Source organism: Elaeis guineensis, chromosome 8 (assembly GCF_000442705.2).
Source record: "Elaeis guineensis isolate ETL-2024a chromosome 8, EG11, whole genome shotgun sequence".
NCBI classification, from domain to species: Eukaryota; Viridiplantae; Streptophyta; class Magnoliopsida; order Arecales; family Arecaceae; genus Elaeis; species Elaeis guineensis.
In genome coordinates, this window is record NC_026000.2 from 19,668,560 (window position 1) to 19,740,648 (window position 72,089).

The 72,089-nt window shown below is 36.6% G+C and overlaps 2 protein-coding genes across 5 annotated transcripts; both read right to left on the reverse strand.

Annotated features, from left to right (window-relative positions):
* Window positions 1-1,432: 1,432 nt before the first annotated feature.
* Window positions 1,433-57,337, reverse strand: LOC105049963 (NAD-dependent protein deacetylase SRT1). Of its 4 annotated transcripts, none has more exons than XM_010929788.4 (14): window positions 56,965-57,337; window positions 32,508-32,537; window positions 32,289-32,381; window positions 29,200-29,319; window positions 22,880-22,980; window positions 22,567-22,675; window positions 18,731-18,810; window positions 17,301-17,379; window positions 11,819-11,872; window positions 10,441-10,534; window positions 6,903-6,985; window positions 4,710-4,777; window positions 4,496-4,598; window positions 1,433-2,110 (listed from the first exon to the last, which is right to left on the reverse strand). In XM_010929788.4, the coding sequence occupies exons 1-14, from the start codon at window positions 57,061-57,063 to the stop codon at window positions 1,817-1,819; spliced, it is 1,407 nt and encodes a 468-aa protein (XP_010928090.1). In that variant the 5' UTR covers window positions 57,064-57,337; the 3' UTR covers window positions 1,433-1,816. The 4 variants fall into 4 exon arrangements, with proteins under 4 accessions (XP_010928090.1, XP_019707634.2, XP_029121918.1 ...); XM_019852075.3 differs by lacking the exon at window positions 56,965-57,337 and adding an exon at window positions 52,649-52,858; XM_073262017.1 differs by lacking the exon at window positions 56,965-57,337 and adding an exon at window positions 52,649-52,858 and having other exon boundaries at window positions 1,818-2,110; window positions 4,482-4,598.
* Window positions 57,338-69,459: 12,122 nt separating this feature from the next.
* On the reverse strand, window positions 69,460-70,992 carry LOC105049998 (fasciclin-like arabinogalactan protein 2). Its single transcript, XM_010929836.3, has one exon. It carries the CDS (start codon window positions 70,812-70,814, stop codon window positions 69,579-69,581), a length of 1,236 nt encoding a protein of 411 aa, XP_010928138.2. The 5' UTR covers window positions 70,815-70,992; the 3' UTR covers window positions 69,460-69,578.
* Window positions 70,993-72,089: the final 1,097 nt, after the last annotated feature.

The following is a 72,089-nucleotide window of genomic DNA, read 5'->3' on the forward strand; positions in this document are numbered from 1 at the left end:
TCAATCTCGTGTTAGGTTTTGCGGTTTGGATCTTCCTTGCTTTGCTCTGGGAGCCTGAAGGATCAATACGATCGTCTCATTCGGAAACATAACCATGCAATGAGTGTGGCCGAAGCCTACAGACCTGTTGTTTCTTTTCACACCAGGTGAGCTTCTAACATGCTAAAGACTTGCTCCCTAAAAAGAAATGGTAAAGACTATCCGCATAGCTCTCTCTCTACTAAATAACTATACGTCATATTATACTTGATACTTTTGATTGGAAGAGCAGCTTCGATGATCGCAACTCACAGACGCTGATAACGGCAATGGGAGAGAAGGAAAAAGAAGAGTTTGGATTCGACGCCGCATGCATTAACTTGGATCGGTACTGGATGGAGGTTCACCTCCCAGGGCTCATGAAGTACGGAATGGATAAAAAGTAGAGGCTTTGTAAACCCTCCATCTAGGCTTTCTACTAGCACGATTATTATATATATATATATATATATATATATATATATATATAGATATTCTATTCAGATGGTGATCTGTTACCCAATTGTGACGCTTTATCGGAACATACACCATAGCTATAATAAATAAGCGATCTCCGCTGTGTGGGGTCTTGTACAAATGTAGTTTCGTTGAGTCCTCACAACCTCTATAGTTCGGCAATTTTCTCGTGCAAGTTTCTTCTTCTTCTTCTTCTCTTTTTCTTTTTTTCTTTTTTTTTTTTTTTTTTTTTTTTTGCGGACCGTGAAGCTAAAATGTTGAAGTTCTCGTGAAGACTTGAAGGCCCTGCAGAACGTTAAAATGTTGAAGTTCTCGTGAAGATTTGAAGGCCCTGCAGAACGTACGTCTTGGTTCCCATATATCCTTGAATACGAGCAACAGGAAGCAACTCGGATCAAGATTGTCTTTGGAGGTCACGAGTACCGGTGGCCCTCCCGGACCGTTGGACACCGGAAGACACAGCCCACCTCCAAAGAGTCGCTTCGGAATCAGACTCAGTAATGGGCTGTCCAAGGCCTCTCTATTGCGGCACCTTTCTAACAGGAACGAGCTCAAACCACCCAATCAACCCATCCATGAGAAAGAAAAGAGGAGAGACAAATCTGGCCGCCCCAAACCAATTGCTGAATAAATCCTTTGCAAGATTGCATGTACGTATTTACTCCGAACAACTTATCGTGCTCCGAATGCAATTTTCTATTGGCTTCGGGAAAGGTTCTATGGACACTCTTAAGCCATTTGAATAAAATCGTTCAGCACTCTTAACAATTTGGGAGGATGTTAACGGTAGTAGTAGCATCACCTCTCCGTGAGGTAATCCAAGAGGTGCTATTGTGAATGCTAGCCACATCAATTCAAATGATCAAATCAATCAATCATCAATAGGCTACACCTTAGGTCTTTGTGTAGGTAGCACAAGTACAAAACGAGATAGTGGTAGATATCGCAAATCAATCTTTTCTTTTAAAGCTCAAGGAACTAGGCGTTAATTATTTCGCTGCACATCCAAGCAAAGCAGCAGCAGAATTAAAGCAAACAGTTGGACTAAATTTGGGGAATACCTTCAATATATATCAGAGCTCGTAAGAACTAAGAAACTTTACAAAATGGCATTGTCTCTAGATAGCCTTTTTTTTTTTTTTTCCCCTTTGAACAACGTAGACTGGGTGGTCCCATGCAAAATTCGTCCAACCTGTCCAAGTACATGCACCAAAATTTCATTCTTATCAGTACCTAATCAGTCTACTGGAATTTTCCTGAGGACGGTAGCTACATCATCCTATACATAGAATAAAGGGCCAAAACCAAAAAAGCTAGGTGCTCATGACCACTTGGGTCTTTTCTGAGATGTTTGGCTGCCATTCACACCTTCACTGCACCTTTTAATCACAAAATTACGGTTGCTACTAGGGGCGACCTCAACCACTCCATTGACCTCTTCTGAACCGCTATACCTACGAATGTTTGTCACAAAAGCATATATGGCGACTTCAGACCGGGGATTGACGTTTCTCTCCAAAACAGCATGCTGTCCAGAGTCAGATTCCTTGTGAGCCGCATCCCATAGCTCTTGAAGGACCTCGTTTTTATCACGAACAAAGTTGTCTTTTGTGACCTGCAAAGCATGAAGTGTTCGTACCTTCAATTTTTCCATTTACTATTCTTTTTCTTTTCCTTGCCAAGAAAATAATTAGTTTAACATCACTGGTATGTCCAGGCAAGCATGTTTCAACAGAGTACAAGAGAAAATGGCTACAGAGTTTAAAATAGAAGGCAAGACATCTGTTGAAGTTCCAAAAAAACTGGAAAAGCATGCAAATTTAAGTTGTGTGGCCTAGACTGAAGGATGGTACAAATCAGCAGGCCCATGTTTTATCACGTTTGTTAATAGAAAAATCTAAGAAATATCTTAGTCCCCTCCCCACCCCCCACCTTCTCCTTTTTTTTTTTTTTTGGTAATTTCAGTTATAACCTCTTCAAGGTCCATTGACATTCATCATTTGCTGAATGCAGACATGTCAAAGAACCTGGGTCCTAATTGAATAAGGTGCCTACAGAAACCAGCACAGTGTGCCTAGAAACTTCTCTGCATCTTATTCAGATTATATTTTTCCTATATGGTGCTTGGATGCCTAGCAACAATTAGGGCCATAATTTAACCCAAACTTTGAATAGACTGGGCCAAATCAACACTTCCATGATCTTCGAGCTCTTGGGCTTAAGCTGAGCCCAGCCGTACCTGTTAGGCTGATCTTAAGCCAAGTCCAAGCTTATAAGAATTTTAAGAAGACGGAAATTATTTGGACTCGATTCCTTTGTAAGATGAACCTGCAGATGAAGTTTGAGATCAGCTAATTTTTACTCGAACAGGCTTGAACAAGCCAACTGCCAAGCAAAGCTTTAGCATTTTATGAACAATTCAGTTCATTAGCAGCCCAGCAGTGACATCCATGGGACATTCCATATGTATTGCTGGAAATAAACTTGGAATGTCATGTTGGAGATGAAAGTCATGCTTATTAAGTTGGAATTATTGCCTCCAACAATAATCAGAATAAAGCATTCAATACAAAAGTTGATTTGCAGTGGTTCATAAATCTTAGGATTCTGAAATCAATAACCTCCCTAATCCATCCTACTTCTCTCTTCATCAGCCTCATCTTCTCAACTGAAACCTCTTCAAGTCAAATTTGCCTATCATGAGTGAAGTGTCACAAGTACAGGATAGCAGGCAACTGAACCCCCATAAAATCTACTTTCTTTTCAGACTAAAATTTTTCATGTCAGGGAAAATAGAAGTTTGAGATATCTACCAAGTCAAACCTATTCGGAATTGGCCAAGAAAATTCTATCAAATGTTTTAAAAATACCACATGATCATAATCATTCTAGTGTTTCAATTACAGACCTGAAGAGGCCAATATTTTTTCCCCTCTCCATACCTAATTGCTTAAAGAATAAATAAATAGAGATTTTTAATAAAATCCTACTTCATAAAAGAAATCTTTATCATTTAACCCAAGAAAATCACTGAGATGAACCCAAAAACGACATATATCTTTTAACAGTTCGAAATTTCCCTTTACAGTCTTTTCCCTGCTGAGATCTGTGGAGTGTGTTTGGATGCATCCAGAAAGCTATAAGAGGCTTAATTATTTTTGTGGCTATTATTGTGGTGATGATACATGGGTCTTCCATCCTTGTCTCAGTGGTACCACATGAATCAACTAAACCATTGGATCATTTTACTTAAAAGCCATTGCACATCAATTTGCCATTGTAAAATGAAATAAAATAGTATAACATAAAATTTTATGTTTGCTGATGTGCTTGTACTGAGACATCAAGATCAGATTTGGCAACTGCAAGATTGAATCGTCTTCCTTGAGAAAAACATCAGAGCTATGTAATTTTTGATATTCTCAAATATAATGATAACATGAATGCCAGACATTTTATGATTGAACAACAATCCTATAGAATTAGTATAAAGATCTGCAATACAGTTTATTATATTCTATTATACCCAAAAAGGAGGTTCCTGAAGAACAGGTAAAACTTTTTATCGATTTTTGATCTAAAATCAATTAAAACTAGAGTATTAAAGAAATACTTCAGAAGCATTTTAAGAAAGTAATATCACGCACTGACATTGAGCCAAGTCCAATAACAGTTAATAGGCATTAATTCTTTCATGATGCATTAGCATGACATCTTGTCAACAAGTGAAACTAAATAACATCATTATATTGGAAATTTCATTGTAGGTCAATGTGTTCAAGACTGCTGACTCTCACTTTCAACGATGGAGAGTAAGTATTAACAAAAAAGGAAAATAACAAACATAGAGTGCATCAGTTGAACAATACAAGAGTTTACTGAATCCATGCTACAGTAGTCAGAAACGTAACAAAGTCAGAATTATTTTAGCCTCTCTAATTCCTCCAAACAGAAAGAAAGCAGAAAAGAATGTCTAATGGACTGACCTATAATTTCTCACCTGAAAATTGATGGGCCACTCGATAGTAGTACATGAACAGCCACAACCATCACTAAAGTTGAATGTCAACAGCATTTTGAATGGTCTTTTCCTTAATGTCTCTCTATGATATAAACAACAGGTCAAGAAAATATATCTTAATGGATTAAAAAGAAGATTCTATACAAAACCTAAGCAAGAAACTTTGTCCATTGGATGAACTTATTTGAGATACCTTTTCAAATAAAATGGCTGCTTCTGTAGGAAAGCAGTCTTTAAGTCTGGTCTCTCAGGAAAGGAAACCTTACCCACAAAAATAAAGTTGATGTCAGGGTCTATTGGTTAGATAAAGTTCTGCAACATTTATGAAAACATATATTTTTATTATAGCAATCAAAATGTCAAATGCATAACCATGTAAACAAGGGAATTCAGCAGCCAACAATTTAGTAATTATAGGATTTAGCTGCTAAAGGTCTGTAGATAGTAAACCATTCATTATTCTCCTAAGGATATGATTTGGTGAATATGCGGTCCATGTTTGCTAGGTCCAACACACACATCAAAAACATGCATAATGTATTAAAATACTGACATTCACATGATACTCTAGTTCATGCTAGAGCATCCATGCTTGTCCACATACAACCCCATGTTTTTATATCCAAATATTGGGAATCTGCTGCATCAGACACTCATATCTGGGATAAGAAAATACATTCTTATCCATGTCGATCGTATCATAGCTCACTGATGCAAAAAGAAACACAAGCCCAATTTATGTGCTCTAATCATTGAACATACTACTGATATGAAATCAGCAAAGAATCATGCACAGAAAACCCCAAAGAAATGCAAGAAACTGACAACAGTTTGTATTTGTTTGCAGTCAAGTCACTTGATTTGGCAATAAATTAGCAAAATGCATAGCCAATTACCACTTAGAGAAATACATCTGCACAGGAATGATGTAACAGTCAGAACAAGGGATCAAGAACAGATAAGAAAAGGCATTTCTTAGAGCAAGTCCTGGAAACATAACAAGATTGGGATAAACTATCATAGAGCTTTGATAAAGGACTCAAGTACCAGCCTATGCTGGCTGTACCAAACCAGACTAGTGAAGGATCAATACTCGGGAAACCTTTTATATCAGCACAAAGAAGAACAACAGATAATTGATGCCAACTGTGGTGTAGGCACGAACTATCGGACACTGTACCATTACAGGTACAGTATGTACTGGTAGCATTCCAAACTGGTACCAACCTGTGCAGGTATTAGTACCAAGATTTTTAAACCTTTGATTGGGCACTTTAAGATATACAGAACAAGGATTGGAAGGGTTGCAATGATGCATCATCCGAAAAATGGGCAAAAACTACATAAGATTACAATTAGCCAACCCTTTTGTGTAACATGTAAAATGACATAAATGAGACAATGAATAAATGTACATAGCAGAAAATTATATCATCATGAACTTTGAAAAAAAAAAAAAATCAAAAATCATATTGTTCTAACTTGCTTAGCTTTCTTTGTCAGCAACTTCTTGAAGTTCAAAGCATTTTAGCACCTTCACTGATCTTTCGTCATCCCTACTCAAGCTTTCACATGTATAGATGCTGGTTCGGCAACAAATGGCATTAGTTTTTGAGCCATCATACAGTAATAGAACAAGTTCCCTGCTTCCTAGTAATTATAGAATATATTGCTCCCTTCTCTTGCTTCTTAATGCCTATATAGAATGCAAAAATTCACAATGTAAACTTATACATTAATTGAAAATTTCTTTATCACCACAAACAGTATCATTTGATGTGCCAACAACTTATTCGTTCATGGCTAGAGAAAGCAAATACAAGATCCACTACCAATCTATCCGCCCAGATACATCATTCTCTAATTCATCTGATAATCCATCCAGCTTTTATGTTTTGAAGGAAATCACTATAGAGATTTTGAACTTGCAAGATTAGTTGCATAGGTACCCTTGTTTACTCTTTCATGAGAATGGTAGTGTTAGTTTTCTCCTACATGGACCTACGTGGTGGTATACATAGGAACTAGCAAATCATTCGACCCTCACAACAATTTTTCTTGCCAGTTTTTGATGGGCTCAGATTTTCCTATTAAATAGTAGACCAGTTTTCATCTAAACTATAAAGAAAGAAAAAAAGATATTCATGCATGCACACAAGGAGAAAAGATTACTGCAATTTAAGTTGTGTATGAAAATACTTCCAAAACCTCACTGATCAGCAAAAGAATCAAAAGAAACAAGAACTGCACCTGGAGTCAGTAAAGTGATCTGACAATGAAGGAGAACCATGCTAGCATTACAAGAATGAACGAACACAAATACGTAAATATATACTTATATAAATGTACACTGCATGTATATACGTATATTATTTCTACTTTTTACCTCGGCTGATTTGAGAAATGCTAATGGGGCTCTCTGTCCATGTATGCTTGCAATTTTGAGGCACCATTTAACATAAGTTTTCTCTGCATTGTTAACGAATAAAATGCTGAATAAGATATTATAAACAAATTTTATACATATTCAGGTGGCACTCTCTCACTTTTCCTAATATGAAAAAAAAAAAAGGCTTTCAAGAAACTGATAAACCTCCAGTAAAGTTGAGAGCTGAAGAACCACAAAGAAAAGATTGCAAAAGCTTCTTAGAGACGGCAACATTTGGTAGCATCTCAGAAATTATCTAAGACCGATTTGTTTGGAAAAAGAAAAATTGTTAAAAGTTAATCAGCTTTTATTGATTCGTTACATATTTATAAAGCCAATAGTGCAGCTTCAAGCAAATGTGGGATCATCAAGGTTCATAAATTTTTATGTAAGGATCTTAAAATTGAACTGATGAAAAATCACATCAAAAGAAAAACTATGTTATAACATGTAAGAAAAAAATGTACATCTTTCTCATGCAAATCCCTGAAGAAGAGACAGTAGGCAGACAGAGAGAAATGCAACCCAAACTCCGATAGTACCGGTATATTCATTATGTGCAGGTCCATGTCCAAGGTTTTGGGCATATGTATTTATTTATTCAATATATGGCCAGCACATAGATTGTATATTAGAGAGTCTGTGTGTTGGTTCTACAGGACACATCCCATAGCATGGCGTCCAACTCATAAGATGAGATTAATAACTACATATTTCACTTAATGTAATAATGACCTAGTGCATACACTCCAAAATTTGCTGTTAAAGTTACAGCAAATCACAGCTGGGTATTACCATCTCACGACCTTCAAAGATTTGAAGATTGTTAACAACTAGCAGTCCACATCTTTTTTTTTTTGAAAGAACTAGCAGTCCATATCATTCAGACAAGTAGACTTCTTAGCAGGAGACCCACAAACTAGCTTTTTGGTACTAATCTGAATCATAAGTATTTAAGAGAGCAGTTCGTTACTGATCTGCAATCACATTAAAAAAAAAAAAAATTAAAGATCATTTAAGTGTGCTTCCTCATTGAGCCAATGATTGCTGTAGGATGGCGAAGATCTGACCAGCATCTCTGAATGACCACTTGTTCACTTGCAACAAAGCTTGAGAGAACCATACGGATGACCCCATCATACAGAATGCTTAATATGATCTTCGTCTCCTGGCATGCAATGTGCTTTCCACCTGCCTGGTGAAATTTACAAGTTGAATATATCGATTAGGTTTTATTCATTTTCAGTCCTAGTTGCTTGAACTATCACATTCAGAATTTTTTTTTTCTTTTCAAGCATTGCATAAGGTAACTACATTTTATTCTTGTTCCCTAAAAGCTAAGTTGTTTAACCAAGTTCCTTCCATTGGCTGCTAACTAAATCTTCTTGAGACTCATTAGTTCTAAATCTGGATTTCGTTGTTCTTTTAGCCTAACTCATGAGCTTGAAGCCTTCATTCAATATTCTGGGTTCACTGAGCAATTTATATCTGGCATCTCTGAGATCTTTATTGGTTCCTATGCATAACATCATTTTTTTGATTTCTACTCATTTGCCAAGACAATATTTTGAGACCTATGTTATACTTGGTAATGTGGTATTTTAGACCCTTTTTGCATGTCCAAGTTCCCACTACTTGCAGCTTACTCTCATTATATCCATTGCCATCCCTAGGAATCTGTAAAACCCATATTTGCTTTCATAAAATACACATCTTCGATATAGCACCAGACTTATCAGTATGCTGTTGGGCTAATCCTAGTATCCTACCTTCAGCTTCTTCAAGATACACTAATCAGACATGTCTTGTTCCCGTTTTTTCACATCTTGGCAACAAATGTCTAGCAATCGTCTAAATTTCTCAGTTTTGATATTTCTCCCTACTCCACAACTCATCATTTTGCCCACACATCAGATTGTCTGACTAATGAACTTACAGAATGTTAACCATTAATTTATTACAATAATTCCTATATTAGTGTATGCCACAACCCATTTTATGTCTTAGTCCTTGCATCTCTCAGATTTCTTGCTTAGTGTTGTTTGCCTCGGGCATATGAGTACCTTAGCATCATATATTTCAGCTCACCTTTTAAGCATGTGGGTAAATTGCTTTCTCTTTTTCTGAATTATCACTCCATTTTCATGTAGTCAATGTCTGTTCGCATGCTTAGTAATTTTGTTTTATTTTACATCATGCTTCTGGCAATGCCTATAAGACTTCATGATTCAAACAGCGGCACCTATATTATACTAGAACCATGCAACCTCATCATGTTAGCAACTTTGGTCTCGAGGTCTATAAATTTTGAGGCCATCACTTTTATGCATTTTCCTTTCATGCCATATTAGCCTTCAGATTTAATTATTCATTCATAATATGGAGCCACATTTCTTTCATTCTTTTCCGACTCATGGTGACTTTGTGTAGATACTTGTCATCATTTACTTATGGTTTCAAATTACGTATCTAAATCCCATATAGTAGCTTATCCCATAAGTCAATTTTACCAACAAATCTCCACTGCCAATTAAGTTTATTAGCATTTGCACCTTGATGCAACCACTGCATCATCAATTATGTTGACCAGCAGCAGCACATTGTTAAGCATCCATTGAATAATGAACTTCCCAAACAGCAACTTCAATCAAGTCACCTTTATCATTACATGCGAATTTCAGTTTCCTATTACATCGGCTTGTCTTCAGTAATGCTGCTAATTCAACCAACAACCTCAGCAACTTCCATCTGGCAGTTCCTGAGAAGCATTACCTTGGTCATTTGGCAATGGATTTCATTCATCATCTCAGATCCTCAACACTATCTATTACATTTACATCTTTCTCAAGACCTTGTTATTACACTCCCTCTATTTATCTCTTTCATTCTTATAAACTATTATGTGCTATAAAGTAAATCAATCCTGGTGGAAATTCTTGGTGCATGCTACATCACAATATCATACCAATAAAAAGAAATGAGATGTTTATGGAGATATACTATTTTAAGCATCACTATTTTTATAGCTTTGTGAATTAATTCAATATCATGGTCCTTCAAGGTTTCACACAAGCATCCACTGATGTGTTAACTTTAGAGTGTGAGTTCTTTGTAGGCATTTCATTAGTATCTTTTATTAAAAACTAAACAATACAGTAGAAGCAAAGGTTCTCATAAGAGAAACAGGAATATTGAACAAACAAATTGTTGTATGTCATCCCACTCTGAAATGGATATTCTATTTACAATTGAGTTTCATGATTTGCTTACATTGCTATGTTATACATAACTACAAATGTCAGTTGCACATGCTAAGGCCATAAGCATAGATAGAAATTCTCATTGAGAAACTATAAACAAGTTATGGTCAAATTGCAGCTTCTATTAACCAACATTTTCGTAGAGTCCTCGACTTTTAGCCATATGCCAATGACAAATCTCCAAATGGAAGTTGAAAAAGGAACTAAAAAATATGAGAAAAAGAGTTTAACCTTACTTTTTGGTGAATGAGAAAGACTGAGCTTGACAAAGTCGATGCGGATATAAGGAGGAATCCAGAGATTAAGGAGGTGCATGGCACCTGCAATTACCTGTTCTGATTCATTCTATTATTAACAAAGCAACAAAAGCCAAAATAACCAAATACAAACGAAAACTTCAATGATGTCCAGTGATCCTTTTTCTAATAAGAGGATAAATCAAAAGAGGAATAAAATTAAAGTTTAATGTTTATAAGGTAGCTTTAATAAATCTTTCTTTGGGTAAACAGCTTTAACATATCCTTTTGAACAACTCATATAAGAAATGTTTAATACTCCTGAAGCTCAAGCTGCCCAACATGGTATTCCGTACCAACCCGAATCGGCCGGTACATCCCGTACCATACCGTACCGTACCGGTGGGGAATCGCTCCGATTCAGGCCGATTTTTTGGAAAATGACTTGAACTGAACCGAACCAGTCGGTTCGGTACGGTATCGGCCCAAACCATCCGATACTGGGCAGTTTGGTCCGGTACGGTACGGTACGGTATGGTACCAGTTAGGTCCGGTTCAGCTTGATTTTCTTTTTTTTTTTCTTTTGTTTTGGATGGGATTTTTTTTTGATCTTTTTATTGTCGGTACAATGCGGTATGGTACGATACGTACCAAACCATATTGACCAGCAATCAACACGGGTTTTAGTACCAAATCCGCGAACCTCGCTGCCTAGAGATCATAGAGAGATTAATAACTTCTATAATAGTACAATATAGTAGATCTCCATCAATTTAAAGTTTCACAAAATAATTTTCTTTTCTTTTCAAAATGATGAGGCAAATCTCATAAGCATTAAAATACTAAATAATTACTTTTAATGAAAAGTATCATCTTACAAACATGAGTACTAACAATTGACAGCTGTTGTGTTTACTCCTGCTATAAGAGCAGAGAGCTATATCCACAAAGAAAGGTGCATTTTTATGTCTCAAACATTGACCTAACAAGTGCAGATTGACTTTGTTGCGGTCAGAAATCCTATTTTAGCTCTACCTCTAATTATGGAAATCTGCAAATATGCAATAACTTACACAAGGATTCTTCTGTCATATACAATTGCACACTAAATACACCAGATGAATGATCTACTTCTTCTTACTCATTATGACATGAACTTTTAACTGTATGGGGCACAGATAGACTTCCTCAAGCATTCACTTTGCTGTCCCCTGCCCCCACCCCCGACCAAAATAATAATAAGAAGAAGAAGCTTGCTTTAGGAGAAAATTTGACTGGACAACCTCTGTGAATTTAATAAATGATGGTATAAGAAACATATAGAATGTGTAGAGATATGATGGACAAGAAAAATACTTTAAATTAGAAAACAGGATACCTTATCTACTTGCCCATGGATCACCAGAGTAGCCTTTTTGTCCTTTGGAGTTGGCTGAAAAAATTCAAGATTGTTAGGATGCTTAAGACAGACCATGAATTTTTCCAATTAAAAAATGCAATTTTCTCATTACTCTAGTGCTTAAAATTTGGGTGAAAATATCAATGAAGTAAACACACAAATGAATAAGTTATTTTTTCTTGTAATATTTTTTCTTCCATTGGTATAGGATAATCAACTCAGAGAAAAAAATTTAGAGTAATCAAGCTAGTAAAGTTCTCTCACCCAAAATTCTTTAAGACTCCTATCAAACTTTACTTGAAAATATATGCTTCATATATTTGACAGCACCTTGCAGCTTTCCCCATATTTCAAATTTGTTATATTTCATAACAGTATCCTCCATAAGTTCCCCTACTCCCTGCCCAATTTTACAGCTCCTAGGGATTGTCATAAACTTGGAAACTCATCGACAAACATTCGCTCCTTCCTGAACCACAATTTTTGATGACACAATTAAAATTTCAATCTTGTAACTACTGCCTTCTATTCAAACCAAAATCTTTGATGATATGTAAATAACTTTCCAATCTTGTTAAGACTGCACATCCAAGGTTTAGGATAAAGAATATAAACCTAAAAATTGAAGTTGAGGTGGATGTAGTACAAATAGGAAGACAGAATTAGAGCAAATGTTGCAAGATTTAAGTGGGCATAAGTTTAGTCTCACATCAGTCATGAACTGGGGAGATCTTGTGTACTCATATAGGACCAAAGAACCCAATAAATAACTTCTAGCTGGCTTCTTTGGGTGAAAATGCAAGTCGTTACAAATGGTATTAGAGCCGACCAACACATGGCCCATGTAGACACTGCAGCACAAGTCCTTTTGGGGCCGACCACAGGCTGATCGTGGTGTTGATAATTGGATTTGATTAGATTTGAACAATCAACTTAGCAAGGATGCTAGGGCTTAAAAGGGGACAATATGGGAGGGCTTGTGCAAGCATGTTTCGTCCCACACCGTTTGGGCACCAAGGAGATCTTGGGTATCAATATAGGACAAAGGAGCCCAAATGAAAACTCCTAGCTACCCTTTTTGGGTGACATCATGGGTCATTATCATATGATTTCTTACGAGGACCTTAAATCTCAAGCATGTTTTGATCAATTATGATATTCACATCTCGAGATTTGGAATAGTTGGGATCTTGGGTCGTGACAAATGCATCAAAAGAGGTCAAGAAACCAGTTGAGCAAGGTAAACGATGAAGCAAATAAAAATGCCTGATTTTCTATATACATGAAGTTGGGATGCAGGTTTAGTATAATTACAAATGCTAACCTGGAACAAGTGTAATGGAGGAATTTAAAAAGTGCATTAAGTGAGGATGAAATGGTAAAGAAGCAATTACCATGATAAAATTATCTGCAACAATGGAAACAAGAAACAACAAGCTTGATGAAGAAGGAAAAACTAGGACTTGCTTAAAGGATTTGAAAAGAAGGGTAGATGGGGATTTTATGCAAAATCAGCTCCTCAGCTTATAATCTGTGCCAATGATTACAATGCTCCACATTATGTGAAAAATTCCTTTTTGTCAAATTATTTTTCTTTGGTTAGTTGTGGATGATAACTCCCTTGTTGAACAAGTTTAAACAATGTAATTAAATATGATCGGTCTTCCTGTTAGCCAACTATGCTTCTAGGTTGTACAGCAAGGCCTTCTCTTTTCTAGGGTTGTGTGAGCCAAGTTTGGCACCAATTCTTCGGGGGATGACATAAGGTTGAGAACAGTTCGTAAAACATTCTTAGCCTTTGACAAATCATAGTTTGACTTAACAAAATGAACATGAGATATGTCTGGTTCGTTCAGTTTAGGTGAAGCATGAAAAGGATAGATTTAAGGTAACAAGAATAATCAGAACAAGATCAGGAAGCTCGAGATTGTTGAGTAAATAAACTTACATGAAGGCCAATGTGAACAATAAAATTCACCTGGCAGTGAGGAAAGGTAAAAGGTGCCTAGTCTTATTTAACCACTTGACCGAAAATCTTAAGCAATTATGGAACACATCAACAACGTATATCAGGGTTAACACCTAGACCTGACCATTTACATCCCAAAAAGAGGATCATATAGCTCTCCAAGAAAGCCAACTGAAGGATGGTCATTAATTGCTACATGTTTGAGTACCTCAACTAAGCAAGCATCCATTATTGAGGGAAGAAAAAAGGAGATGCAACAAGAAGGTATAAATATTTGCACCAAATCCATATAATATGTACAGTATTTAATCGAATTAAAGATGAGGCTTCGTAGAACTATCGAGTCATGATATTATAAATTAATGTGCTCTTAAAAGACAAAAACGAAGGAAAACAATCAGAGAAGACAAATACGTGCACATGCCTTAATATACTCTAATCCGCTAATAAGAAAATATGATCACATCATCATCACCACCACCATCCTAGCCTTTTCCTGACAAAACTGACAGCTATGGTAAACAACTCTAGACAAAGAATGTTCCATGGAAAGCTGACCAGATGTCTACAAGTGACCATCAAATTGACACAAAAATTCTAAGAATCAATATTGAATTCCTCGGCGAGGAACCTGCAGGCAAGAGAGGGGCCTGCAATGAAACCTAAAAGGCCAATAAGCAGGCAGCAGGCACAGAGACCTAACTTGGCTCATCACACTTTAAGCTCATCTATCCTGGAAATGACATTCCAAAATTTCCCTCAGCCTAGAAGCAATCTAGAGTAAAGGATGACAGGGTTCTATATAGGGAATTGAGTTCATCTCTAAGCCACAAATAATAAGCACAAAAAAGGCAATTCCAAACACTCTGACAGAATCACTATGCTTATATGCCAAAGCTTCATGTCATGTCAACTCCAGGCATGTCTAAAAAATTGAAATTTTCCAAAGAAATTGCTGCTAATAAAGTTAAAAGACAATCACATGTTATAGGAGACCAGAGTTTATTTATATCCATAAAACAACTTATAAGATGATTCAGTCATGCAGCACCTTGTAAGAAATCAGGATTTATATTTTTTGTTTGGTAAAATGTTTTGATTTTTGAAGACCAATAGATGCAAATATATTGTAGAGCCATGACAAATTCACAAAGAGCTCAAGTACATGATATCAGGGTGCATATGCACTTGATGCATGATGAGAATGAGGAGATGGATGGTAGCATGGTTCACCAAACCGCCCCAAATCGGATGGTTTGGGGCATGCCAAACCATACCAGCAGCTAATCAGTATGGTTCGAGCATTCGATTCGTAACGCCGACGAAAACAGTGTAAGAGAGAAGGAAAGAAAGAAAGAGAGAGAAGAGAGAGGAAAAGAAAAGGAAAAGGCCTATGGTGGCCCACTGAGGCCGTCGGAGGACTGCCGAGCCTCCAGATCTCTGTAGTCCTCCACGAGATACAAGAAGAAAAAGAGATAAAGAGAGAAGAATAGAGGGGAGAGAAGGGAGGAGAAGGCAGTGGAGAGACCGTTGGAGGGCCATCGGGTGGCCATCGTGGCTGCCGGATGGTCCAAAACACCCCAGCGGCCACCGCTATTCACTGTGTATCGGGTTTTTAAAAAAAATCTGGCGAAACAGTGACAAAGGCCCTGTTTCAAACCCGCAGCGGCCGCAAGGATGTTTTGGGCTGTCTGGTGGCCATGACGGCCACCCGACAGCCTCCCCGTCACCTTCCCCTCCCTCCTATCCCTTCCCCACTCTCTCTCTTCTCATGTTCTCTTGCGGAGGGCCGCGAAGCCCGAAAGGCCTCAGCAGCCCTCCGACAGCCTCCACGGCCCTTCCATGGCCACCACCGGCCTCCTTTTCCCTCCCTCCCCCCTCTCTCTCTCTCTTTTTTCTCTTTGGTTCATCCCCCATTTCTGTGTCAATTCGGGCCCGATACATGAACGTACCAACTTATACTGCCGGCCGACCGGCACGGAATCCGATTCCAAGTCAGCAATCCTGGGATGGTACTGTTAAAGAAAACAGCTGCTTGGACCGTCTATGCATGGGCCCTCTTGCAATCATTCCATGATGTAGTCAAGGGTCTAGCATGCCCATTGGACAAGATTAATTTGTTGACCAAGGACAATATCTAGCTGTCTAGATCACTGGAGGAGCAGACAGGAGTATCCAAAGCATCAAAAGTTAAACAAAAAGGGGCTTACTTACAGCCCAAGTTTCTTACAGATTTTAGAGAGTTTTACTTTGTACAGGTCCAAACCAATAGATAGAAAAGACCAAGGTTTGATGTTAGATTGAAAGATGCATATTAGAGTAACAAACAGAATGAAATTTAACATTTGTTAATGGTAGGGTGTCCCTTATTTTACGTGAGATGCCAAAACCTGATCCGATGGTGGTGCATGTTTGAATTAACTTTAGAGGTTCACTTAAATAGGAATATGCTTGGAAATGAAGATTTATAAGGTCAAACCCAGATAGCTAGAAAAGACTGGTTAGTTATGATTATGGTAACGAGTTTTATTTTGTATATGGAGCTTTCTTCACAAGGCTTAAAATTCATGGCACTGTTCATATTACAGTACATTGAATAGTAGCAGGAGCCCCATCAGTAGATTCATTTCTTATACAGGATCTCGAGGAGTAAAATAAGTTGAATCGGGGCCATTTATTGGGTTCCTTTGGGGATTCCTTTTGTTTTTTTTTAATATTTATAGAGTCATAAAGTGGGTTCAGACATTATTTCTATTCAGTGTTTTATAGGGTATTTTATTTTATGTATTTAACTATATTATTTTATGTCAAAGGTTAGTGGGTGACAAAGATAATGTAAGTTAGACAATTCTAGAATGCCCCACTTTTTAGAATTGGAGAATCTAACAGACTACTAGTTAAAGATCAGAGTAGGACAAGTCATTACTAACTGAAGATTGAACATAAATAAAGCACAACTTGTCACTTCTTTTCTGTTGATACTGCAGCCCCTTGTTAACCAGAAAGCGGCATAAGGTATCTTTTGCCTACCTCACTTCTAAAGTACTCATGAATATCAGTTAATAGACAATTTTACAGCAACATAGCAAGAAGCTGAATTTTTTTTTTTTTTTACATGGTGCAGGATTGCAGCTTGTTCACATACTTCATCCACTGAGACAATGTTTGTGAACAAACCACACTATCCCACTGTTGCAGAAGAAATATGATCTTGGAACAAGTTATGCAAAAAAAAATCACAGGCATGCATAATTCGTAATATATGTAGATGGGGATGTTTCAAAACAAATTCAAAACAACAGATGCTTATTGCCCTGCATGCTGTTATCTGCACATCAGCCTATCGTTAAATTTGAGCTTTTTCTCTCAGTATTTTATTATATACAACATTCTTCACGCATAAACATTTGAATAAAGGAGTACTACTAGTGTGCAATAAAAACCTAATCCTATTTCATAAATAAGTACAGAAATGATGGCTTATATATATACCTGAAGATTTACAATTAAAATTTCCCCTCCATTGCGGATAGTTTTTAGAGGCAAATTGCAAGCAGGAGTTATCTGCAAACTGCACAGAGTAAGATTGGTAAGCAAGGCCTTATTGCCTAAGAAGCATCAATGGCATATTACTCAAAGAGGTATTGAACAAGACGTCATGAGTCATACATGACTCCAAACTTCTTATGCATAATAAAGAATGTAGACCATAGGAAAAAATATTTTTGAAAATGTAAATGGCCAGATTCAAGGGGCTATTGCATAATGCAATGATGAAGTCTTGGGCTGACAAGGGCAAGGGCACAAGTTCGAGTCCTTGGCAGGCACTGTGTAAAAAAGGCCAAAGGTTAGGTCTGTCTCCATTTCGCTCCTCCTAGTACCCCAGATTATTGGCAGCATAACTAGGTAATGAGTGTTTTTAAATGGCCAGATAAAAAATGAAGACTGGAAAGTCAAGTATATCGTGAGCTCTCCAAATAAGATACCCCAATTTCCTTCTTCTCAGGAGGGCCACTCAATTCACGCTTATAATTGATAGGACAGAAATTTGAGTATATCTTCTTTTAGAACTAGTGGAGTCAGTTTTTTTCCCTATCTTGAAAACCATCTTAAACTCCGAATCAGGTACATGTTCTTCTAAGTGCAATCAAAAGGCCCTTCAATATCTCCATTTTCTGTTGGATGAAATACTGGTTATTTCGATCTGCAATCTCCATATTCTTTTGGTTTCACTACCTCACAAATCTGGTGGATACCTTCAGGTTGTCTTGAGTAAAAAGATAAAAACATGAAAGATTGACCAATGTTATATTCCAACTAGCTTATATTAAGTAGGATCTAGATTATATAACAACAGTTATATAATGAAAAATTTAGCATATGTTTATGGAAAAATGTTTTAAGGTACGTCACAACTGAAGCAACTTTTAACAAAATAAAAAGATAAAATTGGCGAATGCTGTTTTTCCATTTCCATTCTAATCTATGTTGATTCCATCCAGCATCTAGATATAATGTATTTCCTTTCACTATTATATGGAGAAACCTTTTTGTCAACTTCGTTGACATTTTTAACCATCAGCTTTTACTACCTCACTTTTGACTCTGAAATATAGAATGCAGTCACTGGTTTAATCACCTACTGGTAGAAACAAGGCATTCACATGCCCTTTATCATTTTTATATGCTTCTTTTTAAGAATTGCATGTTCATATTGTTATAGATAGAAGCACACATGCTAGCATAAAATACTCGGAAGTTAATAGTTAAGCCACATTAACAATGAGTTTATCAACTAATTCTCATTACATAGGGAGAATAATTATACTGTATACTACGATTCAAATGATGACAACATGTCTAGAAAATATCATTGCATAAATAATACATTATCATTGCTCCGGTGCAAGTGCGAACATTACCTAGTCCCTAGACATAACACAACGTCGGCTGTTCTGCAGTGCTTCTCTGCAGGATTCATCTCCTTGGGCGGTAAAGCATCCTGTAAGATGTGTAAGCATATTCATATGTGATGCATTTGAGGGGAGGAAAAACCAAAGATGCATACAGAAAATATATATTGTATGAGATGTCTAGAGACTATGAATTGAAACTACTGCATAGCAATATATGTTCATGCTTCTTGAAGCTTCAACAGTCCAGTATCTAGTGATATCATGAGGCAAGATCATCATAATTTTGCTCATCTGATGTCCAAGTATCAAATAGAGATGCATGTTCCCCAATTCAGTCTATGTACCCAAGAAATCCTAACTCATTGTTAGATGATCATGAAAAAAATTAAACATTAAAATTTTAAAAAGCATGAATGCTTGTGAAATATTGTGAAGTTCCTAATATAATTGGACTGAGACAGTCAGATGTTTTAATCATCAACTTACAACATATATGAGAAATAATCTAGGTTTGATTCTTTTTTTTTTTATTTATTTTCAGGATGCTGAAAAATTATACATGTTTTACAAATTATTGATATATGAATATCAGCTAAATTTTGGATGGAACCAAGCCTGAAAAGGAAAAAATACATTGTTTGTTATCATCATTCAAGACCACAGATTATGGACTATCAGTAGTAGAGAAAAGCCAGATGAAATTGCAATTCCATTAAGAAACTACTGAAAGCTTCCCAAAATTTATAGTAATGTTTTTGGGTTCATTCAAATCGCATAGGAATTCATGAAAGAATTTTTGTTTTTTTTTTTGGAGACTCTAACATGACATTCATTGAAATTTGATCAAAATCTAACCATTGGACCCATACTGCATTAATTTTAGCTCATTAATGTGTCATCCTGTCAGCATGATGATCTAGCCCATCCATTGATAGATTTTACTAACCCAGCTGCATCAAAGAGAACCAAACACTCGACTGGGATTAAAGACTGACTTACTCATCCACTGACATTAACAGGCATTTTAGTACTTTTCTACATGTGAACCTTGCACCTCAAGATTAAACATCATAAAGTAAACGAGTCCACAAGCTCTTCACTAAACTACTGTAGCATTATAACAGAAGAATCAGGGTTCGCCGTACCAGGCCGAAACGCCCGGTACGGGGCGTACCGAGCCGGACCGGTCCCTTACCGGTCCGGTTCGGGCCTTTTTTTCAGAACACAACCCCCAACCGCACCGAACCACCCGGTTCGGTGCAATTCGGGCCCATACCGCCCAGAACCGGGCGGTACAGCTCGGTTCGCCGTTGGTTTGGGGTGAACCGAACCGTATCGCCCAGGGGACCATTTCACATGGGGGAGGGGGGAAGGTGGGGGCCTTTTCACGTGGTTGGGGGGAGGGAGGGGGGAGAGAAATGGGCGTGGCCCACTTCACATGGGGGGGAGGGCCTGGTGCTTTAATAAGCACCAGGCCTTCGGTGTTCTTTGAGAGTTCTCAGAGAACACTCATGGCCGTGGGCAACTTAATCGTTGAGACCTCCAAAAAATTAGAAAAGAAGGCAAAATTTCGTGAAATTGGAGGAGTGATTTGAGAAGAGGCTAATCTTTGACCGGAGGTAAGATAATCTGTTATTTTGTTAGTAAATATTTTTTTTTTGTTTTTGTTGATAGAAATAGGATAAAAATGAGATAAAATAAAAATAGGAGAAAATCATACCAAAATCTTATGATTTTGGTATAATTTAATTATATGTGATAGATCTTTGGAAGATCTACACGATGACACCAAAATTGTTAATTTTCGTTAAGATGACATAGTTGAAATATAATGTAAATAAATATATGTTTGAAATTTTGGATCAAGAGTTTTTGTACCGTAACCTAACTCCAAATTGAACCCAAATATGTCAATAATATGCAATATAATGCCATATTGAGGTTGTATTTATCAATTATTAACTTCAAAAATCCAAAAAAAAAATTGAAAATCGAAAAAAATATTGTGTACCGGTACTGGATCGGTATGCCTAGGTATACCGTGTGTCAGTACGGTACGATACGATACCGTACCGTACCGGTCCGGCACCAGCACGCCGTCCGGTACCGATACAGCGAACCTTGAGAAGAATGTTAAATATGATGCTTATTGAAACTTGATCAAAATCTAACCATAAGACCCATACTGCATTAATTTTAGCTCACTAATGGATCATCCTGTCCGCATGATGATCTAGCCCATCTGTTGATAAATTTTACTAACCCAGCTGCATCAAAGAGGCCCAAATACTCGACTGGGATTAAAGACTAACTTATTCATCCACTGACATTAACAGGCATTTTAGTACTTTTCTCCATGTGAACCTTGCGCCTCAAGATAAAACATCATAAAGTAAACCAGTCCACAAGCTCTTCACTAAACTACTGTAGCATTATACCAGAAGAATGTCAAATTGATATGATCAAGACGGGAGGTGGAATTGTCAAATTCTAATATGATAAAGTTGTCAAAAAGGGAATCAATCACCATGGTGAGCATTTGATGTGAAGAGTCGACACAAAGGAAGCATACAAGATGGAAATTAGGTCCTCAATCAACTTGTACTAGAAGTGTAGTAGAAACTAAAGATTCAAGTCCCAGCGGGATATCCTGTGGGACACCAGAATGGGATACCATCCCATGTGTTGGGACATGGCCATCCCACTAGATTAGGACGTCTTGGGACATTCCCTGCCCCAAGTGTGTCAGGATGTAGCGGGACGGCGGCGCATTCCGTTCCATGAAAAAACCAGAACAGTCTCGTCCCATGAGATTTAAAGCCTTGGTAGAAACCTTTCAGGTTCATCATTATGCATAGCAAGAATGCACCAAACTGATGCAAACCTCAATCCACTTTAACAGTTTAACCTCTGATTGTATGATTTGATATTCATGGTAACAAGTCAAACTTAAATATCATATACAAATTCTTAGTAAGCATACATAAGTTCTCAAATATGTCCACCACCAATATATTTAGGTTACCCATAATGCTCCATCTTTGAAAGAACCCTTGCATAGCTTCCTTGTCACCAATGTGGAAGCCACTTCATTAATGAGTAATAAACAACCAACTCCTTTTATCCTTGAAATAGCTCAACACTTGTCATAACTCTTTACATCTCCTTAAAAAGTAAAGCCAAGTCCAAGCATCTTCCTGCACTAACAAAACCCGCCAAACATGAATAATTTCTGAAATCCCTGGAGAAAAAACCAAAAGTTTTTGATTCTAAAAGGAATGGCCATCCAAGATAATGGATGCATGGTCCAAAACAAGTTGTGTGTGATGCTCCTTTCAAAACATCCAAGAAATGATCATCCCAACACGACACTATAGAAATGATCAAGTAATGCAATTGGATGTTTAGATCGTATGTTCTGTAAGAGATATTTGATGCCTTTAGAATCATATGAAAGACCCATTCTAATTTTGTTCATTTTTTTGTACCAATCAAGTTAATTATTTCCTTCCTTAAATCTCAACATAATAAAATAGAGTAAAGGGAAAAAAAAAAACAAATCTTGCTGAATTACATGCCTAAAAGAAATATATATTGTTGAAAATCAATTTCAAATAACTAAAAACTGGGACTACTTCAGATGTCCTTTTGAATTAAAATAGAAAATAATTTGTTCAAAACTTCAAATAATATAAATTACAATGATCTGTTGGAGAGATCAAGAATAACCTGAAAAGACAAATATGCTCAATGAGAATCATTCTGTAATTGGAAAATAGAATGCATCTACATTATGCATGTTGCTTAATGGCATGCAACATATTAGACCAGCAGCACATCACCTCCCAATCAAGAACTGTGTCCTTAAGTTTGGCTCCACACTTTGTGTCAGCACAACGTCTTGATGTCTCTTTCATTCCAATGGTCTCCACCTCAAAATCTCTAAGGTACCTTCAGTAATAGAATATCACCATCAGAGAGTGAGAAGAACAGATTTTTTTTCATGTTTGATTTAAGTACAAAGAATGCTAGCTGCATAAATTTAGAAATATAGGATTTGCAAAGAGCAAAAAAAAAAGGTATAAAAAAGGAAATAAATAGCCATGAGATGCTAAGCATAACATTGTAGGAATGTAATACAGTTAAAAGGCATACTCGGTACCACATGAAGGGCAAAGTTCTCTGAAGCAATTTCCATGCAATTCAGCAAGTTTTTCTCTTGGTATACCAGATCGTAGATGAAGGCTGTCTACATTCTGGCAAAGACACATAAAAAAATAGAGTACCATCAGAATTGTAATCACATGCCTAACGCATAAAGTTCATAAAATGGTATCAACAGCTGGAGTATAAATATATATAGTAACCAATAAAAACACATTAAAAAATAAAAACAAAAGGGCCATTTGAGCAAACAAGAATACACAGTGTCCATGGTTGCACTCTTTGTCATGGTTTCCTAGGGGAATAAAGGTCATATTAATATGACCAGGTATGTGATTGATTAATATGGTTATCAGCACTCCTAAAAAAGATTTTAAATCCCATGGGATGGAAGCATCCTGATTTTTTTCGAAATAGGACGGCCCGCATCCTGCCCCACCCCGATGGCTATCCCGATCGGGTGTCCCAATACATGCTTGGGACACCCTCACACACACACACACACACACACACACATATACACATACATATACATATATACACATATATATATATGTATACATATATATATATATACATATACAGACATATATATATACGTATACATATATATACATATACATACACACACACATGTATATCTTGAAGTTTTACTGTTCTATTTATTGTTTAAAAATATTTAGACTTCAAAAGTAATATATTTATAATAAACTAATTCTATTTAAAACTAACACTATAATGCATTATGATCTTTGAGGGTATGGAAGATCCTTTCTTGATTACCAAGTAATGATCTTTTATAATTGATGCTGCACGAGAACTTGATAAAGCGAAAATGATGAAGTTTGATGAACAAGTAGCAATCTTTACTACTTGAGCTTAACCACTTATATATGAAAATATAACTATGCTAATAATATGTAATAAATCATTTTACACAAAATGGATTCATTTGTTTAAGATAAACATATCAAATTTACTATTAATCCCAAGTGGAATGCCTATGATGCTTGTGAGAGCTGGGCTGTGAATATTTATATGGCTCTAGCAGGAGGTCGTGGGATCAAACTTCACATTAGGTGCTGTATTTTTCCAAATACATTGTTACTTCAAATCACGTCCACCACGCAAAAAAATTTCACGAATCTTTTCTCTCATCATACGGATAATTTTTCATGTGATTCATCCTTCGCACGAATTCACCATTGGTTCAGCTTTGATAGCTATGCATCTTGATAGGTTAGGTGTTGTTTTTTCCAAACAGATGGTATTCATTGTTATTTCAAATCATGTTGACCACATGAAAAGAAAAAAAAAAAATCCGAGTCTGTCTTTTTTCCCATCGTACGGATGATTTTTTTTTCTTGTCTTTTTAACTTTCTTTTCAATGCACACATGTTGTTGTTGTCTTGGAGAAGGCGAAAACATACTCCTATGACTCCTCAATAGAGATTTCTCGCCCCAAAAGAATGATTCACCCTTTGTTTTTTTTATGTAAGTCCACCATTAGATCGGCTTTGAGAGCTGTGCACTTGTGCGTGCATCGCGATCAGTCACAAGATATTGTTTCTAAACTCTCGCGATTGCTACCACATGGACTCCATCGAGGGCCGAGGCTATTTAGTGAACTCAAGAGTCAAGAAAAAACATGGGAAAAGGGCCTTAAGGCCGTAGTTGGTGCCCTCCTCCCTCCTCCTTCCTCCCTTCCAGCATGCTCTGCTTTCTTTGTGGGCAAATCAGAAGGAGCCAAAGGCCGCTCCTCTCTCCCAGTGATGATGCCGATGCCAATGCCAATGCATCAGCAGCAAAAAAAAAAGGGCAGTATTCATGACTTAGTCATTCTTCTTCCTCCCGACGACGAGTCGACCATTCAAAGCATCATCCAGAGATAAAAATTAGGGCATGTCCTAACTGAAATGGTCATATCAGCACGTGATCCGGCCGGAATGAAAGCGGCACGGCTAGGATGGAGGTTGGAAGTAGGTTTCAGGCTCCCGCACTTGTCCCAAGTGCCAGGATCTCAATAGAATGGGATGGGATGGCCCTCATCCTACCAGGACTTCAACCATTGCTCCTAAATACTTGCAGCATTCCTAAGTGTCTGATACTTCTGACCCAAAACTCAACATAGACACTTCCGTACAATACAATTTACAAATAGATCAATGCATCACCTATTAGACTAGATGGACAGGTCAACAGCACTTTTCCATAACTTGCATGTCAAAAACAAGAAAGTGGCCAAACACTTCACATGTATAATTCTTTAACACTTAAAAACTAAAATAGTTAAAGCTGAACTGTGGTCACTTGCACTGAACTAGCCTTTAACAGGTCATTCCAAAGGTCATGCCAAGAACTAACATTACAAGTTGATGTAAGTATTACATTCCATTTTCATGTCAAGGCTTAAATTGTGGGAGTTTGTAAGGACCCACGTGGGCACGTGCTTAGTCCCACAATGGTTGTGCATTGGGGAGATCTTGCGTACTTAAACAGGACCAAGGATCCCAATCAATACCTTTTGGCTAGACTTCTTTGGTAATGTCTTGGATTGTTGTTATGGAGGATTAATGAAGAAGTGTCAATTCTCAAAAATTGATGTGTTCATCAATTAGGTAATTGGCAATATTATCAAGTCTGCCATTTTTAGAAGGAGAATAGCTATTCAGCTATTTATCTGTGTTAATTTCAGAAGTATTTTAGTTCATATTAGATACCTCTAACTTTCTAGAAAGATTTTCATGCTATAAGTATTTTACACCGAGTACAATTCTGCTATGGATTTTTTAAATAGGTTTTTACTTATAGAGTCATGACCCCATAATCTGTTTACAAATTACGTCTAGAATTACAAATTTAAGGTTTATTTGATCTACAAGGCTACAATAATATTAACTAAAGTTTATGCTTTATTTTGTTTTTTCTATATGGTATGATTTAGTAATTTACTCCAAAACTCTTCTATTCTTTAATTTCCTTTTTTCCTTTTTGCTGTCTTATATTTGGTCTGAAATTGTTCCTGTGTTTTTTTCTTTTATGTGTCTCAAGTTAAGGAAACATTATTTATACACTCTTTTTTTATCCATTTGATTTTGCTCCCCATAAGCTCCTGATTCTTATGCACGATATGTTGATAGATTATAGAGAAAGAATGGAAAGCAGAGTTTCTCTCTCTCTCTACTTTTTATGCATGTATTCAAGATGAAAGTAACATCCGAACTCTCCAGCATTTTCTTGTTTTTTTCCTGAAAGAGTGAGGCATGTTTTTCTCATGCATCGCACCCTTTTAAGGTAATATACGAAATAGATACTCTAAATCACTAATTGCCAATGCGCAGCAGGGGGGTGGGGTGTGGGGATGGTGGGAACAGTTCTCTAAAAGGTTCTTGTTGTTCCATATGATTCTCTAGCAGCTTTTTCACTTAAAAAATTTAAGGTCACTAGTAAAGTGATGATGATGGATGCGATATTCAAGTACAAGTGATGGTCTTTGCAGTAGCTCTATTATGAAGCTGGCATTTGATTTTGGTGGTCATGGACTCCCACCATATTTTAACAATATTAAGCCAATGCTTAAAAAGTTGTTCTATTTTTGTTTTGTGATATTCCCAAATATGGTGTTGTGTTCTATGCATCTTCATCTTAAAATGAGGCTTCTTTTTGCAGCCAATTGTGAATGACCTTAATGGTGAACTTGGGTGCTTAAATAGAGCCAAGGATCCCAACTATAAACATCTGGCTAGCCTTTTCGTTTGAGGTCTTGGATTTTGTAACCACCTAAGTCCTCACCTAGAAAAGTTAGCCAGAAGATATTAATTGGGATACTTGGCATTGTTAAGTATCCAAGATCTCCCCAATGCACAAATGATGTAGGACTAAACACACGCCCTTATGGGTTCTCACAGACTCAAGTGTTTAACCTTAGCATCCTTTGCTACGGAAAGGGTTTAACACAAACTCCATGACTAGCTTGTGGTAAGCCCAAAAGTGCTCATGTTATAATGGCCCCTGGTCACACATGAGCCCTAGACTGGATCAGCTTTGATATCGTTTTAACAATCCAAGACCTCACCTGAAAAGGCTAGCTAGAAAGTAATAATGGAATCCTTAGGCCCGTTTAGGTACCCAAGATCTCGCCAATGCACAACGAATACAGGACTAAACATGTGCCCTACCTAAAATTATGTGCCAAGATTATGGTATGCCCCATGTGATCATGTTGGACAAGCTAAGATCATGTCCGTCAATAATCAAATCTATGACTCGCAATGTATGTGCATATATACACATGGTGAATGAAAACAAGTGCAACAAAGGTAACTGCAGAATCGCAATCCCATTGATCAAGGAATTAGCATAATTGGGTGGGTGTCGACAACGCACTGACCAAGAAACAATCTGGTAACTGATTGCATATAGAAGATAGAAAACAATGAACTGGCTCTCCCACACACATTCAGCAACTCTATTGCTTGAAGACGCCAAGTATCTTCTTTAATGAAGTATATTTTCCAGTAGGACAAAGATTCTTACCTTTGAAGTGAAGGTCCAACCTGCTCCGAGGCTGTAATAGGGTGCAACAACAATTAGGTTTTATCTCAATGTACATGCAATCACTTTATTAATTAATTCAACCATTTATTATTAAATGTCTTTATTTTTTATTTTTCTTTTATCCAAGGTTTGTTGTCTCAATACCGGACCCACTACCAATACCATCCTATTATAATGTCCGTACGTGGTTTGGCACAGTACAGGACAACGTACCAAGTGTGGTACTATATGAGACAGCATACCAGTACGAGCTGGTATCGTACGGTACGGCCCATGTCGGACAGCATGGGGCAGTATGGCAGACCATGCTTTTATCTCTTCTTCCAGTTGAAAGTCTTCTTCATTGAGACATCAAACCCCAATTGTTTGATCTTATTTCTCAGTGAGTGACCAACATATTGTTCTACATTTTTTATCTACCACAGTAAATTTGGCACACCAGGGCACCAAATTTAGATTTAGGAGATACACATGAAGTAACAACCTTGAGAATGTCATTACACTACCAACTTCAGCATTTATGCCAGGACCTAGAAAGACCTGTCCTTCATGTTAGTGTCTGCTTCTAGCAACTATAAGCAGGTAGCATAAACTAAATATGCCATCAGTCAAGTTACTACCTAAAACTCTGGATGAACTTGTCCAATCAGGAAGGCCATGTTTTCAGTGCTTCCATAAATTATGCAGATTCTTTCCACTGCTTTTGTCCTCCCCAGCTGCTTGTCTGCCTCCATTGTTCATTCTTTCTCAAGATGTCCCCCATATATAAGCCACCTCACCACAAATTAAAAACCCTCAAGATATTGTTCCTCACCATTCATTCACGTCACTCTTCTCCAACTTGAGCAAGATGATCCATGAGTTTGGATTCGAAACTTAAGACTCGTTTCAAAGACGACCAGTATTTTCCTTCAATGTGCACTATGATCTGACAGCATGTTTCCTTCAGTCACAGATTTGACCAAAAACACAGTTTTCCCCATCTTCTTTTGATTTAACAGAAAATGCAGGTTCACATCAGCTCTCTGCTATCCAGAGAATATCAAGTTCCATTTTACCAACATGTGGTAGTTAACGTTAGAAAAAACAAATACTGCTACCAATGAATATTGCTCGTAAGCCATAAGCATAGATGTTCAACATGTTTCTCCCAAGTTGGCAGCAAAGATTTGGCAATAGCAAAACTACGGCATGGATTATCTTAAATATTTAGTAGGCATCAAAGGGCATGAAATTATGTATTCAAAACACAATTTAGGAGTCATCTAGTCAAGGTTTGCCATCTCGGTACCAGATCCCATACCAACAACATCCTACTGCAGTGTAGGTATGCAGTTCGTTGCGGTACAAGATGACATACCGAGTATCAATACGGTACAAGACACCATACTGGTACGAGAGCAGTATGGTACAGTATAGGGTGTACCGGGCAGTCTGGCCCAATATGGCATTTCATGCATCTAGTTGGTCATACCAATACAACCATCACTTCTCTACTTTCCGGATCACATCAAGTTCCATTGTAGCAACCACTGAAGTATTATTTACCAATACTACCACTTTTAACAAATATTTACAAATGCATAAAATGACTTCCCTCCCAAATAGGAAGAAAAGATTTTTTTTTCTCTTCAATACCAAGACTACTGCATGATTTATCTTGAACGTTGACCAAGATAGAATAACAGAAATACATATGATTTGAACATTGGAAGACATTTAAAAAATTAAAACTAGCAGAAAATTAGCCATACCTGACTGATAACAAACTTTAAGATACCAGCTCTTTCCAATTCAACTAGTGCCATATGAGTCAAGCTTGGCATTGCACGATGGAATGGTAGCGATGCTTCAGGCACACCCTTGCCAGCACGCTACAACTTAAAATCAGAGCATTAGTCAATCATACATAGAATGGACCCATATATTTACCAATACTGTAATAAAAATTAATGTGTGGACAAATACAGCATAATTGTCCAAAAAACTTGCAACATCAAGGCCACCCATGTTAAAAAAGTAAGTAATGACAACTGTCACTTGATTATGACTCCAGCATCTGTTAAACAGTTCTAAGCACTTTCTCTCCGCAACAAGCATTAATGCCACATTCAGTCTGTTTATTCCTTAAGAAGCAAACCTTTCTATTGGATGGTAAAGGTCTAGCAACTTTTTGAACTAAAATTGTCACAACAGTTTCTGTTGCTAAAATCTTGTGCAACTATCAGGATGACCATTACATGTAGTCTTTGCATGATCCATGGACATGATGATATGCCACATGGAAGAAAAGATTTGACCTGCATAAGTGGCTGTTCTGGAACTAAGAAATATGACAAAGATCATCTTAGACTTCCCCCAAAATGTGGAGAGGATCGGGCATCTTTTAATGGAGAAGTAGGATCAAGAATAACTCAATGGCTGCTAACAACTATGTTACTGAATAAATCTCAAAAGGTCTTGTCCGTTGTAAAAATGGATGGAACACTAAGACATCAAAACTCAGTTCAGGCAAAACCAAATGATTTTCCTTTTCAGTAGTTTCAGTGTTTTTCTTTAGATTCGGCAACTTTGATTGAAAATTACTAAAAAATACTGATTTAAATTGGCAATATATAGAAGTAAAATAAATAAATTAATTAACTTGAGAAGACATCATTCTTAAGTATGACAGGTTTCTTGGGAACATTCGGGAGGTTTCTCACAAACATTTAAAAAATACTAAAAAAATATGTTTAATTTAGGTGTTGTCTGGACCTATTGTCAACAACGGACTTTCATTTAAACCTCTTTAGACCTAATGTCGCATTGCTTTCAAATATCAAATGAAGACTAACAAACCTAAGTCCATCGAAAGTTCTTCCAAAAGACTATAGAGGAATAGCAGGGGAAGAATTGGCATAGTAAATGATACATACAATGAATTCAGCTGCATGAGTTAGTTTCAGCAAAACATCCAAAACTAGCCCCAATTTCAAAACAGTTCGGGCCTAAACCGATACATTTTGATTTCAGTTTGGAGCTCCAAATGAAAATTCAAGCCATGCTAAAGACTAACGGCCCTTGATTATGTAGATTACTCTAAACACATTTATAAAACTGACTTTGAAAGGCATTTCAGGTATTTTCATGGGGTGAAACAATTTGCAATTTGCATCTTGTTCTCTAAAGTAATCTTAAAAAGTGAATAAAGCTGTAATAAATAGGTGACTAGAGTGCAGTTGAACATCATAACTACTCGATTATGCCTTAGATAAGCATGGCCGAGCAAGGATTTTCATGCAATTTCCAGTACACAGGCTTCAAATTATTATGTATGCTTCAATCTAAAGCTCCATTAAAATATGAAATATGATTGGGACTCAGTTAAGGAAAATATGTATTGGGGCTCTTGGATTAGTAATTTTTTAATTTGGTGAGAGGAAAGAGGTTTTCAATCTTTGAAATATGGTAACTTACCACCACAGGAAATGGAAAAATATTAAGTGCTTTCACAAAGTTATGTAATAGTAAGTGCTTTCACAAAGTTATGTACTAAAATTTATAAGTTCAATTATGCAGGGTTCTAGGTATCAAATGTTAATAGGTAAAACAGACAACAAGAACATGCAGAGAAGAGTAAGCGATCATAGGTAGTAGTGTGAGATGATTGGGTTGCTAAGCCTAATTCAAATGTATCAAGTAGTCAAAGAAACAGTATTATGAATAGGAAGTTTGGATATGGTCTAGATTAGGATGCCAAGACTACATCAAGTACATGTCATTGGCCAATGAAGTAGAGAATAAAGCAAAAAAGAGAATTTGGCTATGCAAGCGACAATCATTCAATTCTGCCCCAATCTATTTGGCAGTGCTGCTCACCCTAATGCTAATGCAAGGAAAATATCAGGCGGCTATAAAGGATGGCATGGCACCAAGTCCTGTATCTAGACAGAAGTGACTAACAAAGAGAGAGATTAAAGGTGTTAACCTTCTATTTTTCTGTTATGAATAGTTGCAAGATAAAAGAACATATTGAGGATGGACAATACCATTTTCAGAGAATCACAACCACCGTACACAAAAGAGGTTAAAGATCTCAAACATGCATAAAGACCAGTTCTTTATAATGATTCTTCATGTGTTAGTAGAGGTAAATGTCCACACAAAACCTTTCTCTGTACAGACCACCCATGTCACCTAGACATTTCAGCCTTGGCTCAAGATAAACCTTACATATAGTTGTCCCACATCTACCATGAAGCTAATCAGGCCATCAGTCGAGTGTCCAATTTTGTAGCCCATCTTGGTGGTCTCACTGCTTGGTTAGATATTATTTGTAACTATAATGATTCTAGAGAATGTAAGGAGAGACCAGTTGTTTTTCATTCCACAAGGTTTTGCAACTCCCCTCCTGTGTATCAAAAAAAATTAGGAAAAATAGAAGAGTAAAAGCTAATGTAAAAAAAATAATGCCATCATGCTTCACTGCATCCATACCCCACGTCAACCATACACCACATCCTTTTCTTGCATGCACCCACACATACATGCACACACGCGCACACATGCACATGCCCGCCCACGCCCACCCAATACAACACAGCACATACCATGCCAACCTTACCAACACACAGCACTAGCACAATATTGACTGCATGCCAAACGTGCCAAGCACCAGCATAGGACAATAAGGGTTGGGCAGCCAGTATGCTATCAGCACACAAAACTCCAATCCATGCAAAAAATGAACTACCTCATGCCCCGACATCCACACGTGTGCAAACAGAGACAATAACTGAAAGTTCAATTTATGTCAGGCTAGCTCATCAGATCATTATGCATCATTCAACAATGGATTTACCTGAAGAGTCCAGACCCCTTTAGGTCCTCGAAAATCAGGTATGCCACAAGAAGTTGATATTCCTGCCCCTGTAAATGCTACCAGATGTTTACTCTGCAATCATGGATGCAGAAATTTTAAAAATAGATAACTGCAATTAACATAATGCAACTAATATCCACGCACCAAATGGGAACATAAGCAAAAGACATAAATAGTGGCAATACTGTAATTGCTTACCTTTTGTATCATTATGGCAAGCTCTTCAATCTGCAATCAACAAATCAAACCCAAAAGATATCAGAATTCATGTAAGAAGGAAAAGGTCCATCTAGACTCTAGTAAATACAAAACTAAGTCTTAAAAATAACTCCAGTATACAAGATCGGTTCTATGTTGAGAATAATTGTGTGTGTGAGAGAGAGAGAGAGACAGAGGCTACTGGTATGTCAACTAAAAAGTATGTCAACTAAAAAAAAAGTCCCAAAATTAATTATTGACAAGGATAATTAGACATTTCTAAAACAGATGGGTCATTATTGCAATAACATTATAATTTTCATCAAATAGTTAAAATAAAACTAAACATAGGAGGAGCATAAAAGGTTTAACTCTCAAGGGCAAATAAGATGGCCAGATCATAGATGATAAGCTTTCAACAAAACCAACGGTATGTGTATGACATTTCTAGTTCATTATTAGTTTGCAAATATTCTATCATGTTTGCATGAATTTTTTTTCTATCATAAATTTTTAGCTCATTTGTGCTGTTAAAGTGTCCATACTGAACAACATTGTTTATGTTAGTTTGTACAGCAAATTTTGTGCTGACAGTTGTCATTATAAGCAAAAATATCTCGCATAATTTATGATCCTAAATTTCTATCACAGTAAATATAAAATGTTAAATTTGGTCTATGCTTAAAAGAAATGAATGAAGTAGCAAATGTATATATCTTTTATATGCTAGAATATCTTGCCATGCAAAGGCATACCAAATGTGGAGATAACATGAAAGATGCCAAAACTTAATTGGCATGAGGATGTTATATGATACTTCAGTCATTACTTATCAGTTATAATTTAAGCTCATGAATCAAGGAGCAACCTTTAAAGTTTCCATGCCTAGAAAGTCCAAACTAAGAAGGAAACAAAGAAAGATGAAGATACGCAAATTTAATTAGTTTTGAAGAGTGCCATTAAGCAGACAAGATCATGCACATCATATATTCAATTTTCACATACATATGTTTTCTACGTATTATTTCAAGCTATGTAATGTTGTGTGGCAAACTGACAATACAAAAACTACGACACACATCAAATAGGATGATGCACTTAAATTAATTTTTGCAAAAACATAGCATTAAAGAAATGAGAAAAATCCAATATATATAATTTCAAATATTGAAATAGGCCCTAAACGGGTGGACCAGACATATCAAATCATACGTATCAATACTGTTCATCAATGCAGTGTGCAACACATATCATACCATAACATCCAATTATTACTATGGCACCAACGTCAAGATTTGACTCCTTGCCTCCACTGCTATCAAGGCTACAATGATATGTGTTAACTCCTGTGGCCCTAAGAATTGATTTTGATGACTACAAAACATTTAAGTACTAATGATTTTTATCTTTAGAGAAGCTTAAATGTATATTTTAGGAGATTCAAGAATTTTCGAAATGATAAAGATGCATGGAGAAGGCCAAAGTTAAAAATTCATCAAGTTGAAGATAAACATAATGTTGTTCGGAAGCCTCAAATACATTCAAGATAACTTCGGATCATTTGGAGGCAATTTCGAGAGTTTCGGAAACCAAAAATTGAAGAAAATCCATTTTGGACAAAAGAGGGCGACCCCTAGGTCATCTCTTTTCAAAAGGGATGCTGGCACGCTGAAGTTTTGGGTTGGCACACAAAAAAGGGCGATCCATAGGGCGACCTTTGTTGTTCCTAGGCCCAAAATAGAAAGCCTATGTTTGCTGTTTGAAAAGAGGTGACCCATGAGACGACCCTTTTCCCAGAGGACGACCCATGGGTCGCCTCCTGCAGGCCTAATGCTGTAACGGCTAGTTTTCTAGCCTATTTTTGGCACAATTAATACTCCCTAATCACTCTCCAACGGCTCTAAATAGCTATTAGACATTCTCCAACATTAATTGAAAGTATAAAGACATTCACAAGGATGGAAAATTCAAGAGAAATTAAGAGAAAAATCTTTCAAAAAAAATTTAAGCTCCAAGATAAAGAAGCATTCAATTCAACCTCAACCACTTCTCCAAAGCTCATTCAACTCTCCATCCCAACTGAGGGTGTTCTTAAAGGCTTCTTTAAGTTTGTGTAAAGTACATTTATTGTTATATTATGCTCATTAAGGAGCTAAACTTGTTTGTCATTGTAAAACTTTTTTCATCTCATTGCTCTTGTGTGTATAAATTTTTGGGGTGTTCCAAAACTTGGGGAAAGATTGATCCAAATCTTAAATCGAAGTGTGTAAGGTTGGTTTGTACCCTTGAAACAAGTGTCTAGCTTGAGGATAGCCAGGGTCGGTGGAATCCGATGTTGTAATCATTGAACACGATTAATATATTGAAATTTTCAAGTAGAAGCTTGAAGAGTAGACGTAACTGCAAAGTTGGCATGTTGGCACCAAACCACTATAAACTCTTCTTATTTGTGGTATCTTTATTACTCTTCTTGCCTTCTTATGTTAATTCTTACTTTCTCACTTGAATACTCTTAAAATTTCTTGTCTTTGCCACTGTACATCACATATATCATCTAAGGTACTTTTTGTGACATAATTTTTACTTAATCTTTTTAAAAAAATCTATTTCACCTCCCTTTTGGGTTGCATAGCTAGACAACAAGTGGTATCAGAGCCTGATGCTCAAGCCCTTTCTTGATTTCACCATTAAGAGCTAAAGATCTTTGGCAATCCAAGTCAGTAGCTCACTTGCCAAGGGGCAATCCACAAACCGATCTTCACTTTTCAATGGATCAAACTACACCTATTGAAAAGCTCGTATGAAGATATTTATCCAAGCACTTGATTTGATATGTAGAGTATCATAGTAAATGGACCTCACTCACCCACCAAATTGATTGATAGGAAGGATGTTTTCAAACTCGAAAGTAAGTGGGATGAGATTAATAAAAAAATAGCTCAGCTCAATGCTAAAGCTATGAATGTATTGTATTATGCACTAGATGCAAATGCGTTCAATCGTATTTCAACATATAATTCTGCTAAAAAAATTTGGAATAGACTAGGGGTAACACATGAAGGTATGAATCAGATTAAAGAGTCAAAAATTAACATGCTAGTACACAAATATGAACTCTTTAAAATAGAACCGGATGAGTCTATTACCCAAATATTTACTCACTTTACTGACATTATTAATGGTCTTAAGAGTCTTGATAAGTCTTAATCTAACAGTGTCTTGTAAGAAAGGTTCTTAGATATCTACCAAGAACGTAGGAAGTAAAGATCACCATGATTCAAGAGGCAAAAAATCTTAATGTTCTACCTTTAGAGGAGCTTCTCGGATCGCTCATGATGTACGAATCGACCATGAGACAGCACAATGAAGAAGAGATCAAGATGAAGAAAACAATTGCTCTCAAGTCCACTACACAAGAAGAGGAGGAATCGGATCAAACTCAAAACAATGATGAGGATGAAGAATTGGCACTTATCACTCGAAAATTTAAAAGATTTATGAAGAAAAGAAGACAGGGATAAGAAGAAGGCCACTAACAAAGGGGGAGCCTAGCAAAGAAAGAGACAACCTTTCATATGCTATGAATGTAAGAAATTGGACCACTTTAAATCTGATTGTCCACAACTCAAGAAGGCCCTTAAGAAATTCAAGAAGACAATGGTGGCTACATAGAGTGACAGCGATGATTTGAGCCCCGATAAAGACACCCATAAAGAAGCCAACTTATATATCATGGCACATGAAAATGAGATAACTTCAGAACTTTCAAATGAATTTACTTTTGATGAACTCCAAAAGATTTTTTATGACTTATTAGATGATCTAAAGAAATTAGGACTAAAGAACAAAGAGCTGAAAATGAAAAATCAGTGTTTATTAAAAGAAAAGAAAAATATTTCAAATAAAAACAAAACTCTAACTCAAAAAATCAAAACTTAAAGATGGAAGTAACTAAATTCAAACCAATTGTAGAAAAATTTATTTTAAGTTCAGATGAACTTCAAATGATTCTTGATAATCAAAAGATGATGTATAACAAAGCTGATCTTGGTTATAACCCGCTAAAGAAATAGAAATTCCTAAAAAATATTTTTGTGAACTCCTCTCTTGATAAATCATCAAATGTTTCTTGTTTCAATTGTGGTAAAGTAGGTCATAAATCATATGCATGTTTTTCTAATAAATTTGGTAGCTCTTATGTAAAGAAAGTATGGATTCCAAAAGAAAGCATAATGACTAACCAAAAAGGATCCAAAAAAACTTGGATATCTAAAGTTAAAACTTCAATTGCTGTGTAGGTGTCTTACATCTCAAAGATCAAAAAGAAAGTAGTATCTCGATAGTAGGTGCTCAAGACATATGACAGGTGATGAATCCCAATTCGTTACTCTTGAGGCAAAAAATGGAGGGATGGTTATCTTTGGAGATAATGAAAAAAAAAAAGATTATCGAATTAGGTAACATTGGTATCACTCCCTCTACATTTATTAAAAATAGTTTATTGATTGATGGTCTCAAACATAATCTACTTAGCATTAGCCAATTTTATGATAAAGGTTTCAAAGTTATCTTTGAATCTTCTATATGTATTGTAACTAGTCCCAATAATGATAGCATGAGATTCATTGGACATAGGTATGGTAATGTTTACATAGTGGATTTAGATGATATATCCTTACAAAACATGCTATACCTAATAGTAATAACTACTCAAATTAATGAAACTAGTCGGTTTTAACACCGTAGGTTTGCACATATAAGTATGAATTCGCTCTCAAAACTTATTAAAAAAGATTTAGTTGTTAGTTTGCCAAAATTCAGTTTTGAAAAAGGTAAAATTTATGATACATGCCAACTAGGAAAATAAACAAAAGTTTCATTCAAATTCAAAAATATTGTTTCAACTTCTAGACCATTAAAGTTATTGTATATGGATTTGTTTGGACCCACTAGAACTACAAACTTAAGAGGTAAACGGTATGATTTTATAATTATCGATGATTTTTCACATTTTACTTGGATTTTATTCTTGGTATATAAAGATGAGACTTTTTTAGCCTTTTTTAACTTTTATCGAAAAATTTCAAATGAAAAATATTTTTCAATTCTTAAAATTTATAGTGATCATAAAACCGACTTTGAAAATCAAGATTTTGAAAAATTTTGAGATAAAAAAAGGATTGAACATAATTTTTCTGCACCTAAGACACCCCAACAAAATGTATGATAAAAAAAAAGAATAGAACACAAAGAAATGACTTGTACCATGTTATGTGAAAGCAATCTTCCTAAATACTTTTGGACGAAAGCAATCAACATGGCATGCTACATTCTTAATCGTGCCTTAATTAGACCACTCCTAAAGAAAACACATGATCTTTGGAAATGTAGCAGACCAAACAATGGATATTTTTATATTTTCGATTGCCGGTATTTTGTTTTGAACAATGGTAAAGATAAATTAAAAAAATAATAATACAAAATCTGATAAAGCCATCTTTCTTGGTTACTCCACTTCTAGTAAAACATATAAAATTTTTAACAAACGGATCTTAGTTGTAGAAGAATCACTGCATGTTGTTTTTGATGAGACTAATGATCTTCCATCAAAGAAGAGAGAGACTGTTGATGATGCAGATCCGATTGTAGAAGAAATGAAGAAACTCATCCTAAAGGACTCAACGATGAATAATGAGAAAGAACATGAAGATAATCATGATGATGATAGTGAAAAACAACAAGATCAACAAGAACAAATATAAGGTACAAATAGTCTTCCAAAAAAATGGAGGCATGTCCACAACCATCCCAAGAAACTTATAATTGGTGATCCTACACATAGGATAAGAACTCGCTCTTCACTTAGAGATACAACCATTTTGCTTTTGTATCTCATTTTGAATCAAAAACTATAGATGAGGTTGAAAAAGATCATAATTGGATAAATGCCATGCAAGAAGAACTAAATCAATTTGAAAGAAACAATGTATAGACCCTAGTTGAAAGATTTGAAGGTCATCCTATAATTGGAACAAAATGGATTTTTAGAAATAAATTGGATGAAAATAAAAATATAATTAAAAATAAAGTAAAATTAGTAGCCAAAGAATATAACCAACAAGAGAAAATTGATTTTGATTAGACTTTTGTACCGATAGTCAAATTAGAGGTCATTAGACTCTTGCTTGCTTATGCTTGTTATATGAATTACAAATTATTTTAAATAGATGTTAAAAGTACTTTTCTAAATAGTTATATTGTTGAAGAATGATATGTAGAGCAACCCTTCGATTTTAAAAACCATACTTTTCCGAACCATGTTTTCAAGTTAAACAAAGCTTTTTATGGTTTAAAATAAACACCTAAAGAATGATATCAAAGACTTAGTAAATTTTTTCTAGAAAATGATTTTTCAAGAGAAAGAGTATATACCACTCTTTTTATAAAAAGAAATCATGATGATATTCTTATTATTCAAATATATGTTGATAATATTATATTTAGGTCAACTAATGAAGCTTTATGTCAAAATTTTGCCAAGTTCACGTAGGGAGAGTTCGAGATAAGTATGATAGGAGAACTTACATTCTTCTTCGAACTTCAAATTAGACAAACGAAAAAAAATCTCGATCAGCCAAAGTAAATACGCAAGAGAGCTACTAAAGAGATTTGGAATGAAGAAAACCAAGAACATCGACACCCCTATGAGCCCTTCATGCAAGCTGGACAAGGATGAGAATGGTAGAAGTATTTGTTGATCCCAATTGATTTTGATGAATAACAAAATGTTTGAGTATATATTTGGACTAATGAGTTCTTTAAGTTCATGTTTCAGGAGAAATTACAGAGTACCAAAAGAAAAATTTTAATGATGCAATTAAGAACAATAAGGAAAAATCTGGAAGTTTTTGAAGTATGTTACATATCTCAAACAAGACTGAAGAAAGATATTCAAAGGTTGGAATTGAAGAAATATTCAAATTGAAAAAGATCACAAAAATTCAGTGGAGAGCACCTCGAGTCGACTCGAGGCTATTTCGAGTCGACTTAAGCTGGAACGGCACGCAAAAAGGATTTTGGCACGAAAAAAATTTCAGCCGACACGCCCTCAAATCGAATCAAGTTGGGCGCGAGTCAACTCAAGTGAATAGTGGTCAAAAAAGCAGAGTTTTAAAACAAAAAATATTTCAGCCGAGCTGAGGAGTCGAATCGTCTCGAATTGCTCGAGTCGCAGCCGCAAGATGCCAATAGAGAGCTGATCTTTGGGACAAAAGACTCACAGACTAGTCGAGTCGACTCGAGGTTCAGCCAAGTTGACTCGAATCGCAATGGCTAGTTCTACAGAAAATTCAGAACAGTGCAGTTTTGGCTCCAACAATTAGAAACGACTTTTGAGGCTCCAAAATAGTACTTCAATGCTTCTAACAACTGATTGAAGTGACAAGACAAGAGAATCAAAGTGAGAAGCACAAAAACAAGAGAAAAAATCCAAAAAATATTGAAAAAGAGTGTATTCAATTTCCAACTCATTGAAATATCAAATCAAAATATTTTTTTCAGCAAGAAGATAAGCTCATTCCTCCAAAAGCTTCCACAAAAGAACCAAGAGCTTCATCGATTTTATTGATCATTAAAGGAGCTTTTTATTTTCATTTGTCCTTCTACTTTTGTTCTTATTGTAACTAGCTTTAATAGGGTTTTGAAGCTAGGAGATAGGCCCATCCAAGCCTAAGAATTGGAGTGTAAGCCAAGAGTTGGCTTGTTTGTTGGTGGTTGTTGGTGATCCGGTGTAAAACTAACTAGATTTTGAATAGTAAGCCTAGAAAACTATCCTACTGTAATCTTCAAAAGATTATAGTGAAATTTTCAAGTAGATCTTAAAGAGTAGACGTAGGTGCAAGGGACACCGAACCACTATACATCGGTTGTGTTTGTGATTGTGCTCTTCTTTCTTACTCTCCTTACATTTATATTTCTGTATATCCTATTTCTGCACTCATCAATACTTCACTAGTTTTCAAAACAACATATTATTTCCTTAAATTTTAAAAAATCCAATTCACCCCCCCTCTTGGGTTGTTCTACTAGACAACAAGTGGTATCAGAGCTCAATACTCACTTGCATTTGATTTAACAATCAAGAGTTAAGATCAAATGGCAACCCAAATGAGTACGTCTCTTGCCGAAGGGCAATTGACTAACCGTCCGCCTTTGTTCAATAGAACAAACTACACGTCTTGGAAAGCACGCATGCGCATTTATATTCAAGCACTTGACTATCAACTTTGGAGAGTTATAGTCAAATGTCCACACACCTATAATAAAAATAGATGGTAATGATGTTTCCAAGCCCGAAGAGGATTGAGATGAGCATGATATAAAATTAATTGAATTGAATGCAAAAACTATGAATATTCTATATTGTGCATTAGATGCTAACGAATTCAATAAAATTTCTACTTGCATTTCTGCTGAGGAGATTTGGGATAGATTGGAGGTTACCCATGAGGGTATCAACCAAGTCAAAAAGTCAAAGATTAATATGCTTGTTCATAGATATAAATTATTTAAAATAAAATTAAATGAATTTATTACCAATATGTTTACTAGATTCACTAATATTATTAATGATTTGAAAAGCTTAGAAAAATCTTATTCTAACAGTGGGCTTGTTCGTAAAATTTTTAGATCACTTCCGAAGGCTTGAAAAGCAAAAGTCACCGCAATTCAAGAAGCCAAGGACCTCAACAAGCTACTATTGGAAGAACTCCTTGGGTCTTTAATGACTTATGAGTTAACCATGAGGCAAAATGTGGAGGAAGAAACCAAAATGAAGAAGACCATAGCTCTCAAGACTACAACCTCCAAGGATGATGATAGTGAAGAATCCGATGAAGAAGAGGAAGAAGATAACTTGACACTAATGGCAAGGAAGTTCCAAAGATTCATGAAAAGAAAGAAGCAAAATTTTAAGAGAAAGCAATTTAAAAGAGAATCAAGCAAAGATAGAGAGAAGGAGAAAGACAAGAAACTTCCCATATGCTTTGAATGCAAAAAGCCCAATCACTTCAAAATGCACTGCCCTCTTCTCAAAAAGTCAAGCAAGAAGGTCAAGAAGAAGACAATGATGGTACAATGGAGCGATAGTGAGAACTCTAGCTCCAAAAAAGAAGCACGAGAAGTTGCCAACCTTTGCTTGATGGCTCATCAAGAGGAGGTAAATGCTGAAACTTCCTTAGTTTTTACTTTTGATGAGTTACAAGAGGCATTTACAGATCTTTTAACTGAATTTAATAAAGTAAGATTGACAAACAAAGAACTAAAGTAGCAAAACCTTAGTTTAAGTCATGAAAAGGAAAAGATTTCTGAAAAGCTTAATTCATTAGCTTGTGAAAATCAAAAATTAAATAATGAGCTAAAGAAAATTAAACCATTTGTAGAGAAATTTACTCGTAGCCTCGAAAAATTGCATATATTACTAAATGAACAAAGAGCTGTATTCAATAAGTCTGGATTAAGATTTAAACCATAAAAAAAGCAAAAATTTCTAAAAAATCTGTTTGTTAAAGCTTCATCAACTCCTATTTCAAATGTTTCATATTATTATTGTGGTAAAATTGGTCATAAATCCTATGCATGTGATTTCAGAAAATTAAATGAAAAAATAATTAAAATGGTTTGAATTCTAAAAAGAACCATGAGCATTAACCTTAAAAGACCCAAGATGACTTGTGTACCTAAATTCTCTACTTGATTTTCTTGTGTAGGAGTGTCTTGAAGTAACTTTTAAGTCTTTAGCATACATAGTGTCTAGTCCCAATGACAATGGCTTCATGTTCATTGGACATAGATATGACAATGTCTACGTGATGGATCTGGATGATCTACACATGAAGAATGATCAATGTCTTATAGCAATGGAAGCCAAAGTTAGTGAGACTAGTTGGTTGTGGCATCGTAGATTAGGTCATGCTAGCATGGATTTGCTTTCAAAACTCATTAAGAAAAATCTTGTCAAAGACCTACCAAAATTAAATTTTAAAAAGGATCAGATTTGTGATGCTTAGCAATTAGGAAAACAAACTAAGAATTCTCTTAAACCAAAAGACATGGTTTCAACATCTAGACCTCTAGAATTGCTTCACATGGATTTATTTGGACCTACTAAGGCCACAAGTTTAGGAGGTAAGAAATATGGGTTTGTAATTGTAGATGATTTTTTAAGATTCACTTGGATAATATTTTTAGCACAAAAAAATAAAGCATTTAAAACTTTTACAAAATTTTATCAAAAAATTTTAAGTGAAAAGAACACATCCATTGTAGGCATTCGTAGTGACCATGGCACCAAATTTAAAAATCAACACCTTGAAAATTTTTATAATGAAAAAAGAATTGATCATAATTTTTCTGCACCTAAGACACCTCAACAAAATAGAGTGGTAAAAAGAAAAATCGCACATTACAAGAAATGGCACGCACAATATTATGTGAAAGTGATTTACTTAGATATTTTTGGGCGGAAGCCATCAATACCGCATGCTATATTTTAAATCATGTATTAATTAGACCTATTCTAAAGAAAACACCATATGAACTTTGGAAAGAAAAGTAACCAAACATAAATTATTTTCATATTTTTGGTTGTAGATGCTTCATACTAAACAATGAAAAAAAAATTTAAAAAAATTCGATGCCAAATCGGATGAGGATATCTTCTTAGGATACTTCACATCAGCAAGACATATAAAGTCTTCAACAAGAGAATTCTCATTGTTGAAGAATCTATCCATATAGTATTTGATGAATCTAATGATAAAATTTTTAGAAAAAAAGATGTTTTAGATGAGAATGCAGGAATTCTCAACAAGAAGATGGATAGCCTCACATTGAAGGATGATTCCTTGCAAAATAGTGAAGAAGATTCAAGAAAGAAGGATGAAAAAGAAAAGGAGGAAGAAGAAAAGAGCTATCAAAAGAGTGGGAGGTATGCACATGGACACCCTAAAGATCTAATTATTAGTGATCCATCACAAGGAGTAAAAGCTCGATCTTATATTAGAAATATTAATAATTACTTAGCTTTTGTATCACAAATTGAGCCTAAAACCATAGAAGAAGCTGAAAATGACCCTTATTGGATAAATGCTATGCAAGAAGAATTAAACCAATTTGAAAGAAATAAGATATGGACACTAGTTGATAGACCTAATAACCATCCTATAATTGGAACAAAATGGGTGTATAGAAATAAACTAAATGAGCATGGTACTATTGTTAGAATAAAGTTAAACTAGTTAAAGGATATAACCAAGAAGAAGGCATTGATTTTGATGAAATCTTTGCTCCTGTAGCTAGATTAGAGGCAATTAGGCTACTACTTGCATTTGCATACTTTATGAATTTTAAATTATATTAAATAAATGTTAAAAGTGCATTCTTAAATGGATACATAGCAGAAGAAGTATATACTGAACAACCATCCGATTTTGAAAATCATGCATTTTCAAATCATGTTTTCAAATTACATAAGGCTTTGTATGGATTAAAACAAGCTCCACGTGCATGGTATAAAAGGTTGAATAAATTTTTGTTAGACAATGAACTTACTAGAGATAATATTGATAAAATATTATTCTTTAAAAAAAAAGACAATGACTTGTTAGTGGTACAAATCTACGCAGATAATATTATCTTTGGTGCTACTAATGAATCTCTTTGTCAAAAGTTTGCCAAGTTTATGTAGAATGAGTCCGAGATGAGCATGATGGGAGAGTTAAACTTTTTTTCAGACTCCAAATTAAGCAAAGTAAAGAGGGGATCTTCATCAACCAAACAAAGTACACAGAAAATGCTTAGGAAGTTTAGGATGAAAACTTCAAGACCCATTGGCACACCCATGAGCCCTTCGTGTAAGCTTGATAAAGATGAAAAGGGTAAAGATAGATACTAAACTATACAGAGGTATGATAGGATCATTACTCTACCTTACTGCAAGTAGACCAGATATTATGTTCAGTGTATGCATGTGTGCTAGGTATCAATCAGATCCTAGAGAATTTCATTTACTTGATGTTAAAAAAAAATTTAGATACTTGTTTGGCACACTTAATATAGGTTTATGGTATGATAGATTATCATCATTTGAATTAATTGGATATTCTGATGCTGACTTTACTGGATGTAAATTAGATAGAAAAAGCACAAGTGACACCTGCCAATTTCTAGGAGTTAATTTGATCTCATAGTTTGGTAAGAAACAAAACTCGATAGCATTATCTACGGCAGAAGCCGAATATATTGCTGCCGGAAGTTGTGCTCAAATCATGTAGATTAAGCAACAACTTGAAGACTTTGGTATTAAACTTAATAAAATTCTAATAAGATGTGACAATACAAGTGCTATTAATTTAACTAAAAATCCAATTCAACACTCAAAATTAAAACACATTGAAATAAGACATCATTTCATAAGAGATCATATTCAAAATGATGATGTAATGCTTGAATTCGTACCCACAGATAAATAATTAGCTGACATTTTTATCAAACCCCTAAATGAAAAAAAATTTAGCATCATTAAAAGAGATCCAAGGATTTGCTATCAATCAGAATAAACCTCATCTTTATAACCCCAAATCAAGTTAAATCAAACCTAAAATAATCAATTTTGTATGCATAACCATTGATTGATGTCATTTGGAATCCCCAAATATTTTTTTTATGCTGAATTTTCACTAAAACTGTAAAAAGTTTCAAACTCATGCTCGAGTCGACTCGAACTAGAACTTGAGTCGACTCGTGCTCGAGTTGACTGGAAGTAAATTCGAGTTGACTCAACTGTCGGGACCATGGGCACTTAAACAGACCTGCGACTATTCACGATGCCCTAAAATCATTCTGTGGAGCCCGTAAACCCCGAGTCCATCCTTAAACTCTTCGTGAGGGTCCCCTCTTCCTTCCAAACTTCCCTCAAACAGTATCCCCTTCAATCTTCGCCCTCCATCTCCTTGATTTTCCCTTGATCTGTTGTCCATTTGAGCAAGATGGTGCGAACTCGACATATAGGATGGAGAACCCTCTCGACTCGGGGCATTGAGTAGTGGAAAAGAAGAAAGAAAGCTAGAATGGATTGATCTCCGTCTCCACCATCCGAAACATCCCGAGCTCCTCAATAAACCGTGGAGAATGAGCCGGATCTAGGTATGGAGTCTTCCCCTACTCCACGACCCTCTCTTTTGGGTAGAATGGCCACTAGGGCCATTGCCATGGGCAGACGAATTGATTTCGATTTTTTTTGAGAAATACAACTTCTCCATCGGTCCATGGGTAGAAAATATGGGATGGAAGAATTTCTGTTCTATGAATATCCCTAAATACCTTAAACTAGTTAGAGAATACTATGAAAATATGAGAAGGGGAGCAAATGGGTTAGTCACCACAGTGAAAGGGATACCCTTTGAGATTTCTGAATCAATCCTAACAGGAGTGTTTGACATACCTGGAGAGGGAATTGTGCTTGAGAAAGTATCAGACAAGAAGACTGCTTTGAGACTGATTGTTGGCAGAAAGGATATAGTAGGAGAATTCTTAGCTAGCACCCTCTCAGTAAAAATGAGGATTTTACACCATATAATCGAAGGAATTTTTATTCCGAAACTAGGTAGACGTGACTTTGTTTCTAAGAGGGAGATAACAATCATGTATCACATTGTTCAGGGCATACCGTTGAATCTACCAGGCATCATGATGCACCAAATGAGGGAGGCCTCGGTAAGGACCAAAGTATGCTTACCCTATAGAATGGCTCTGACCAGACTATTTGAGGCTGCTGAAATTCCAGTGGAAAATGAGGCATTCACTAGACTATTTCGCTTTGATGTGTATGATGAAAAGGCATTGACTAGAATGCAGTATCATGTTGAGGCTGGGAGATGGGTAAGGAACAAGTCCAGGCAGGAGAGAAGGGAGCCCAGGATAGAGGAGACAGGAGAGCCATCTACACCCATTGCCCCTAGAGCTCCATCTGATTATCCTTCATCATCTAGAGCTGCACCTGATCTTCCTTCACCAACCACACCACCTGCTAGACCCCCTATACCTCTACTCCTCAACCAACAGCTACTGATTCTACCACATTGGAGAGGCTGGCTGATCTTATCTCGACTAGACTTAGTGCCCAGATAGCAGCAGTATCTGAGAGAGTAGAGGCAATTCAGACTGAGATGAAGTCCATATTTGAGAGACTCACTATGTTAAAGCAGAGAAGACAACAGCCAGATGCCCCCACTAATCTTTCAGAGGTAGCATCAGAGATTGCTCGATTAAGAGGGAAAGTCGAGTCAAGAAGCTCTGAGATGCTTGGAGCTATCAGCGGACTTGAGCAAACCCAGCAGCGAGGCATTATGTCTGTGCTTGGAGCTATGGGGAGCATGATTGGGAGGATTGAGAGACTTGCCCCAGGCGCCATACCAGCAGCAGCAGCAGATGCAACCGCCAAAGCTGCCATGTCTCGTCCTCCATCAGCTCAGTCTCAGCCATCAGTTTAGTCACAGTCTCAGCCACCAGTTCAGTCACAATCTCAATCCCAGCCTCCTATTAGGCCTACCCAACTGCTGCTAGTCAGCGCAGACCACCTTTCAGAGTATATACTAAAGCTGGAGTAGGATTTCCTTCATCCCCGATAGTTGGTCCATCGAGCAGGACCAAGAGTAGGAGAGTTGGACCATCATTCTCACGAGCTTCCTCATCCGAGACCTTGGACATTCCTTCTGATGAGGATTAAAGGCATAGGGACTTGTTCAGCTATATGATGTATTAGGACTTATGGTTGTATTTGGACTTCTGTGTTGTCTTTTGGATTCTTGTGTTTGTGTTAGCTGACTTATCACTGTATTAATATGATTTGCTTGTATTAGTTGACTTATATGACATTGTATATTGGTGTGCTATGACCTAGCACATTCATTTTGACGAATGCAATGCTACACTATTACTTTTCCTTATTCTTGTGTTATGAAATATTCTAAATTCCTTATACCTTGCCCTTTTGATTGATGACAAAAAGGGGGAGTAGAAAAGATTGAATGAGCATATGAGAAAAGAATATTATGGGCATATGAGTGTACGAGCATTGCTTAGCATTGCTTACTTTGATATTGCTTGCTTTGATATGTATCTCATGAATGTATCATAAATGTACATATGTATTGATATGCACCTCATGAATGTATCATAAATGTACTTATGTGTCTTGTGAATGTAATTTTCGGCTTTAACATATAAGTATCGCAATGGGCCTTAATGTGTATTATGTGTACATGCCAATGTCTCATAATGTTCAATATATGTATGAAGAATATTGCTTATATAGCACAATCAATGAATGAACAAGTCTTAAGTGATATATAGTTAATTGATACTCACACGTTTAATTGAGGTTGAAATAAATATGAGCACACACTAAGGGAGAGCAAAGCTTAAACTTATGAAAAAGCTCGTACCTTTAGCATATTTCTTGAAACTTATGCATACTTTTTGCCAATTGCTCATATACTAAAAAATTTTGTCATCATCAAAAAAGAAAAGATTGTTGACCCCAAAGATTGATCTTGATGAATAACAAAACGTTCAAGTATATATTTGGACTAATGAGTTCTTTAAGTTCATGTTTCAAAAGAAATTATACAGTATCAAAAGAAAATTTTAATGATGCAATTAAGAACAATAAAGAGAAATCTGGAAGCTTTCGAAGTGTGTTACATATCTCAAACAAGGTTGGAGGAAGATATTCAAAGGTTGGAATTGAAGAGGAATTCAAATTGAAAATGATCACAAAAATTCAGTGGAAGGCACTTCGAGTCGACTCAAAGCTATTTCGAGTCGACTCAAACTGAAACGGCACGCAAAAAGAATTTTGGCACGAAAAAATTTCAGCAGACACACCCTCGAGTCGACTCAAGTTGGGCGCGAATCGACTCAAATGAATAGTGGCCGAAAAAGCAGAGTTTCAGAATAGAAAATGTTTCAGCCGAGCTGAGGAGTTAAGTCGACTCGAGTTGCTCGAGTCACAGCCACAGGATGCCAATAGAGAGCTGATTTTTGGGATACAAGACTCACAGACTAATCGAGTCGACTCGAGGCACAACCAAATCGACTCGAGGTTCAGTCGAGTCGACTCAAAGGTCAATCGAGTCGACTCGAATCGCAACGGCTAGTTTCACAAAAAATTCAAAACAGTGCAGTTTCAGCTCCAACGGCTATAATTCAAATTTCAATGGCTAGAAACGACTTTTAAGGCTCCAAAACAATACTTCAATGCTTCCAACAACTGATTGAAGTGACAAGATGAGAATCAAAGTGAGAAGCATAAAAACAAGAGAAAAAATTCAAAAAGCATTGAAAAAGAGTGCATTCAATTCTCAACTCATTGAAATATCAAATCAAGACATTTTCTTCAGTAAGAAGACAAGCTCATTCCTCCAAAAGCTTCCACAAAAGAAAAACCAAGAGCTTCATCGATTTTATTGCTCATTAAAGAAGCTTTTTGTTTCCATTTGTCTTTCTACTTTTGTTCTTGTTGTAACTAGCTTTAATAGGATTTTGAAGCTAGGGGATAGGCCCATCCAAGCCTAAGAATTGGATTGTAAGCCAAGGGTTGGCTTGTTTGTTGGTTGTGGTTGGTGATCCGGTATAAAACCAACTAGATGTTGGATAGTGAGCCTAGAAAACTATCTGACTATAATCTTGAAAAGATTATAATAAAATTTTCAAGTAAATCTTGGGGAGTGGATGTAGGTGTGAGGAGCACCGAACCACTATACATCGGTTGTGTTTGTGATTGTGTTCTTCTTTCTTACTCTCGTTGCATTTATATTTTTGCATATCTTATTTTTGCACTCATCAATACTTCACTAGTTTTCAAAACAGCACATTATTTGCTTAAATTTTGAAAAACCCAATTCACCCTCCCTTTTTGGATTGTTCTACTGGGCAACAGTATTGATTTAAAGCTTTATAGAGGCATGATAGGTTCTTTACTATATCTTACTGCTACTAAACCTAATATCATGTTTGGTGTGTGTATGTGTACTAGATTCCAATCTAATCCTAACAAATCGCACTTATTTGCTGTTAAAAGAATTTTAAGATATTTGAAAGAAACTCAAACATTAGGTCTATGGTTCTCTAAACAATCTCCAATAGACTTAATAGACTATTCAGATGCAGACTTTGCTAAATGTAGGTTAGATAGAAAAAACACTAGTGCAACTTACCAATTCCGAGAAGTAAACTTAATCTCATAGTTTAGCAAAAAGCAAAATTCGATGGCATTGTCTATGGTCAAAGCCGAATATATTGCAGTCGAAAGTTGCTGTGCACAAATCTTATGGATTAAGCAACAACTCAAGAACTTTGACGTCAAACTTAATAACATTTTCATAAGATGTGATAATACTAGTGCAATTAACTTAACCAAAAATCTAATCCAACACTCTAGATCTAAGCATATAGAAATAAGACAGCATTTCACAAAGGAACATGTACAAAATAATGATGTGATGATTGACTTTGTTTGCTCCGAAAAATAATTAGTTGACATATTTACAAAGACATTAAGTGAATATAGATTTTATGAAATTAGACGACAACTAAAAGTTTTAGGTCCTTATGCATAAAGCATTCTCCTTGATCTCAACTAGACATTTCCTTCAATATCTTTGGATCAAACCTTTTAAGCCTTGATTTCATTGGATTAAACTCAAATTCCTTGATTTTCTTGACCATCATTGAGCTTCCACCTTTCTTTCCTCCCATTTCTTTTTGATTTTCTTTATTTTCTTAAGGAAATGGCATTTCTGTTGAAAATGAGACACCCTCTGATTCATCCCATGAGAATGGGGCAATCCATGGGACGCCCCATAGGGGCTTTTTGGTCAAATCTTTAAGGATTCATGAGATGTCCTGTTTTATTTTAGAAATCCTTTCTCCCAAATCCCACGGGCCATCCCATTCCCTCTCCTCCCTCTGCCTCCTCCCGATGAACCCTTCTCCACTAGAAACCCAAGGAATCAAGCCTCCACCTCCCTCAAATTTCTTCAAATCCCACCTCAAATCCGGTGAATGTCTCCCCTATTGACTCTTTGGGGCTGAAATCGCTTGTTTTTGAAGCTTCTCTTAAGCCCTAAAACCCCTTCCTCATCAAGCAAAAATTCCATTTTCTTTTTCTCCTCACCTCAAAGCTTCTTCCACCGATTTTCCTCACTATCCAACATTCCCTATCCTTCTTAGTCGAGTCAAGCTCTCTATCCTCTCATGGCGTCAAAGATGAAATTCCCTCAAAGAAGGAAGTTGATGTGGGTACTTGAGGAAGAGCAAAAAAGGAAGAAAGCCGCTCCAATTCCCACTCCTCGCCCGTGACTCCAAACAAGGCACCTCTCTCGGCTAGTAAATTTTTCATGGGCAAAAACATAGATTTCCATTTTTTGGAGAAAGATGGTTTTACTTTTAGGGAGAAGATCAAGTCTCTAGGTTGGGATTCTTACTGCATGCTTAAAGAAACCACCTACATTGATCTAATTAGAGAATTTTATCAGAATTTTCTTCTCTGGTAGAAAAAATCAGATCTTTGGTTAAAGGAGTGGAGATTCATTTGGATGCTCATCAACTTGGATACATTCTCCACCTACCCCGTGAACAAAGTGTTTCAGATGTTTTGAACAACAAGGAAGATGGGTTGAAGTCAATTTTGGGAAAAGATGATGTAAGAGGGATAGATAAAATAGAAGCAAAGAATTTGAATGTTAAAATGAGACTACACCACATCGTGACAACTATTTTCTTTCCAAGGGGGGTTGACATGACTTTCTTTCGAGCAGAGACATTTGTATGATACACCATATCATCTGTGAAATTCTCCTAAATTTTTCGGCACTTATGATTGAAGCTATGCATGAGGCAGTGAACAGAACAAAAGCCCCCCACCATATGGTATGGCCCTCACGCGATTGTTTAGGAGTTTTGGTATTATTTTTGAGGGAGAGGCTACTAGTCATCTTGCGCACACCGACACCTATGATGCCCATACTCTACATCGGATGGATTTTTCTAAGATTGATGGTCGTTGGGTGAAGGGTGGTGGCACTGATGAGGAGGAGGTTAGAGCTGAGGGTAGGGCTAGAAGTGGGCCGGGCGGGGCCATACCCCTGCTCGAGCCCAGCCCAAAATTTTTTTCGGGCTTCAGGCCGGGCTTAGGTCCGAAATTTTTTGATAGACTCAGACCCGAGCCCAGGCCCGATCCTGGCCCAAACTTGATTAGGCCAGCCCACGACCCACACCATCTCTTAAAAAATTTAAAAAAAAAAATTCTAAGCCCTAATCCATTCCGATGGTCGGCCATAACGATGACGATGCCTGTTAGGTCGCCTCCAACTACTGCGACCACATCGAGGCCGACCGATGGTGCTTCGAGATCCTCTGCGAGATTGGCATCAAGGTCGCCGGAATCCGAAACGAGGGCCTCGACGAGCACAGCTTTCGAGACCTGAATGATGAGATCAACAAGCTCCTCCGCTTTCTTCACTATATATATAAACACTCTACCAAAAAAGAGATCAGGAGACGAACGAAGAAAAGAACCCATCTTTTCCTCATAGCAAGACTCAAAAATCCTTTTCCTTACTCTCCAGAGTCCTTCTAGAAACTCCTTAGAGCAAGCCGTCTTCACAAAAAGTGGGTGGATATATACAGTGGTATGTATACAATCTTTTTACACAAAGCCAGCTGCCATCCCTTTTAGCTTGGCTCTTCCACAGGTCTCATTCCCCCTCCACTAGTTATCCACGAATGCCCTGAAATTTTTCATTTTCTTTTTTTCAAATAATATGCACAATATAGATAGAAGAACCATGGAGAATTATTTTTTTAAAAGAAAAAAAAGAATAAAAGCAAAGATACCAAAAAATAAAAGAAGAAAAAAATCGCATCCTAAGTCCCAGAATGCAAGATCAGGGGAAAAGAAGGAAAGATCCAGGAAAATCACAAGAGAATTTTTTTTTCCTTGGGCCCAAAAGGAAAATGAAAGAGATTGAAAAAGAAACCCTAGAAAAGAGATTTGATGCAGAAAGAAAAGGGGATCATACCGACGGCTCATCAAGGACTTGCTCCACCGAGAACCTTCGAGAGACGTCCTTGTAGAGCATCCGACGTAGAAGATCTTTGGTCGCCAGGGAGACGGCGTGGAAGTTCCGCGTTGGGAAGTAGAGGTTAGCGTGGAGCACCGCCTCGAAGATCTTGACTGCTGTGTCATCATAGAAGGGTAGGACACCAGACAACATTATGTAAAGCACCACTCTGGGCTGAACTTTGAGCTGACATTCGGACTTGAGCTCGGGCTCGGGCTCGGGCTCGGGTCGGCCAAAGATATATCCGAGCTCGACTCGAAAGATAAACGGACTCTGTATTTAGGCTCAAGCCCGGCCTGAATTGTCTCGAGCTGAGCCCGATGTCCGATCTAAAGTCAGCCCGGCCTGATGGGCCTTGGAACGGCCCAAGCCAAGTTTCAACCCTAGCTGAGGGGGAGGGACCATCTTCACCACCTCGTGAGCATAACCCCGACATTCATTTTGTTTCTAAACTCGAGGCAGGTCCTTCAGAGGTAGTTAGGAGAGATTCTCATGAGCCCCAGTCTGTGAGCAGATCACGACATTCACCTATTAGACTGGAGGATAATCAGCTAAGGACTATTTCAAAGCAAATTGCTGGTATTCTTCTTGCAGCTAGAGGTACTTCTCAGGGAGAGAGTTACTATATGGCACCCTCCTCAGATAGGTCCATGGTGCCTCACATCTCCATGGTGACACAGATGATCTCTGAATTGAGCATAAGACTTGCGCATCTTGATGACACTATTTCCAGGCTCAATGACAGAGTCTTAGATTTGGAGGGAGAGTTGAGACGACTGACTCTTCCTACTAGACCAAGCGACGATGACACTACTCATTTGTCAGATTTATCAGTTGAAGCAGCAGGCTGCACGGTTTGATCAGTTCAATGGTTGAGTCTCTGAGATGGAAGGTTAGAGGATCAAGTGATGATGTTTCCACTAGGATTGGCTCACTTTTGCGGTCCATGTCGAGAGTAGTAGGTCAACTTGACTCTATTATAATTCTATTACTCGCTAGAGTCCCTACTTCTTCCCAGCCTTCCAAACCGTCTCCTTCCTCCACCCGTGCTATATCCTCTAGTAGGAGTCGAGGCCAACATAACCGTACCTCATCTCGTCCTTTTGTTCATCATGAGATTTCTTCCTCTGATTCTGATTAGTCCATGTGTTATGTTGTATTTTGTAGATGGAACTATGGATGTTGACTACTTTCATATGTATTGACGTATTTGGCTGACTTTATATACTTATGAGTTATGTGAACTCAATGTCATATCTTGTTGTATTTTGACGGAAATTATATCTTTTTGGCTGATATAAACTTAATGCAATATCTTATATCATGTAGTAAATATGAAGTTTGACTCTTGTTGACATTATCTACTGTGTATTTTGTTTTAATCATTCTTGATTGGTGTATTTTGTTATGGATCCTCTTTTCATTTGAGCAGCAGGTTCCTTATATTTAATCAAAAAGGGGGAGTAGATTTTAGCCAAGAATAAAAACTATTTTCTTACCAAAATTGATGACGTCAAAAAGAGAGAGTATTATGGTATAAGCAAAAATGTATGCTTGAATGGCTTTTTCCTTTTTGAAATATTAAATTATATGCTTGTTTGGCCAAATTGCCGAATTTTACACTAGCATATGTTAACACTGTAGCTCCGACCACTCATCCAAAAAGAGTTAAATCATCTAAGTGGAAAGTGGGGTTTATACTATATTTGTATTCTCTATCTTTTACTCCAATGATGCATCATATCATCTATCTTTTGGCCTTGATACTATGGCTTGATACATTAGTTTGAACCTCATGCCTTGAAAAGATGCATAAATTAAATTCATTTATATATGCCTTGATCTTAAGCTCATACATTTTTAATGGCACTACTTTACTCCAATGTTTTATACGGCTTATTCTGCTTATACTCAAATATTTTGTTATCATCAAAAAGAAGAAGATTGTTGTCCTAAGAATTGATTTTGATGACTACAAAACATTTGAGAGTATTAATGATTTTTATCTTTGAAGAAACTTAAGTGTGTATTTCAGAAGATTCAAGAATTTTCGAAATGATAAAGATACGTGGAGAAGGCCAAAGTTGCAAATTCATCAAGTTAGAGATAAAAATGATGTTGTTTGGAAGCCTCAAATACATTCAAGATGACTTCGGATCATTTGGAGATAATTTCAAAAATTTTGAAGATCAAAAATTGAAGAAAATCCATTTTGGACAAAAGGGAGCGAGCCCTAGGTCATCTCTTTTCAAAAGAAACGCTGGTATGCTGAAGTTTTGATTTGGTACACAAAAAGGGGCGACTTATAGGGCGACCTCTGCTGTTCCTGGGCCTAAAATAGTAAGCTTGTTTTTGCTGTCTGAAAAGGAGCGACCCATGGGACGATCTTTTCCCAGGGGACGACCCATGGGTCACCCCGTGCAGGCCTGACGCCGTAACGACTAGTTTTCTAACCCATTTTTGATGCATTTAATGCTCCCTGATCATTCTCCAATGGCTCTAAACGGCTACTAGACATTTTTCAACATTGATTGAAGGTATAAAGGCATTTAAAAGGAGGAAAAACTCAAGAAAAATCAAGAGAAAAATTTTTCAAAAAAAATTTAAGCTCCAAGACAAAGAAGCATTCCATTTAAGCTTAACCATCTCTCTAAAGCTCATTCAACTCTCCATCCCAACTGAGGGTGTTCTTAAAGGCTTCTTCAAGTTTGTGTAAAATACATTTATTGTTATATTATGCTCATTAAAGAGCTAAACTTGTTTATCATTGTAAAACTCTTTTCACCTCATTGCTCTTGTGTGTACAAGTTTTGGGGGTGCTCCAAAACTTGGAGAAAGGTTGATCCGAATCTTTAATCGGAATGTGTAGGATCGGCTTGTACCCCTGAAACAAATGTCTAGCTTGAGGATAGCTAGAGTCAATGGAATCTGATGTTGTAATCGTTGAATACGATTAATGGATTGGAATTCCCAAATAGGAGCTTCGAGAGTGAATGTAGGTGCAAGATTGGCACGGAACCACTATAAACTCTTCTTGTTTGTGATGTCTTTATTACTCTTCTTGCCTTCGTATGTTAATTCTTACTTTCTCACTTGAATACTCTGCACATTTCTTGTCTTTGTCACTACACATCATATATCTCATCTAAGGCACTTTTTGTGACACAATTTCCACTTAATTTTTTTTAAGAATCTAATTCAACCCCCCCCCGGGGTTGCATAGCTGGGCAACAACTCCTAACAATGTTTCACATCATTTATATAACCCTTGATGATAGATCCTTGCAACCCTAGTTTTTTTGGTCACAGTCTCACCACATCTCTCTTTTAGCAGCCTTGACCAAATTCCAGCAGCAATATTAACCCCACAAATCCTTCAATGTTGTGATCTTTGATCTGAATGAATCTTTTGCTATAATGCATCAGCATTAATTTATATCTTGACGTACTTTTCCATGAAGGAACCAACTACTGAAAGGCCTTCCCTTGCCTAAGAGACTGAAACTATATCCCTAGCCATGAAATTTCCATTTAATTTCTTCTTTCAATCACTCTCCAGCCATAAACCAGTCCTGGCTTGCAATAAGAGGTTGTCAATCTTCTTAAGTATGAACATGACCTCCAAGGCTATTTAGGTAACCACCATGCTTCGACTAATTATATTACAATCTGAGTTTTGAGGATTATAATTCACAGAGGTCAGCTAGACAAGAAAAACGTGTATCTCAACTTTATTGGAACCATTTATTTCAATTTAAAAGCCCAGTAGAAGTTTGACCCCACACAAACTCCACGCCAAACAAATTGTCAAATTAAAAACAGGAGAGCCAAGCATTGGACGATCGGTATTTTTCCCCTACAGCCAGCCAACAATCACACAGCAAAAAAATAAAAATAAAGATAAAATGCACAGTTGAAAATCCTTCTTTCTCTTTCTAACAGAACTATTAATGTAGCTCAATCCTCAAAATACTTTCTTTTGCATACCGACGAAAAAAGAATCAGCACTACACAAAATCCACGCAACATCCAAATACTAGTTGTTCCTCCCTAATAAATCATAATTGTTGCAAGTTTCATTCTTTCTTGGATCACAACCACTTTAGCGCTCGAACAATTTCGGAAAGCAATCACAATGCCAAACTATTAACACTCCATCACGGTCTTCCAATCTTCGGAAAAGTAAGCCCAATAAGAAAGCAACCAACAAAAGAAAGAAAAGGCACTGGAATCCATCAAGAAGATTGGAGCAATGGTAGGGCCAAGAACACCACCTTCTGCTGTAGAACCTCCGGTGTGTCGAAGATCTCCGACATCCCCACCGTGCCCACATCTGCTCTGTACGATAGCTTCTCCGCGTACCCCAAAGACATGGCTCTCTATTCGTCTCTAGTCTAGTGTCCCCGTCCCTCACTAGGGTTTTGGATTCTTCTCACAATGGTAAGGTCGGTGGGAGAGGAGGAGCCTTAGCTGTCCGCCAGGAATCCCGGAGGGGCTCCGGCTGGCGAACTAATAACGATGGGAAACGGTCTTGTCACCGTCCGTGGAGCGTAAGGAACTTTGACCAGATTCCACGGAGATAGACTTCTGTTCTGCGTTTTACCGCGAGAATTCTTCCTAGAAGATTTTTTTTTTCGATCCCGGAGAAAGGGAGAACGCAAGGAGCTGGGAGGTACGATGGCACCTGTCACCGCGCGCTAATGTGTTGGCACGTGTGAGCGGATGAGATTGAGCCGGGGATGGAGTTATCAGGGCTGAGCAAATAATTGAAATCTGAAAAATTTTATCCAACCCGAACCAATAATCATTGATTTTGATCGGTGAAAAAATATAAATTAGATAAAATTAAATTAAAATTTATAAAAAATTAATTATTTACGATTAAATTTAATTTTTATATTTTTAAATTATTTGAAATCGAACTCAATCAACATAGTATTTCACAAACTCACTTTCATTTTGGAACAGTATTGTTTAGTCTTTAATACTTTATTCTAAAAAATACCATATCACCTATTTAGATTTATAAAAATATTAAAATTAAATTATTGATGGAAGTTCATCAATTTGAGACAAATCTAAAATAAAAGCTTTCCGATGTGCTTGCTTTCGGACAAGTAATATTTTTTTCTGTTTTATTTGGTACAAGTTCAAAAATAAATCTAAAATTTATAATTTATAAGGTTTAGATCTTTTTTATATTAAATTGATAAAATAAATATATAAATTTGAGTAGACTAATATCAGGTCTAAAATCAATATTGGGTCAACATTAAAGTCTAAATAGATACAACTCATCCGAACCTGCTACAAAATCATTCACTTCAGTTTCAAATGATTTATATATAATAAATAATCGGTAGTAAATTAAATTTTTTTCAACTCGATTGGTTCGATCGAATGAAATATTTTTTTCAATCCGATCGAATTTGACCCATGCTCAGTCCCGAGAGTCAAATTCAATCAGCTGGAGGAAGGTGTGTACAAATGCAGCACTTTTACTTTTCCATTTAAATATGAATGCGATGCTTCCATCACCGAGGCCACAAGCATAGCTAGATTTTTGAATCAAATATACGTCAGCACTCTGCATGAGCAAATGTGTATTGCTCTTTCAAGAGAGGAAGGGAAGTATTGTTTAACAAATATAGCATGTTTCAGTCGAATTGATAAATGCAACTCCACCCATATTTTGTACATGTTGGCCCAAGCCTTGATAAAGGAGTTGGTTTTATGATTGGTGGGTGACGACTAACCTGCTCATTCAACTGAAACTCTCTCTTGTTTGAAGCCAAAATCTAACTTGATTATCCATTGCCCTTTGCTCACCGCTTAAGGAGAGCCGCATAAAAAGTCAAGAGTTGGTTTTGATTTCTTCGGCATGCCATGTTTCAATAATTTAAGTTGGAAGCCAAAATCTAACTTGATTCTTCATTGCTCGCTCAAGGAGAGCCGCATAAAAAGTCAAGAGTTGGTTTTGGTTTCTTCGGCATGCCAAGTTTCAATAATTAAGTTGAACTTTCCTGGCAAAGCTTCAAAGAAAGAGGTCTGGAAAAGATTTGATCAGCTAAAGTGAGAGCGGCATGCCCCTTTGGTCATTCAATCAAAAATGCCGAGGTTAGGGTAAACCTAACGGCTATTTGAAAGCTCATACTTGCTTATGCCTCTAGATTGATGGCAAAACTATAGTCACATCTTTTAAATGTAAATCTAAAATGAATTATTAATTTCAATCAAATTGATAAATATAGTTCTTTATTTTTTATTAATATAAGAGATAGTAGACAGGGTGTGTTGGGTTCCGGATCACGCAACGGAAGACTGAATTTTAAAATTTTATAAAATCTAATAAACCCGAAAACCAAAAGCCTAAGATCTCCCCTAGTGTATTCAATCAAATATATATGCCTATAAGTGAAGTTTAGATATGAAACCTTAGGTCGGTGAAGAATAGAAGAAGCCGGTATCCTTTATTTTCCATGAGGTGCCCAAACGTTCGCCCTCCAATAGGTGATCCACACGAAATCAGGATTAAGAAAACGCTCTGGCAAAATCTTGTCTTATCAAATTCTCTTCCCGAGAACTATCTTGCCTTGCTAGGATCAATTCCCAACACTCCATCAATTCTCTCTTAAATGACCTAAACCCCTCTCTTAGCCTTTCAAAAAGATCTTCCTAAACCCTTGTCCTAATGGAAGACTCTTTGTCTTGAAGTCTAAGACTTTGTCTTAAAGAAGACCCCTTGTCTTAAAACTACAAGATCTTCACTTAACAAGGGAAGGAAGAAACTTTATCGGATTTCTGATTGATTTTTATCCGAACCAAAGGGGGGATATTTATAACGTACGAATAGACGCTAATATGTCTATTCGTAAAAGCCTTGAATCTGGTTATTAATGTATCAAATACGTCCTTTAATCAAAAAGACTGTTGTTACGTGTAATGAATCCATACAATATTTAAACATCGTATGACTTTTTTTCAATAACCAGACTCCCTCATAGTTGTTTGACCAGGTCAAACCTGATCCAAACCATCCAAATCCCACACCATAATCTGATTAAGGCCTTGGATTTAATTTAAAACCCCGAGAGAGAATTGATACGTGAAAAGTCACGAAGAAATTTTTAGCCTTCTAGAATTGGCACCACCAAAACCCCATCTTGGCCCTCCAATTGTGTTTTGACTTAGTCAAATCACTCAACCAAAGGAGGGAATTAAATCTTGGCCCTCTAATCCTTATTCCAAAAAGGTAATTAACATGCAGAAGGACTCTTAGCTCATCTGCATGCCAAAATTAAGTGCCGTGCACCATACCCATGCGCCAAATATTATCCACTTTATCTCCACACCAATTTGGTATTTCAATCCCATTAAAATTTTTCAAAAATGGTGTGCAATAAGATAAAGGAGAGAACTTAATTGGCGTCAAAAATTGAGATTAGATCCTTCCATGAGAAAGACTCTAATCCTCTCACACGTAACAAGTCTTCATGCGCTAAAATCCAAACGCATGACATGATTTTCATGCCCCATAAGCCATAGATTTTAATCTTATTAAAATGCCATAAAATTAGGCATTGAACCTCATCAAATAAGGATTAAAATGGTATAGAAATTTAGACTAAAATCCATTTGGAGAAGGAATTTTTGTACGCGCACAATTCTTGTGCCAAACAATGTTGTGCCTTACATCAAGAATCCTACCAACTTGGGACTCTTGATAAATGATGTTAAAATCATGAAAAAATTCTCAATTATGGCTGATTAAAATAAGCACTAACCAAATTTAGTTTCACTTAATTTTGGTTGATATATTGGCAAAGTTTCAAACCCAAATAGATTAGGTTAGGAGCTTGGGTTAGCCAACAAGTGCTAGCTTGTCAATTAGGCACCCAATCCAGATCCAATATCCCATAATTAAATCAAATAAAATTCTTGACTGATTTCTTGATGTGTGTGATCCTTTGAGTTCCATATCTAGCCAGCAGTAGATCTAGATTTATGTTGACCCAAATTGATTAGAGTCCATCTAATCGAATTAGATCAAACCGATGCATATCCAAGTTGTCAAATTAGAACCCTTTCTAATTGACTCATGAATTGAACTTTTTAATTCATGAAAACCTACAAGACATAATTGATGTCTAGCAACATGTCATGCCTATCCGAAAGATATAAAATTTTCTGATAAAAATATCAAAAATATCCTTTAGTGGCGAGTTATCATGCAATTCAATCCTTCGATCATCCAGCATCTCGAATACGATTATGGATATGGAACCAAGTCAAAATCAATTTCATATTTATATTTTTCTCGATCATAAGATGATGATTCGATTAATGAAATATTAATTTTTTTTAAAAATTTTTATTCTGTTTTGATCAAAATCTTTTTGAATCATCTCTCGATCGAAACAAGTAGGATGTGATCTCCTTTTATTAGGAGTAATCGATTCCATGTTGACCTACTCATTATCTCCATACATAATCCACCATATCTAGAACACTCCGTACATGACTAAATCATGAATGAGTATGAACCAAAACTATGGTTTCATATGTACAAGATACTATGGTGGTCTCAGATTTAAGGACCACATGCACAACCCCTACCAGAGAAACATCTTTTGACATTAAGATTCCATAAGATGTTTCTCATGTCGGATCAATTCAGTGAACTCATTCTCTAATGAGCACCCACATCCTTATATTAGTATCTCACACAAGTAGCTTATGAGATCAACTATCCTCTCTACCGAGCATATATAGGATGTGCTAGTTCTTCCGAAACATCGATCCCCAACTCAATATCCCTATAACTATGAATGTTCTAGATCAGGGTTTTAAAATTTTGGGTCTCATAGGTATGATCTCATCATAACCTTAAAATCAATGCCCTAATCTATGGGGTTCATCATAATCTTAATTAAAAACATAAGATGCAGCACATGATGAAAAAAAATATCTTTTATTAAATAAAATATTATTTATATAAGTCTGGAAGATTATAAAAAAAAATCTCTTATATACATAAGCCGATTGACTTGTAGGACATATTCCTTTCTGGATGGGTGGACCCATTAATATATACATATGTTTCCCAAGTAAAACATACAAGCTCATGTCATTTTTTTATGTTTTGGTATGGGTAACCGCGGTTCGAGTTATAAGTAAAAACTTCTATGTTTAAAAAAAAAATCGATATGAAGCTAAAAATCATATACAACTAAGAATAATTATCTTTTCTTTTATAAGAAGTAAGACATCTACTCTTTAAAGTAATCTGATTACATATTATGTGGGCCAAGGTTTTAGAGTGAACCATAATGCATTATACCAAAAATGCCATGTCATAATCTCCTCTAAACCTTGAAACATTTGAGGTTTTATTTTCACCTAACAAACATAGCATAATTTCTCAACCCAGCTCTTATAATTTTTACTAACTAATTTGTAAAATGATTTAAATGATTAGCATTGAAAACCAATCATTCAAAAAACTCCCATACAAACTCATGATTTAAACCCACTTAATCCTCGTGACACGAATTCGGTTTTGACCGTACCTGATTTACTTAAAGCGCGGTCAAAAAGCTAACCCATACTTGATCCTAAACTAAAAACCATCCTTGATCCAAACCCAACCCCGAGTAGGATCAGATTGAATCTGATTCTTCAGATAGGATCAATTTTTGTAGGATTTAAGGTTCATTAATCTTTGTCATATATTTTCCACAAGATTTGAGTCTGATCCTCTTGAAGGTGCAGCATGTTTTTATAGAAAAGAAGCAGTGGGAGCAAATGATTGAGATATTATGTCAGAAGAAACACCTCCAAATAGAACTATAGAGCTGGCTATGTGACTCCCTTTTTATGTGTGCCCATAAAATTAATTGGATATAACTGTAGGCCAGCTGACGGTCTTGAACTGTTTTGGCTTCAGGAATCAAGAGATAACTCCGCTGATATGAATAGGCAAATTGCATGTTTATTATTGATGATAATTTCTAGGTGTTATTGAATCAAACTCTCTGCATGGGGGATTTGCTGTCTACTTTCTGACAATAACCAGTGTTCTGTGAAAGGGTAAACAAATGAAGGCTTAACAACAGCTGCTATTTGACTTTCGCCATTCATGCAAATAAATCATATTTTCTAATTTACAATTGCCGTTCCGGATAAAAAGGATGGTAACATAATCAAAATGTTATTACTTAACTATTGTTGTTCATTATTTCAGCAAACAACTAGTAATGGTACTCCTGATACACATTATTTTATATCCAAATAGTGGCCATTGTTTTATATCCAAATAATGGCATTTGTTTTCACTTTATATCATTATGAAAGATAATTGCCACAGAGAGGTACATTATTAGCAGATGTTGGTGATTTTAAGATCCTGGATGTTAGTGATGCCTTAAATTTTTTCCACGAGCCGTAAGTCAAAATACAAAGAATGAGATTCCTCCTTGGCATAAGTGATGCCTTATGTTAATTTATCAATTTTCTAATACAAACTAAGAGGGTATTTGGTTGAAAAAAAGTTTGAGTTTGAAATGAAAATATGAATGGATGACTCTCGTTTTAATCATTTGGTTGGGAGAAGTATGATTTCGATTTTGATTCTGAGATGAAATAAAAATAGTCTAATCCTCTTGAAGTCCAATACCCCAACTCTTTCTTAAGTATTCAAATCTACATTCCGATTATTATTGAGGTTAAGAACCAAATATTTTAGAGGAAAAAAAAAAAATATATATATATATATATATATATATATATATATATATATAATCATTTCAATTTCAATTTCAATTTATTTCGATTTCGATCACGAACCAAATATCTTATAAATATATGTAACGTCTGATACCTTGGAGTCAGAGAAAATGATTGGGGGATACCAGCAAATTTGGACTCATATCTCCTCTTTACCTTCATCTTAATTTTCTTTTCTCTGTCTGTACCTCTTTAGATCTTAATTCCTTTAGTACGTAGATGTACTTTAATTAATAAAATTAAGTGGAAGAAGTATCTTAATTCCTCCACATTCCGTTAATAGATAATGAACAAAATGATTATTTGTTGTAGCTTATGACACTTTGATACCTTTCTTCTGCTATGGCAAATAAAAGTTGTGATGCCAGATTTGAAAGGAGAGATCTATATGTGGTTACTTTTTCCACATTAGAAGTGTCTTAACGATATCTTAGATGTTGTTCCCTCATGCAATAAAATAATTTGTATCTGACATTGAGTCCCTAACTTTTATATCAAGTGGTTGGTTATTTGGATCTCCAACTCGATTGATTTTGCGGACGCAGAAGCTGAGTTTCGTCGTCATTGCTTCAACAAGGCGCCATTCTCTCTCGTTTGCTCTTTTCCTTTGTCACCTTTAATCATCACTCTGGTCAAGGTTCTTGCTTGATATGGGGGCCACAAGCTTTGGATCAGTCTCCTCACACTTTGGTTGCGCCTTGCTCTGCAAATCCCTCAGTTTTTTTCTCTCCAGATGTTACTTTTTCTTTATTAGGCAATATTTAAGGCCTATTTACCAATGTTTTAGAGTAAATATGAAATGGCTAGTAAATATTTAATTCGAAAAGACAAACTATTTTACCCAAAAGTTATTACCGACATCCTCTTCTTTTTCCCACCTAAGCTTATAAATTACGGATTGTGCTTGGTTCACCTTCGTGAATCCTGGCTTAAAACCATTAGCTATATGGACCAAAGTTCAGCTGAAACCCAAGCTAGTCTTGATAAAATTATTCGAGTTCTATAATTTCAATGAACCCAAGTTTAAATATATCGACCAAAGTTAAAACCGATACGTGATTCAAATCTATAAATTATCAACTTCTAAAAATTTTGCGGGAGGCTAAAATTCATTCTTATAGGATGCTCATTTAGTGATTGATTTATAAATAAATTCCCTAGCATGTTCTCGCAGTGCAGTGGCGGACAATGGAAACTTTGACTACTTCAAATTAATGGGGCTTGCAACCTTATAGCAGGAGTCCGAATCCTCCATGCCTGTTTTGCACTACGTAGGTTTTATGTGCTTGGATGGTGCCAAGCATGTCAATCTCCTATGATGAATAATGTGACGGGCTATTCAGGCACGTACAGCTCTTTATGGTATAGAACACGCATCGCAAGAGATCATAACTTCTTGTGGTACAATAATTTTAGCTAGTTTCATGAAAAGTAGTAAAAGAAGAGAAGTACGTAAATAGGGGTTTTACACTCACAATCTCTCGACAAAAAAAAAAAAAAGAGATTATTCTCATAGTCATAATCATTGGTAGCAACAAGGGAAAAAAATGCATGCAGACACGATATAAACCTAGCAAACGAGATCATGGATGATGCAAGAATGGAGTTGCAAAAAGATCATTTGGCTCCAACGGGGTAAATGATGATCTCTGTGTGGTAGATTGGTACGCAAGTGTGAGGACTTCACGTTTTATAGCTAGGGTGTCCACTTTCGAATGTTGTTTCTCTATGTAAGAGAAATTCTTTGTGCAATACGGATGGTGTAAAAAATTTGATATAGAGGACACCATCTTACTTGATGGATCCACATAGTCACCATCTTTCAACGCGTATTTAATGCCTGCAGTTTCATTTTTTCATTTGAAATTTTGCATAACGAAAATATTTCTCTTTTTTGAAAAAAATTATGATATCCTACGGCATATTATGACATTTTGCATTAAATTATGACTTCCTGCATGCAGGATGTCATAATATGACCCAGAAAATTATGACATCCTATGGCATATTATGACATGCTGCATCAAATTATGACTTTTTGCATGCAGGATATCATAATATGACCCAAGATGTCATAACATGGAAGGGGCATCTTTGTCCAACTACTTTCCAACGCATATTTAATGTCTGCAGTTCCACTTTTTCATTTGAAAATTTTGAATGATGAAAATATCCTTATTCTTCGAAAAAATTATGACATCCTATAGCATATTATGAGATCCTACGTTAAATTATGATTTTCTACACGCAGGATGTCATAATTTGGATATAAAATATCATAATTTTTTCTAAATAGTAGGAATATCTTTGTCATTTAAAATTTTAAACGAAAAAGTAAAACTGCAAGCATTAAATGTGCATTGGAAAGCGGTGGCTATATGGACCAATCAGATAAGATGATGCGATCCATATCAGATTTTCTACACTGCCCGCGATGTACAAAAAATTTCTCCTCTATTTAAACAAACCAACTCCCATGTTCATCCAACCCCTGAACCCATCGATCAATACAGGCCAAACGAACCAATCTTTTTTTAAGAACAGAAGGGGCATTTTTGTCGAAGTATTTCATGGATGAGTATGTCTCGACAAAGGAATGAATAAGAGATAATAATATTAGGACGTGGTTGGGAGAAGGTGGGCTTTTGAATAGGAATGAAAATGAGTGACTTCTGTTCTAACTGTTTGGTTGAAAGAAATTTTATTTCCATTTCAATTCCCCATATAAATGGCAGTATCCAATCTTCCAAAATCTAATCTTTACTCTCCCATAGTATTCAAAGCTCATTTTTATTTTGATTGCGATTTCGATCATGAACCAAATATGTTGGTATGAGAATTCATGCGGATTTGTATTTAGTTTTACATCGGTTATTCACTGGAAAGATGTTGGGTACTTAAACATAACCAAAGAATCTAAATAATATTTTTTGACTAGTATTTTTTATGAGGCCCTAGATTGTTATAAATGGTATTACAGCTGATCCAATCCATAATCCATATAGACTAGAAGATACTGCAGCACAGATTCATTAGGGCTAACCACGGGCCGATCGCAATATTTGTAAATGGATGGATGAATCTAGATTCTTAGCTTGACAAAGATACCGAAACTTAAACAGTGGATGTCTCTGAAGATCCATGCAAGCGTGTATTTAGTTTCACATTGGTTATTCACTAGGAAGATTTTGAGTATTTATATAGGACCAAGGATCACAAAACATACCTTCCAACTCTTTTTTTTTTTTTTTAATGAGGTTCTAAGTTGTTACGGTTGATTATATGGGTTGTAATTTTTTATTCAAATCTATACTGATTTTAATTTTGATTTTGATTTTGATCGCGAATCAAACTCGTCCTTAAAATTTTTTTTTTATCATTTATGCACAAATCTGAATTAAGGAGACGAGTGTTTAGTGGACAATCATGATCATACAAAAGAATAAAATTCAATTGGGCTAGGATCAAGGGGGAACATCCAGGAGTTCCCCCATGGAATGTGGACGGACATGGATCAGTACAGAAAAAAAAAATCAACTATAAGAGGGGCAAAAGATCTTAATGTGGAAAATAGACTACAGAGCAACATTTAACAATGTACTTAATAAAAGAAAATTTAGAACCTGGTTTGCTGGATCAGTAGTGATCCTAGGCTCAAGCTCTAAACGACAGAAATGCTGCACTCTGCCATAAAGTTCATATTTTGACAAGCCCAAGATTAATTTTTCTCCATTTCTCCTTACATTCTAACTATATCGAAATGATTGGCTTATGAAAGTTAGCTAGCATGTTTTTGTCTGGAATTAAGACTAGAGTGCTGCACTTACAATCCAATTTTAAATAAGTCCAAATGCAGACCACTAAAATTTGGATTTGCTTAGAAAGCTGATCGGGTTGTCCACCCGCGGAAAACATTCTTTTCTCTTCAGCCACTCAGGATGTGGCCTTGTCAGTGCCAGAGAGAGAGAGAGAGAGCGAGAGAGAGATTATAGAGCTAAGGTAGGGCCCAGGGCTGCGTAACGGTTCAACCCAAAAGTCCCTGATGACGTTAAGGGTGGTTTCAAATATTTACATGCGGGACGTGGCTCAGCTCTACCATATTACGCAGGGGTGAGCAAAAAAAATTCAAAAAATTGATTAACTGATCCAAAATCAAAATATCAACCTAAAAAATACGGTTAATCGAACCTCGATTTCGGTTTGGATTGTTTAAAAAAAATTCAATTTCAGTTCGGATTCAATTTTTTTTTTTAAAATAATGATTAATCGAGCCAACCGTTATATATATATATATAAAATATTAAAAATATGATTCATATATAACATGTAATTGAGTTGATTATTTTTTATTAAGGATAACTGACAGCCTCAGAGTTCGAATTATAACTTCACATTTTTATTTCTTTATATTTTTTTATTTAAAAATCTATATATATTTATATATAATATTAAAAATATGATTCATATATAACATGTAATTGAGTTGATTATTTTTATTAAGGATAACTGAGAGACTCAGAGTTCGAATTATAACTTCACATCTTTATTTCTTTATATTTTTTTATTTAAAAATCTAAAAAATTCTTAGCTTCATTCCTTACTAACTTCTCGATGCCCACCAATTTGTAGCCTTTTATTTAATCATAGATGTATTTAATCATGAAGATTATGATATTGTTATAATGGATATTGTCATAAAGATTTTATTATGATGTGAATTATTTAATATTTTTATATATAGATGAAAAAAATCGATTAATTGATTAATCAATCTATTTAATATGATTAACCGATGATCGGTTAACCATAGCAAATGGATCAGTTATGATTTATAATTAAAAAAAATTAATTAGTTTGATTTGGATTAAAAATTTGAGCAATGGTTCGGTTAAGCGAATCATTCTCACCCCTAATATCACGTCATTTCTTAGCTGAAGTAGTTTCTCTGGAAAAAGCCTTGAAGTATTCAAGGTTATTTTAAAAAAAAAAAATGATTGCTCGCATCATTTTCTTTCACAACAAAAAATATGTGGACTATCGATTTGCACCATTAATCCACTGGCTTAATTATAAGATCAAGATATTCAGCATTCAAACCAGAGATGCTATTGTCGGAGAAGGGTTGGACCATGCAAAAAGTGAATCATTGTCATCACTAAGAATGACACCAAGTATCATTATTGAAGTCCATTAATGTTATTAACCATGACTATAACAAGAACAAGAGTAATGTGACAATTAAACGGAGGCTTCATGCATGTTTGGCACATTTGGCTCAACGATCTTGCAACAACAACAGACACAACTTATTCTCGGATTTATAGATTAAATTGACAGAACATTGAAAAAAGAACAGCAAAACAAACGCTAGCAAACACATGGATTAAGAAGAAAGATCAGCCTCCAAAAGGTGGACGATAGGGTGCACTGCTACACTGGCAAAAATAGTACAAGCTGGGAATCCATTCCTTAAGGGGGCCTACCTCACTTGCCTTCTGTTTATCAAGTATCTGGGTCTCTCCATGGAACCCGCCCACCCTCCATGTGCGTTGAGCTCTTGTAACCAATGAGACAAATCGATCCCAACCAAGCAGCAGGAGCTTATTGTGGAGCAAATTTTATGGTCCTCCACCGTCCAGACTCTTATGTTCCTTACCAGAAACTGAAGAGTTTTGAAAGCAGTTGAAGTTAAGTGTAATATTTTATTCTAAATTACATCAAAAAATATTTTATTCTAAATAAAAAAATAATCTTTTTGTTTCATTTTCTATAAAATTAAAAGCAACAATTTTAGAACAACAAAAGCCATCACTACATCAACACAATCCTTGCACTCTTTCATCCTCGGTAGAAACACTCAAAATCACAAATGATTTTTCAACAAAAAAAAAAATGGAAAAGAAAAGAGATGCATCAATTTTGAGTTTTGGACAATCCAAACAATACCAAAACTAACAAGAAGACACCAAACAATAACAAAAAAGAAAGGTGAAAATTACAATACAAATAACCCGAAAGATAAAACCAAAACCCTCCAGAGATCGCATTCTTATTCCCTCCCGATCAAATGCAGAAGGAGAATAAAGTTAAAAAAAAAAAAAAACTAAGCCACCACAACGGCCGCCACCGCTAACGCCGTGGCCGCCGCGGCAGCCGCGACCCACGGCCCGGCACGAGCCCTCCCTCCGGCGGCGCTCTCATCATTCGCGGCCTTCTGATTATCCGCCGGCGCCTCCTCCGGCCCCGTCGGCGCTGGCGGCGAAGCGTGGTGGCGCTTCCTTGATTTGGTAGGCGCCTCCGCCTTGGCCGTCGGTGCCGGCGCCGGCGCCGGTACTTTCGCCTTCTCCGGCTTGAACAGCTCCCGCGGCTCCAGCACCGCGTCGATCGTGTAGACCGCCAGCGGGTCCTCGTCGATCAGCGTCCCCGTGATCTTCGCCAGCATCACCGGCGTCTTCAGCGTCACCACCTCGCCATCGTTCTGGACCGTAAAGTTGTAGTTCTTCGCCGTCCCATCCGTGGCCAGCGTATTGACGACTCCGTTGCTGGATTTGAGCATCTGGATCGAGTTGTAGACCGGGATCCCGTGGTAGAGGAGCACCGAGAGCTTGCCGTCGGCGGTGAGGTTCTTGAACTTGGGCATGAAGGCCTTCATCGTCTGGTCGATAGGGCAGAATACCGTCAATCCGCCGCCGACGTTGCTTTCGAAGGTGTTCTCGGCGTCGCCCGTGGCGACGAGTAGATCGGCGAAGGTCTTGCAGCCCTTTTTGGCCATGAGGGTGGTGAGGTTCACCTGGGCAGGCGCCGGCGTGGGGGCCTCCGCCTCCGGCGAGGAGAGGGCGGAGCTGATCTGGATGATGGCGAGGTCGTAGGAGATTTCTTTGATGGACTTGACGAAGTTCGCCGGCGCGGAGTCGGCTGCGAAGGAGACGCGGCCAGCACGGTGGTTGGTGATGTTGACGAAGCCGGTGGTGCCGGGGGCGGCGCCGGTGGCCTGGAAGAGGGAGGAGGAGGCGGCTGTGCCGCCGTTAAGCTGGTGGAGCTTCTGGGCGCCGAAGTAGTCGACGAGGACATGAAGGGAGAGGGCGTTCTTGAGGGCGTAGACGTTGAGGTGCTTGGCGAGGAGGGGGGCCATGCCGGCGTTGCTGACGGCGAGGACGGTGATGGTCTTCCGGCGGTTGATCTCGCCGGCGAGGTGGGTGGCAGTGAGGTAGTGGTTGAAGGTCGAGAACTCCGGGTGCTCCGCGAGGATCTCGGTGATGTTGTGTCCGCCGGAAACCTGAACGGAGCCGGAGAGGAAGAGGAGGGGAAGGAGGAGGCCTAGGGATAAGAGGAGCCGCATTGTCACGGTTATTCTTGCCCTGGCCCGGAGATATCTGGGATAGTGGAGATCCGGTGGGGATAAATGTAGGAGGTGGAGCAGGAGAAGAGTGGAGGCGAACAAGACTGTGAGAGAGAGCAGCAGGGAGAACTGAAGTAGTGGAAAGCTGAGACTGGTCAGTGGAGAGGTGGAGATCCAGAAAAAGTCCGTAATCAAATAGCCTCGACCTTGGATCTTATTACCCACGAGGTGCCGTTAACTTTAAAGTTACCCTTCCTCTAGTAATTATTTTAAGACTGGATTAGTATAAGCTAAGAAAAGGGTATATAATTGTCTTGCAGTACAAACCAACCATTGGGCCCTGGACACAGGTAATGGCCTGACTGAACGCTGGAGCAGACCAAAATAGTACAGCATTAGAAGAGACAGGCCAAGGAAATTTGTGTACGGTAACCATTAAAAAAGAAATAATTATGGGTAACAATATTTTTGAAGTAATTGTATGCTATCGCTATTATTATTTTTCACATGAAAAGAAAACATGCGAGTGATGTGACATGACAATCTTGATTAGCAGTATGGTACTTTTTTCTTTTTTTGGGTAAAGTATGGTACTTGTTTTTACTGCATAGAGATCGATCTGTGGGCAGATGATCGACAAGTTTCGAAAAGTTATCATGTATAAATCCAGAAATGGCAAGTTTTCGAAAAAGACATTTTCCAAGAAAAGGTTTTAGAAAGATGGCTTCCAATTAAATGTCAAGATGCAGACCAAGAATTCAGTCAGTAAACTAAAATACTCGACTTATAGGTTAAAATAATACTCTACCAACAAATTGAAGTACATAACTAATAAGCTGAATATTCTTAGAAGGATGTAAAATTTAAATTGAGCATCGGAGGTAGGCTAAAATACTTAAGATGTACATTAAAGCATTAAGGTGCAAACCAAGTAGATCCAGATGGGCAAAAGTGATAACCCAAGATGAGACTTCTAATATTATTGAATAAAAAATGATGGTTAGCAATTATAATTATCCAAAATATAGGATTAGTAACACCATCCAGAATATAAGTGTAATGAAAGGATATCACTGTCATGCATAAACAATAGCAATCTAATGGTACACAGACAAATTTCAAAGCTACATAATAATGCCTATTTTAATAGCTGATTGAAGTCACTTATGTTTAATATATTGTAATTTTGAGAGTGGATCTTTGTTGAATTAATGATCAACATTTCTATTTTATGTTTCAATTATCTTTTTTTATTTTTATTTATCTTTGAGTTCA

Coding starts and splice junctions, on each gene's coding strand:
- LOC105049963 (XM_019852075.3), bottom strand. CDS start 52,843: ATGTTGTCTGGTGTCCTACCCTTCTATGATGACACAGCAGTCAAGATC. Junction 32,382..32,507: donor TTGCCATAATGATACAAAAG/GTAAGCAATTAC, acceptor CCATGATTGCAG/AGTAAACATCTGGTAGCATT. Junction 4,599..4,709: donor CAGCCATTTTATTTGAAAAG/GTATCTCAAATA, acceptor TTTATATCATAG/AGAGACATTAAGGAAAAGAC.
- LOC105049998 (XM_010929836.3), bottom strand. CDS start 70,814: ATGCGGCTCCTCTTATCCCTAGGCCTCCTCCTTCCCCTCCTCTTCCTC.